Source organism: Protomyctophum parallelum (genome assembly GCF_964188405.1).
Source record: "Protomyctophum parallelum genome assembly, chromosome: 19".
Classification (NCBI taxonomy): Eukaryota; Metazoa; Chordata; class Actinopteri; order Myctophiformes; family Myctophidae; genus Protomyctophum; species Protomyctophum parallelum.
The window spans coordinates 38,385,503-38,457,591 of NC_139717.1; the positions used below are offsets into that span (position 1 = coordinate 38,385,503).

General features: G+C 40.8%; 3 protein-coding genes across 3 annotated transcripts; all 3 read left to right on the forward strand.

Annotated features, from left to right (window-relative positions):
- Positions 1–6,173: 6,173 nt before the first annotated feature.
- On the forward strand, positions 6,174–19,660 carry laptm4a (lysosomal protein transmembrane 4 alpha). Its single transcript, XM_083791065.1, has 7 exons — positions 6,174–6,367; positions 8,577–8,697; positions 11,990–12,066; positions 15,042–15,164; positions 15,494–15,589; positions 16,689–16,787; positions 18,764–19,660. Exons 1-7 carry the CDS (start codon positions 6,239–6,241, stop codon positions 18,836–18,838), a joined length of 720 nt encoding a protein of 239 aa, XP_083647191.1. The 5' UTR covers positions 6,174–6,238; the 3' UTR covers positions 18,839–19,660.
- Positions 19,661–21,631: 1,971 nt separating this feature from the next.
- Positions 21,632–35,140, forward strand: LOC310876964 (uncharacterized protein; the record flags this gene model as incomplete). Its single annotated transcript, XM_083790612.1, has 7 exons — positions 21,632–21,748; positions 22,608–23,192; positions 23,918–24,493; positions 26,049–26,177; positions 26,856–26,941; positions 27,396–27,459; positions 35,013–35,140. Exons 1-7 carry the CDS (start codon positions 21,658–21,660, stop codon positions 35,138–35,140), a joined length of 1,659 nt encoding a protein of 552 aa, XP_083646738.1. The 5' UTR covers positions 21,632–21,657.
- Positions 35,051–45,203, forward strand: zpax1 (zona pellucida protein AX 1; the record flags this gene model as incomplete). Its single annotated transcript, XM_083790613.1, has 22 exons — positions 35,051–35,151; positions 35,237–35,269; positions 36,756–36,832; positions 36,993–37,088; positions 37,172–37,296; positions 37,434–37,577; positions 37,681–37,776; positions 37,890–38,054; positions 38,136–38,232; positions 38,312–38,529; positions 38,619–38,775; positions 39,647–39,870; positions 41,195–41,312; positions 41,596–41,795; positions 41,874–41,988; positions 42,062–42,231; positions 43,402–43,502; positions 43,602–43,732; positions 43,833–44,019; positions 44,158–44,296; positions 44,402–44,525; positions 45,100–45,203. The coding sequence occupies exons 3-22, from the start codon at positions 36,757–36,759 to the stop codon at positions 45,201–45,203; spliced, it is 2,787 nt and encodes a 928-aa protein (XP_083646739.1). The 5' UTR covers positions 35,051–35,151; positions 35,237–35,269; position 36,756.
- Positions 45,204–72,089: the final 26,886 nt, after the last annotated feature.

The window sequence follows — 72,089 nt, forward strand, 5'->3', positions numbered from 1 at the left end:
GTGCACATACTCTGAACTAAAATGAGCATTACTGGAAACTGTTTAGATCTACAAATATCCCACTTCATGGCACCAGAAATATTTTAAAAATATTTATAAACGCAACCATATCTTATTCTAGGTTTAAAGTCTTATTGATTATGGTCGCCCCGAAACACAAGCCCCTGGTGCAAATCCGGCGACCTCGGAATGGTCTCTACCTGGTATTCTTAAACGTAACCTCAGTAAACTATGCCAAAATCTAACCCTATTCTATCCTAAACTTAACCTCAGTAAAACTATGCCTAACCTTAAACGTATGTCTAATCGTAAAAGGAAAAGGGGGGTGAGCGTGTTTTGGGGCATTTTATTGGTAGACAAAGGCTTATGTGTGCCAACCTGTCAGTCCATGTCACACGATGGTTGTATTAAGTACTGTTTTATTGGCCTATAATAGTTTCCATAGAAATGGACTTTGTACCTTGATACCTTGATAGACCTCTTTCTCTCGCAAAACCTGGCAACACTGATATACCCACAAAACTGCACTGTAGTGATGCTGTCCAACTGTTATTTCTCTCTCCTTTTTTATCAGTCTATCACTACAAATCCAGAGCACTTGGATGGATCAGGAGTCTCAGGACATGATCTTCCAGATAGTTCTGGTTCTGGATCGGGGGACTGGTCAGGAGAAGGTAATGTTTATATGTATGTTTGTGGCTTGATCACATTTCTCATGGTGCCAAACATGGGCTACATGGACGTACACTCATACGTCTCATTTCATCTCTATAAGGCAGCGGTTCCACAGTGAGATTCAACTCAAATACAATTAAAAGGACCAAGGAAGGCAACAGGAAGAGTGAAGAAGTGGAAGGTGCAAACGGGAATACGTTTCATGTATGGCATATCACATGTTTCCTGGAGTCTCAAGTCACAACTATATTTTCCTATATTCCTTGAATCCAAAATAAGGGGGACAGTTAAGATAATGATATGCAAGTGTCCCTGCTTATGTCTTAATTAGGATGACACAGACCTCATCATCTTTGACATTACACCTTGGCCAGCAGATGACACTGGATCAACTGTTGAAGATGCTATGAAAAGCAAGGGTTTCCTGGAGAACAAAGAAATTATTGCAGGTGGTGTGCATACTGTATATACACATGCATAAATAACACTGAATCTGAAAATCGAATGCATTGTTACTGTTGTGTTCTAACTTTGTGTCCTATATCCTGTTTTCAGGCATCATTGCAGGAGGAAGTGTAGGACTCATATTTGCAGTTGCACTGGCAGCAATTATTATCTATAACAGGAAGCGGAAACATGGAGCATATATATATTAGGCCAAAGGACAGTTTCCAATGGAGTATGTCGGGAAAACCTGCTGCAATGTTCTAAAATGATTAGACCTATTATTGCTTAAACTAAAGTAATTAGTAATCAAAAACATTTTGAAGTAAGTCTGGTGCCTAGGAACTAATTATTTAAACAAGTGCTGTCGCCCAGTACCAACGTCTCAACACCCACATTGCACCCTACCACCCAATACCCCATTCTAATTCTCCATACCAAGCAATCCCTACCTAAAAGCCCCTACACACACCACCCCATTTACGGGGTTTCAAATTGCAGCCATCCGTAGGTGCTCTTTGAGAGCGGTTTTGAAGGAGTCGAGGGATTCACATGTCTTAATGCCTGTTGGTATAGGGCGTTCCACATTTTAGTGGCATAGGAGCTAAATCAATTTAATCCCTTGTCTACTAGTTTGTTGAACTCCCTCTGGTGTTGTGAGTGTGGACTTTGTTGACATTAAGAATAAGAAAGACAGGTACATGCAGGGTGGTGGTGTAGCGAAACTTGTAGACCATGATGGGTATTTTATCTCTAAAATACTTTAAAACAACTATGAAAGGACTGTATAAATAAAGACTATGATAAATAAGGAAAAGCTTCGATAGCAGAGAGCTCGGAGCTAGAGAGAGCTCCGGAGTACCGGAACTGAATAAATACTTTAGAAAGTAATCTAAGTACCATAAATACTCTTTACCAAAATAGAAGCAGAGGGCTTGTAACTTTACAGAAATGGATGTAAAAACCTTTTAGGCTATAATGAGTAAAAGTCAGAGTATAACCGAGTTAACCAAATACCTTAGAATGAATTGACGGACACAATGAAGAGAACTCAGACAAGCAGAACTTAGAGGGAGGTTCAATCAGATATATTCACCATTGTTTCGGGAGAGAAGAAGACATGCCATCCGGACAGCGTTTCACAACCATCTCTAACCATGTTCAATTGAACATGGTTGATATAGCATACCGTAATCAATACACCGGAAAATGTGTTGAACAACAAGGTCAAAAAACATATTTGTTTACAAAGGGACAGATGAAAACATATTATGGCATAAACATGGATGACATGACATTCATTGGCTGTAGCACTGATTGTCGAGTGCTCATTGGACCAGCACATGAATGTCCATTGAGGCCTGGAGAGCGCTTAGGCAGGCGTTGCCAGGCAAACTGTAGATAACGTCTTTTCCTGCACTGAGTTACTAGGCCAGGGTCAAACTAGACTGATAACACAGCAGATGCATGTTGAATTAACAGCGCCTACCGTATCCTAACTCAATGACTGAGAAGACACCGCATGGAGACTGATTAAATGAGACAGATAATGCAAGGACGTCACTATGAGTGCAGTTAGTATAATACAAGCCTGTAAAAACATGTTATGTTATGGCAATCGGGAAACAAAACAATTCATATCAAGACACTGGCTAGGGGAGAGGTGTTACTATTTTAAAGTCAGTGGGACAGAGGGACATCAAATGTCAGTCACAGGGCAATTCATAATCCATGATTCTGCAAGACCATAGGGAACACCGGGTCATAGATCACATAAGAACCGTCATCCACCAAAATAACAGATCTACAAAAGAAAAATACCTATCAGACCAGACCCATTGCAAGATGCTGTACTCTGTCATGATGCACTTGGGTGGAAGGAGCTGGGTGTTTTTTTGTTTTTATAGTGTTTATGTTGTTTGACTATAGGAATGCGCTGGGAGATTATGTTGAGGGATTATGTTGCCACAACAAAGACTTTATTTATGCTTTGACATAGGATGAGGATGGTATTGCGTGATGGGAGTAGCTGATCTACAAGCTCACACATGATGTGTTGTGTAAAGATACACTAAATTAACAAATAGCAGCTAGGAGACATGGTTTTATTTGTGCTGTATGTGCCCCAAATGTATCCATCCACGGCAAATTTGACAAACTGCAACAATGTCTTAAACATTTTATGAATATCTGTGTGAATATTTTATCTAAATTTATAAATGCACAAAATCCATGTCTCCCACATACCCAAAATCCGGTTGACCGATTAAATTCAAATTTGCTGCATGTCTCACCAAGGACTAGAGAGGAAGTGATGTATCTTTTCTGTCTGATGAAGCCCTAAACGGGCAAAACGTTCTGATTATTGATTGAATTAAAAATAAAGTAGTAAATCGTGTGTGAATTTTTGGATATTTTATTTATATACTATATTTAATAAATATCCTTTTTTTTCTCCCCTAAATGGTAAATGGTAAATGGTGCATTTATATAGCGCCTTTATCCAAGGCGCTTTACAGAGATTGTGCATTACATTCACCCATTCACACACACATTCATACACCGATGGCAGCGGAAACCATGCAAGGCACCAACTAGCACATCGGGAGCAATTAGGGGTTCAGTGTCTTGCTCAAGGACACTTCTACAGTAACTCTGGGGGAGCCCGGGTTCAAACTGGCAACCTTACGGTTACCATCCAGGCACTCTACCCCTGAGCCACCGCTCCCCTAGTTTTCAAATATGTTTTTTTTTAAAGGTCATGATTCACAAGGAGCTCTTGGTTCCAGGCTTGAATAGCGGAAAAAGGGAGAGTTCCACACACTGTCTTTTTTAGTATTAAATCCAAATCTGCTGTAAGGCTAGATAAAACATGGCTGCTAAATACCTCAAAATCATTTGAACTTTAAAGATGGCAGCCACCACCACGCTTATATTAAAAACACATATTTTGACTAAACAAGGTAGAAACTTGATTGAATTTAGCTTATATTGGTTTTTATTCTGAGTTGAGATCAAATGTGAGGAAAGTGCTTAAAACTCATACACATTCCTTTAACACGAAATGTCTTCACCAATGTGTTTCTAAAGGTGTCTAGCAAGAAAGGAAGGAATTCAACTCCCCTAAGTCAGTGTTTCGACTGTTTCCTAAACAATGGGTTGACTTGAGACACATTTTGGGTCACTTGCAGACCCATTTTATGAGTCGCAAGTAAATATTTGCAATTATTTCACAAGATAAAAAGTTCAGATTTTTCATTATATATTATATATATATATATATATATATATATATATATATATATATATATATATATATATATACAGTATATATATCAGAAGTCAAGGTCACCTACTAAGGCCTGGTACCTCTGTAGGTGAGGGGTGGGTGCTGCCGCTGGTGTGGAGGTCAGGGCGTATTCTGCATAAGTGTTGTGGGGCTGGGGTGGCCCTCAGGTGGGTAGAGGGGAGTTGTGACCCCTGTTAATATTATATTCTAAAAATACCAAATGGAAACAGGCTCTCCTTTGAGAAAGTCTGACATATAGGAATATCCCTGTTTGCCTGACACCACCTAGGGGACCGATTCTGTTCGTCTACGAGCACCTATATCTTGGGCATAGGAAGCAGACTGGTGTGTGTGTGTGTGTGTGTGTGTGTGTGGAGGTCCGCTTGGGACCAGCGAGAGCAGTGAGACAGACCGACATACAGTAGGGACACGCCCCTGTTGTTCAAATGCATAGCCATGCGAGATCTTAGAACCACCATCACTGGAGACTGACTCTCCACACACTTTAACATATATGCACAGTATGCACTCCACCTGGGCTCAGAAGTGCCCAGCCGCCCACATAGCCTTGATGGGACATGGCTATACCAGGGTTTCATGACAGACATGGGATTGATTGATTGATTGATTGATTGATTGATTGATTGATTGATTGATTGATTTATTAACAGTTTGCAGAATTACAGTACAACTCAATACAAAAACTGTTAACTGTGAGTGGACGACACCAGCATTACACTTGTTTACAATAAGGCCCACCATTTTCAATTTATAAAAACATTTAGAGACTACAAATATACACAACTATATAGTCAAAACAGGAAATCATCATGGGAGAGGGTAGAAGGACTTTCTTGAAATTCTTGATCCCCATAACTTTGCTCTACCATGCTCCAAGTGCCCAAGGAGCTAGTATCCAGTAGCAGTGACCCACATACGGCCATACTCCCCTTTTCCCCATCTGAGGGGCATCTTAGGCAAACCCTAGTCTAGATAAAACTCTTACTCACTCACCCACTGCCCATACCCCCTCTACCCACCTCCATAGCCCTGCTACAGACGTCCTTCTCCACCTCTGCCCACCAGGTACCCAGTAAGTAGACATTTAGGTTCTGACTTGCATGTTTGATTGATTGATTTAAACAGTTTGTAGAATTACAGTACATTTCAAGCACAAACTCAATACAAAGACTGTTAACTGTGAGTGGACGACCCAATTAAGCATTACACTTGTTTACAACAGGGTCCACATTGTTCAATTCATCAAAACATTTAGAGACATACAAATAGACACTTCTATGTAGTTAAAGAACAGAACAGGAATTCATCATATAGGAAGCAAAAAGGGAAAAGATACATATACAGTGAGGGGAAAAGGGGGGGGGGGGGGGATTCAGATTTTACAGAGGCCAGTTTCGAATTGCAGCCATCCGTAGGTGCCCTTTGAGAGCAGTTTTGAAGGAGTCAAGGGATTCACATGTCTTAATGACTGTTGGTAGGGCGTTCCACATTTTTGGTCATTGATTTATTTGGTAATGGTAAACTATAGCAGGTTTCTGAATTGGCACACAGACCAAAAGACTAGAAAAAGCTTTCTATTTTAATTTGCCAAGCAAGCTGTTTGTCAGAATGTAATGTGATATTATTATTATTACTGTATAATAATCCTTGTCAAAAAACAAATGCGGACTGGTCCTTTAACAGCGTCGTGGTCAGGTTGGGGAGGGGGGGGGGGGGGGCTCCAAAGTGGGCGTGGCGTTCAGTTCGTGGTGGTTGGTTGTTGTCGATCGTGAGAGCTTTTCCTCCTCGAGCAGCGCACCTCATCTCCTAATGTTTGTGCCAACGACATTAGAGGACATGCATCATTTCAAACCCAGCCGAGACAGGCTGTACACCACACGATGCTGTGGATGTTGCCATGTGCGGACAGGCACCATCATACTGGGAACATGGTACATGGTACGTTACGTACATGTTCGCTGCTGCTGCTGGCTAGCTTAGCCAACGACCTCGGTTACTTGCATAGAGCGTTGAGTTGGCTAGGTTAGGTTGGGTTGCGCTAGTAAAAAAGCAGAAGCTAAGTTCTCGAACGTCACCTACGATAGAATTACAAATAAATGTCGTATGTTCGGCTGAATAAAGTGTCGACACGACGCGCATTGGCACTTTATTCTGTTGTCGAAAAGACGTAATTTTTGTCGTGCCAAAGAGTCGCGCGTTGAATTGTAAATTAGCTTTAAGTTACAAACGGCCCACATACATTACATACACACACACACACACACACACACACACACACACACACACCATAACACGATCGTTTGCCACTGTATTGCCAGCATCATTCAGCATGAGTCCTGGACCTGGATTAATAACATGGAATCTCAGTCTCAATGCTTGTCACATTGAGAGATGCATGCATATTGCTGTGCGGGAACCCTTTAAGTTGCGTGGCTAACGGTTTGTATGTGACAGTGGTGATTCATTCATGGTAGATTTCGATAACTGTGATGTTGCTTTGCTGCTCTTTCGTTATGAATCCCCTCCCTGGAAATTGTGTCTGTCCCTCATGCAGTTCCGTTAATCCCTTCTCGCTGTCTCACATTACGTAACAACTCTTGTTTTATTTAGTCGTAATATTGAAACCCAGACCAACTGTCAGGCTAACCTCATGTCTCATCTCATGAGTCATGAGCCACGCGATGCTCTTGCCAATGATGTGGTATCAAAGTACAAATCACCAAACTAAAAGTGTAATTGCAATCAATTATAGGTTAAGGTTTTTGACCTATCCCAGTATCTGTACATACTCATATTTTATAGCACTACTTCCTCCACTACAAATCGCTAAGCTGTGTATTTATATAGTTAAATTGGCTTCCTTATGTACTTCCTCTTTATCACTTACTTATACCCAGAATACAGTTTGTACCAAAACTGTCTGTTCCTGTCATGTCATGTCATGTCATGTCTAGTTTACCTCTATCGATGAGTCAAGTGCACAATCTTCTGCCTGGGGCTGCACGATTATGGCCAAAATGGTTATCCATTGACTTTAGTGACAAATATATTTGTATTCATTGGACACAATGGACAGTACTGCTGTGCTGTCACATAAACATAACACTGCTTTCACTTTCATTTAGTGCTACTCCTGACCTCCTTATTCACCTACTGTAAATTATGTGCATCTTGGAATCAATACCAAAACGTTTCTCTATAAATTAAACGTAACAGAGCACTGCTTTAACTTTTGCATTGTGTTAAGTTGCTACACATCAATACTTGTCCATCAGACTATAATTTTTAGTTAGTTGTGGGAAGTCACTCAAAATCATGATCATGATTTTGAAACGTGTTTAATTTTGCAGCCGTACTTCCGACCACACGTATGTTACCTCTGCAGTCTGCAAATGCATATTCTCTGTATGTGCTTATTGCTTAATAAACTTAAGAACATGTCATGTGACAATGTTGCTGTCATCTGCTTGCGCTTGCCTGAGGGGTCAACTGACAAGTTACCACGTCACTACGCCCTCACTAGAGGATATCTTTTTGAATCACAACATAGCAGATGTCTACAATGGTAGCTATTAGTTGTCTTCCCAATCCCATCGGTGTGTACAACGTGGTAGTTTGAATGCATCAAGAAAGACTCAAATTGATTAGTGTGTATTTGACATTTAATAGAATAATTGAGCACTTGTACTTTCTTATTTTGCATTCTGACTCTGGGTCAAGTATCGCACCAATGCCTTCAAGGCATCCAACAACAGGTGGTGTGAGCTAGCTAGTCTTCCTGAGACATTTTTAATTTTGCACATTCTATTTTTGCACATTCCTTTTCGCACCTTATTAAGCTAAGTAGAGTAGTCTTACATGAATGACAGAACCATACTGATTCCCCTTTGGTGTATTATAATCTGCATTATAATTCCACCCTATAGGACTAGGACTGGACATGCTTTACTGAACTGAGTTCTATAGGCGTGTTCATTATTTAAAGTACAGTTCACCTACAGTACACAACAACAAGCTTAACACTATCTACAAAACGTGTTCCTTCTTATTCCAGCCCTATATTCCATTGAATTAAGCCTTGATGTCTAAAACATTGCCATTTCATCTTGGCTCAAAGGTACCCATGCTTGTGTTCCATCTATTCCAGGTAGTGAACCTGTTGATGGGCATCCTGCTGACGGTGGCCGTGACCCATCCAGAGAATGTGCCCACCATTGATCTGCAGTATGAGGTCATTGATAATTGCTTTGCCTCGGACCGGATGTCTGGTAAGCATTGGCACTTGTTATATGGCATCTATGTCTGTCATTCTTTCCAGGGGGGGATATCCCAGTAAATGGTATTTAATATCACTGAATGTATTGAAATTACCTGTAAAGTTGCTGTTATTACTAAAACACAGAGTAGTCCAAATAATTTGCACGCTCAACTCAAAAGACTTGGATTAATGACGAGTGCAGATTCTAAAGCCCTAACCCCCACCAAAGGGTCAAGAGAGACGGTTTTTGCTTTGTCCCTGCGGTGTGATATGTCTTGTTGCATGTTGACCCACGTTGACACTAGTTATTCAACGCATGGAATTCAATGGCCCAAACCACACCAAAGGGTCGAGACGGTTTTAGCGTTGACTCCTTGCCACAGTTTTGACCCAAGGAGTTGCATGGTGAACCTTTGGTGTGGTTATGGCTTAAAAAAGGCCCTATAGCGTTTCATGAAATGCTAGGCAAAAAGGCCAAATGTGTTCAACTTATTGAATGCCATAAGGATTGTTTTGTGCCATAATTGTCATTTTGCTTCATTATGCAAGGTTGCTTTTGTGGCCTTTCTATGGTAATGCTGAGTGTCCTCTAACAGTGTGGAGAATAAGTTTGTGAAGACAGCAGGTCTGTGCTGCACTGTGTTAATGCTGGTGTCTGAAAAAGGTTTCTTATTTTTTAATTCACTGCAGTGAAACTGGGCCAGTTGGATGGTGAGGCTTGACAGGCGATACTAGGCTTTCTCATGTTGTCCTCCCAGAGCCAAACACTAACTCACTGATAACAAAGCCCCAAATGCCACATTCCACCGTTGTATTATTCAGACACATTAAGTGCATTTAAGGCAGTGGCTGCTTCAACCTAGGATTAAGATGCCAGGAGGGCTTCTAAAGACAGCGGCTGTGTTGCTCTTCGTTTTCTGACCTTGTGACCTTGTGTTGGCTGAGACTTGCTCTTCATCTTCTGTGGGAGATGGGGCTGGATACCGAAATTCGATACCTTTTATGTCACAGACCGAACGGCTTCGATACCATGGAGTACTGGAAAATAGTCATTTGGTACCATCTTTCAACATCCACTGTGTTTGCACATGGAGAGCTCCGTCGTTGTGGTGGGGAGCGTTCTTTTAAAACATCCATGATGGGTGTAAAATATTTAGTTATTTTCTTGGATAAGACCACATCATTTAATAATTCAATTAATAATTCAATTATTAAAACTATGGCAGTTGACAAACACTTTTGCCCAGCCTTTCTAGTTTCTACTCTAGGTGCAACCACAATAAGAGAGACTCATGCTTCAATGTTCTTAATAATTGTATCCTACTGTTATGTATTATGTATTCTATAATATTAAGTTATTGATAACACGTGGTGGTGTAAGTTATAATCGGATGATGTTAAATATTGCCTTTTGTTTAAATCAAAATGGTTTACATCAGGGAATTGTTTGTAAAGTTGTGGGAATGCTTGCCAGTGTAGCAGAAATATGGAGGTGAGCGTGTGGGGTTGACATAATGCCCTTACTGGGCTGCGTTCACACATTCAAGACACCTGTCTTGTGTCACCTCCGCCCCAACCCCTCCTGGTGCGGCCATCTTGAAACTAAACACAATATAAACAGTGGGAGAGGGGTGGGGCAGAGAAAGGCCCTTATTCCTTGCAACTGCCATTGGAGATAATGGTTGCATTGGTGTGAACTGGCCTTTAGGGAATGGATGTTGTTTGTATTTAATCCTGTTTACCGCCTGGAGTCTGGAGCTCTCTGGTGGAGCTGTTGCCCCCGCGACCTGACTACAGATAAGCGGTCGAAGATGGATGGATGGACCCGATGGACACCCTGAAATTTTCCCTAAACTAAAATTAATATACAGTTACTAGTTAATTTGAATATATAACATACTGTAATGTGTAATGCAATTTTGGAAATGTATCGCTCCGGAACCGGTATCGAAGTCCATGTATCTGCATCGGTATCAAACAGTTTTTGAACAATGCTCAGCCCTAGTGGGGGAGAAGAGAACAAAGGTTGTGGTCATCTGACTGTCACACAACAGACCGATGCCAACAGACAGGACTGGATGTTGTCTACAGCCAACTGAGACAATGTCGGCATTCACAGAGACTGTTTGGGCTGACATTATGGCCAACAATTAGTGTAGCTCTATTTGATGTGGGTTGTATTTGTCTTCACGATTAAGGCCATGTTCAAATTACATTAGTGACAGATAAAACGTGGGACTGATTGGCCTGACTGGCCTCTTTTAATACAGATGACATCTGAGATCTGAAACTAATAAAAAGGGTCAATGTCCAACAAGATGTCTCCTACCACCTGATGAAAAGATGATAAACGACATGTAGTTATATAAAGTGCATGATTCAGATGTTAATTGCCTCAAAGTGCAGGGTTTATTTTTGCACAGCTCAGTCAATTACCCCACTTACATGGCAACTTAATTATCTGGGCAATACACTTTAAATAGTGTCTGAACTATTAAGTACTCAAATAGTAATTATGTTTATTATATTATGTTAATATTATGTTCAAAAATAGAGAAGAGCAATGAAAAACAATACAAATGCTGAAACATCTCAAACCTTGTTCAGTAAATCAATATCGACACAAATTCACAATACTGTATGTCCTTGTCATAATCTGTCAGATTCGGAGTAGCAAATGGCTCTTTTCACATTGCTCTATCCTTTTTGCACACCGACTCAGAAACTCCTTTGATGACATGATGAATGGCATAACCATAAATCTACGGAATGGTACTATATAGGATCCACAATTTACGTCACAACTCCAGTCTGCAGATTACGCCTGTAGTTGGCATCGTACTGTATGATGTAAAGTAGAACAGCATCCTGCTCATATCCATAAATAATGTAAGGCTCCCCCCAGCATTGTCCAACATTCCTCCATTAACTCACTCGTGTGCGAACCTCGCCAGTGCAACAGGCAGAACAGTCTGAAGCATTTGGCTGAAACACGAGTGCAAAAAGGCAGGCCTTTTAATTATCCCAGCCTGTGTTTCAGTGTGTCTTTTACTTGATGCTGAGACAGAGCAGCTAAAGGGCTCCCTTGAGCAGGCCTTTAAAAGACCTAGCAAAGCAGGACTGTAACGCTGGAGTCTCTCCAGTACTCCTACGTGCAAATCAATGCTCCCTCTCAGTGAGGCCAACACTCATTGTTCTGCAGTCCTGCAATTGCATACATTACATTAATTGTCAAATATTCAGTTGACTTCTTATTTCTTCTTATTTGTTTTTCGTATTTGTTCTCATTCTGTTGCACACAGAGAATGCCTATGTTGGATTTGCCATCTCTCTACTGATGCTCACAATCAGTGCCATGATGGTCTATGGAGCCATTACAGTAAGTGTGTGTGTGTGTGTGTGTGTGTGTGTGTGTGTGTGTGTGTGTGTGTGTGTGTGTGTGTGTGTGTGTGTGTGTGTGTGTGTGTGTGTGTGTGTGTGTGTGTGTGTGTGTGTGTGTGTGTGTGTGTGTGTGTGTGTGCACGCACGCACGCACGCTGTGTGGTACTACATATTTGTTGACTCGACCAAATGGCGGTGTGTGTAAAATTTGGAGACTGCCAAGAATATTCAGAAATTATCATTTTGGATGGCGTCCCTAATGCTGTATGTATCGGATGCCATTTCCTTGACAGCAAGCATAAGGTGCTGAAATGCTCTGAAATGCATCTCTGTAGTGTTTGTTATGCAAATGTATGGTCTAAAAATGTTAGCCTTACTAAAGAAATGTCTGTGTTCAGTCTCTAGCTTAATAATAGCACTATAGAGTCAGAGACCTAGATAGAAGAAGAGTAAAACTAAACTGCCACTTCAAAATCTGCCACTTCAAAAGAAATTCGAATTAATTTTTTTCTATGTGAAAGTTTGGTACGTAATGTTCTGTTCTTACTCCTATCATCTTCACCTCACAGACTTGCCTCATTGCATCAGGATGAAAAGGTTTGTTAGCCTTTTGATGTGGACCCGAGTTAAGACCCTAGTTTGGAGGACTGTGTGCACAGCTAAAGCGTGAGCTGCAGCTTTAGCACACTGTAGCTGTGCACATCAGCGGTCTGTAGAATATGCTTTAGCTGTGCAAGAACATGGTCATAGACGGCCCTGGTACTGTAGATGCCCTGTTTTAGTACAGTGTTGCAGTGCATCATATCTGTTGTCATCTTATCCTGCTGTAACCTGGCGTCACCACACTTTCCACCTCGGAGGAAAGCCTGGTATTCGTTCTAAAACTAGCCGTGTGATCCAGTTTAGAAAAAAAGACCAAAAAAATAAAACAGTTCCAGTTGGTGTCGCTTTTTTTCTCCACATAATGCGAAACAATTTGTTTATTCTCGCTAATCACACTACGAGTTAGAATAAAATATGAACATACCAAGTGATTTATTATATCAAAAGAAACAAAACGATTATACCAATTTAATCCAATTTTAAACTAGGGGAATCATTTTGGAGGTGCACGGCACTGGAGGTTCCAGTCGTTGTTTCCGGCTGCCTGATGGAGTAAAGCTCCGACTGGATCAGAAACCCGAATATGGTATTGATCCCAGGCTAATCCTGCTGTAATTCTTGCTGATATTGAACACTTTGGTCATGTTACAGAAATATATTCCCTATATTCTGCAATATTGTTAAATCAGTTTTTATAACGGCAGTCTCTCTACTGATATTCAGTTGAGAGTACCCTGTGCCCAATATTATCCCTTGTGATCTGACGGTGTAAAGAAGGTCCTTTGCGCCCAGGCCGTGGCGTAACGGTCTGGGCACCGGACTGGTGATCCAGTCGCGGTGTGCCGCGGGTTCGACTCCCGGACCCGACACGGCCTTTACCGCATGTCATCCCCCCATCTCTCTCCCGTTTCCTGTCAGCCTACTATCTATCCCTTAAAAAATCAATAAAAGGCGTAAGCCGCAAAAAAAATATCTTAAAAAAAAAAAAAAAGAAGGTCCTTTGCTCGCTAATGTTATAAGTTTCACTGTCGTAAGCCACCGGCGAAGATGTCACCGTTGTCAGTTGACTGCATAGGTTGTCATTCCACGCCCACTCAACTGTCGGACAAAGCTACAGTAGCTATATGGAACAAATAATAATAATAATAATGAATTTTATTTATATTGCACTTTTCATTCACAAGGAATCTCAGAGTGCTACAAGGTTAAAAACATATGGTCTATCATAAAAGGTTAAAAACGGGGTTAACAAAAACAGTGCAAAGCGACAGTTCAGCACAAAAAGGCCTTCCGAAACGGGAAGGTTTTCAGGCCTGTTTTAAAACATTCCACAGTCTGCGGCACTCTCAGGTCCATGGGGAGGCTATTCCATAGACGTGGTGCTGCTGAGCAAAAGGCCCGGTCCCCCATGGTGCGCAGCACAAACACTGAACCTAAGATACTTGTGCTGCCACTATTCAATTGGGGGGAGTAAAAAATAAACCGCCTACTAACCACATTTCACCAGCATACTTTAACACCATTTAAGGCTTATTGTTATAATCCTCATCTTGTAGCATGGTAGCCATCAGAAATTTGCAATCTCCCAAGTGACCACAAGATAAGACGGCACTGAGTAATATATTAACATAATTAGCAAAAAGGAGTACATTTAATTAGCATTACTTCAAAATGTCCTGCGTGATTGATCATGTGAGCAGATCCATGCAGTCCTGCCATATTCCTCAAAGCTTTTCATCTTGAGTTGAGTCGCAACCATAAGCTGAATTCCAATACCAAAACTCTCGGCCACTCACTCACATACTCGCTCACTCCAGCATGGCGGTGTTAGGGTGAACTTGACCTGCTGAAATGTGTGACACTCAATTGATTGGTTTGTTTGTTTGTTTAGCTTCAACCTAGTGGTATTTAAGACCTCCATGTAAGATCTGTGAAGTCCACAAGATAGTCACATATTTCGGTGGGTCACCAATTTCACCGTAACACCGCCATGCTGGAGTGACTGAGTGTGAGATTTTGGGTATTGGAATTTGGCTATAGAGTTGTGTTAGAATTCTATGGTAAGTATGGCTAAGATGTGGTCACCATACAGGCCACTGAATGACCTACAACCTACATGAATGGATGAATGTTGAAACCTTGTAATCGTGATTTGTGATGCAACTAACCATATGATTTGGTACAATATTGAGAGGGGGCGTCATCTGGAAGCCTGAGCAGAGCACACCACACCAGGAGAAGGCAAAATACTGTATTTTTGCTCTTTAGTGTTCTAAATGTTCTAATACTTGTTACTGAGTATAATACAGTCCTCAGTCCTAATATTGACCTTGCAATACCTGTTTCCTCCTTCCTTCCAACCCATCTCAGCATCGTGACGGCTGGCTCATTCCATTCTTCTGCTACCAGCTGTTTGACTTTGCCCTGAGCTGTCTGGTTGCCATCAGTTCCCTCACCTACCTGCCAAGGATTAAGGACTACCTGGACCAGTTGGTCAGTCTTATTCTTAAAACGATGACATTTCTTAAAATGAAAGAAAGGAAAAGAACCTGGTCAAACTTTCTGTTCGCCAGCTATGAATATCCACCTGCACATATTTAAGTGTGAATTGAGTGTTGCAGAACATGGTCGTATGTAACTAGTGGGGGTGTAAAGTGGTGTTCTGTGTTGATGTAGACAAATAAATCAAACAAACAAACATAGAAACCGAAAAAATATGTACAATTATAAGAAAAATAAATGCATGGATCGAGAGGCGATGGATTATGGTTAACTTGTTTCTCATTTGAAAAATGTATTAAGCTCAATCCGTTACTTCTCAGCCGGATTTCCCCTACAAGGACAACCTGCTGTCCCTGGATTCCAGCTGTCTGCTGCTGTTTGTGCTGGTCTTCTTTGCTTTCCTAATCATCCTCAAGGTAATGTTGTCTGTCATGTCTAAATATCTAAGACCTTCGTTTGGCAGGTGTGAAGGCTCATTCGAATTCTGGTGCGCATCAAACAAGCACATTCTAGTATTCTAGCTTCGCTTCCAAGCGCACCTGACTTTGATTCACTGCAAGTGTGAATGCAATCCCCGTCAAATAAAGGAAATGAAGCAAACAATGTGGCGGATGACTGTCTGTCTGTCTGCGTCTGTGCCGTGTGTAAACATGGATGTCACTGTGTGTTGGGAATGGAGATCTCGTTTAAAAATAAATCCTTCCCATTTAGCTCAGCATGATCTATGTAACTGTAGCTAACATGTAATCTGCATAATCATTTTATGATGATGAGATATGATGATGGGAGTACATATAGTAAACGTCGGATTTGTTTTGCGCTGCCGTCTCCGCTGTGCCTCCACCATATGGAAAATAGGGGAGGGTTATTATGCCTTTCTAATCTCAGTCACTTTGAGTCCAATGGAGCGTCATACATATTTGAATTCATAAAATAGTCAAACAATCCCACAAAATCAACCACCCGCCCGCCGCGCAAAAAATAAGTAGCCTACCGACCGGCTTTTCAACACCCAGCAGCAACTCAATTGCTTTCGAGAGAGAGCAACTGGGCCATTTTTCCAAAAATGTACATCTGTGCAGCATTTCGTTCATAATGTTCCGATTGTTATTAGGCCTACTCACACTATGGGCCCTTACGGAAGCATTGCAGGTAAAATCCAAGTTCATGTTCAATACCCTCTGTTTACAAGTCATATTAGTATAGGCTACAGTCAACAGTATAGCCTGCTTCCCTGTGAAACGATCGATTGTGCCCTGCTGTGATTTTTTAGTCATTTGAGTTTATTTATTGGTTATTTCATTGTATTGAACATAGTTCATCTTAAAAAAAATATATATGATCTATTTTTATCCTAATAACGATTAATCAGGCCCATCCCTAATAATTTCCAATGTATAACATGTATTGCGCTTTAGGCGCTGGATAAACTGACAGCCTACATGAAACATGTCTGAATGAAGCATTACAGTTTGGTCTTGGCACTGAACTTTGCCTTTTCGTTTTTTGGTCCAGGCTTACCTGATCAACTGTGTGTGGAACTGCTACAAGTACATCAACAACAGGAACATGCCCGAGATTGCAGTCTACCCTGCTTTCGAGGCTCCACCCCAGGTATGTCGGCTAACAGGATTCAGCTAGATTCTAGCCGCTAGAAGGTCCTGGGTTCAATTCCCGCTGGGGATGCTGTGGGCGCTGGGGGTATGTTCTCTGCGCCGTGTCATCAGTGCCCATATGACACGGGTTCGCGAAACTGCCTTTTTGTGTGGAGTTTGCATGTTATGTTCTTCCCGTGTCCCCTAGAGTAGGTACCCTCACAAAAAACATGCAGTAATCCTGGTCTCTAAACTGTCTGCCCTGGCTAGCCGGGGTGCCTGATGGAGGGGAAAGTGTAGAGGAAGTGTAACGTCCAGAATTACATTCGATAATTGACACTGGGTGAAAACTTGGGTTGCAAAATTGTCGGCTAAAAAAATATATATATATATATATATATATAAAAATATATGTAGTGTTGTCTGTCATAACAAGACTTTCAAATGAACTCGACATAAACAACTCCTCAGGCAAGGAGAGGATGCTAACTGATGCTACAGTGAACGTACACAAACTCCAGGAAAAAGGGTTGCACATGAGGGTGCATTTAATCGACTAAAATCATAGTTTTAATCAAAAGACAAACAAAATCAAGATTTGCTGTCAAAATCAACACTGCAGTCTAGTTGTTAGGGTGTTTAAATTGTATTGCCTTTACATTTACCCATAGTATTATTTTGTATGGGATCATGTTATTTTGAATGTCAACTTCTGTTGTTTTTTTAAATGTGGTATACATGTAAATGTGACAGTATTGCACCAGTTCCTATTCAATGAGTCTTGGATATTTCGGCACTTGAGCGGTTCAGTTTGCCCCCTGGTGCTTCAAAGCAGATATTACAGGCAACAGAGCCTATAACTGCACCACACAAACAACACTGCTCTCTAACAGCAGGAATGTAGGCTACCATAGCTTGTTAGCTTAAAACACGGTTAACACCAGAACATGCAACATGTACAACAAGGGGGGACACGGGATCAAGTTTATTGAAGCATCTAGCAATGTATGGAAAACACTAAAATTCTGATTGATGCACAAATGATGCCATGCAAAGTTTTTCTCTGCTAAAGAATTGCTGAACTTTGAAGTTATCCAATCCAAACCACTTTGTTTATAAGTTACATTTAATACAACAGAGTTGAAACAAAGTGCTGTACAGAAACAATACTAAAGTACCAAGGGCAAAAACAACAACAGCAGCAGAAACAGGGCAACATAAAGACATAATGCAGTGGAAACAGCAGCTCTTAATCAGAATGTTCGAACTCCAGGGAGTACAAGTGAGTTTTCAGACGGGTTTAAACACAGGCAAGGTTTGAGAAGCTCTAACATGAGGTGGAAGTTCATTCCAAAGTGTTGGCGCTACAACGGAAAATGACCTATCCCCCCAGTATTTCAGCTTTGATTTAGGACTCTTAAGACACGACCTGACCATTGTTGATTATTTGGGAGCTACGAGGTCCGATATGTAGACTGGTGCCAACCAATTTACTTAAACTGGATCCTGTAGGGTAGATGTGGTCATACTTCCGTGCCCCTGTTAACACTCAGATTGCCCGGGGTTATTCAATCTATTAAATCATATTTAAAAGCAATTTATAGCAACTGAGCACTTTTACAGACTGACCGGAAGTTGTACCGGATGTGGCTGGAGCAGCTAAATGTAGCCAAAACACTCTAACAGCGATTGACAACAACAGGAGGCATGATTAAATCTACCGCGACTAGCGACTGGACAGCGGGGGACAGTCTAACACAGGATCTTTTCTTAGAATTGGATGGGATAATTTAGATTGCGAGTTATTAACGTTTTAAGATTTTCGTTGTCTGCTAAGCGAGGGGAACATTTTCGATGATGTCCCACTGCAGAATCGAGGTTACGCAACAGCGTTTAGGATTAACTACAGTCGCATGATAACTGTATAGGAAGCAGAATTCGACCTCAGAATTTATACTGTGATTATTTATTGATTTTATTTTCTGTTCCCACTAGTACATCCTGCCCACCTACGAGATGGCAATGAAGATGCCAGAGAAGGAACCCCCCCCACCCTACATGCCAGCTTAAATAACCCCTAGTCACTTGTGCAGTCCTTGATTAACATTTCCCAGCATCATTACCACCACCACATGCCCTTCATCCCCACTGTGTTAGTGAATGACCACTCAAACGTCATATTTGGCCCTACTCCATGAAATTTTGTAGATAAATGAAAGGATTAAGGAGGGACAGGTTGAGTGCTCTGTAGAAAAAATATTTAAGGTTTTTAACAAGGTGGGCGAAAGACGTCAACCTATCTTCCCTGTGTCTTTAATGTCTTAGCAAAATGGGATAATTGTGAAACATTTTCATCGCTTGACATTGCTCATCAATCCAACATCATCCTCTACCTACAGACTGATATATGAAATGTAAATGGATTAACATGGGGGGGGGGGGGGGGGGGGGGGGACTCTGACAATCCACTGATGACACTTCTCTTATTCATTGTTGAACTGTGTTCCCCCCCCCTTCCCCCTTAGTACTTATTCCATCTTAAATCTTTGATGGGGAAGGTTGTAGACCTTTTGTCTCCTGTTATTTATTTAGCCTTGCTGTGGGTCAGTACAACACCCAGTGTGCCATGCTCATCAATCTCCTTTGTGATACTGCCTTGTATTTAGCAAAACTAGGAATTGGTTTTCCAGCAGAGACCATGAAGTTGAAGGAGAGAAAGACGGGGGGGCAATTTTGAGACGTTTCTGATATTTTCTCACCTGGCGTCTCTTGTGAACATTAGTAGATGCATGTTACCTTTCCTTTATCCCTCACCTTAATTTTCAGAATGTTTCAAACCTAGTGTTAAGCATATTGACTTAAATAAAAGTTTCAAAACATTTTTATCCACTATTTGACTCAGTTTGTTTTTTATTATAATGTTTTTACATGTTTTAAGAAAACACTGACAATCATAGTCGTCAGTGTTTTCTTATATATGCTATATAAAAGATCTCACTTTACTGTACCCATCCCATAATTAGTAGGGCGTTTTGTTTTCACACTGCATTGTTTTGTTGCAATTGCAACACTAATCCTACTTTATCTCCCAAAATGTAACATTCTACTCCGTAAATGGATTGTTATTTTTGAGGGGCGCTAGCTAGTAATTTGTGCCAGCCAAGTCTATGGACTTTACTGTTTGTTTAGGGTAAATATGGTAAGACGTCAGCTTTAAATACACCTTGTTATACATTTATTTAATTTTTCATGGACATGAGAACATCAACATGCCTCTTGCTCAATTATTTCGGATTACTTTGGCATGCTGTAGCGAGTGTAGCCTATTCTTTTAAAGTTTTACTCATTTGCAAGTCTGCTGAAATACGCTGATATAGGGACGTCTCAATCGGATAGTCTGAACTGTGCAGCTTTGCAGGTGCGTGCTTAAAGGACAACTTTATTTTTTTTCAACCAAGGTTCATGTTATTAGAGAAAGTAAGAGATTCTTTTTCCATTTGCTGCTTTCTTTCGTTTTAGGGATTTTAGCTGTTTTGTACAGGGAGGCGGGGGCATTCGAGCATGGTGCTAAATATGTATTTTTTTACAAAATATTATGGAGATTTATTTTTTTATTATTTACTATAGCCCTAATAAACCCCAAGAAATTACATCTGGCCACAAATAAATCACAGGATCTACTGAATGTGAAGGTAGCCTAGTGGGGGGAAGCCACACTGTGTCATAGGCTCAATGTCAGTTTGACACATTCAGTAGATCTCGTGATGTTTTGTGGCCAGATTAAATTTCCAGGGGTTTATTAGGACTATAGTAAATAATTAAAAAATAAATCGCTATAAAATGTTGTAAAAAAATACATATTTAGCCCCATGCTCGAATGCCCCCGCCCCCCTGTCAAAAACAGCTAAAATCCCTAAAACGAAAGAAAGCAGCAAATGAAAAAAAGAACACTCATCTTTTAGTTTCTCTAATAACAACCTAAAACATGAACATTGGTTGAAAAAAACTAAAGTTGTCCTTTAATTTAATTGCGTAATCTATGTTCCGCCGTATGAAGGTGTCGCGCGCCGAAAATAGCGGATCTAAAAGCTGCGAACACTTCGCATCAGCAATTGGAGCTTGTGCATCCCCTAAGCCTATATGCGGACTGTGGGTGGTAACATTTTCAAATCACATGGGTAAAATAGAAAATATGTAGGCTGTAGCCTAAATATCATACAAAAAGGAGTATTTTATTTTTACCCACTCCCACGGATCGAGTTCCTGCTCCGAAAGAGCCACAACCCTGCACGAGTGCACGGTATCTCTCGTAGGCTTCCATTAACAAACGATAAATCTAAGGTACATACAATTTAAATATACATGGTATTCACGTGACGCATAAACAGTTGGAAAAAGGTGTAGGCTACATATTTGATATTCTAGATTAAACCACTCAAAGGAGAACGGATACCGAGATTCGGAGTGATCAGTGATTCACTTCCAACTGTAGAGTGGGTATGTTATTGACATGACATCGTGGAATGACAGGCTATTCTATGGAGTTAGAACAGTCTCAAAAGGTTCTAACTCCATACTATTCGCTCCGCCTTTGGATTGGACAAAATGTTGACGTAGCCAATTTGAGTCTCTCGAGACAGACTGTTGACTCGGAAAAGAGGGCGCTGTTTTTTCTTTATTTGCCGATGGGTTCTCAGATTGATGTTCCTCAAATGTGGCTCCGCTCCGCGGTTCAAGCTGAGAGCATTATAGACTTTGTCAGGCGAAGGCTGACTGTGCTGAACAGATTAGGCTACTATACTGCCATAATGAAGTCTATATTCTGGAGTATCTGCTACTGCGTCTCGCTGCTGTTGCCTGATGTATTGGCAACGTACATGCTTAACGGAATGGACCATCAGCAGCAGCAACTATCTGCTCAAAGCTTTGCACAAACCAGAAATATTGCAAAACCACCGCTTCGGACTCTGAACCCATCCAGTAAGTTTTACTGTAGGCTGGCTCTCCCTACATATTTATACTTTTCTATCGCTTTTTCAGCTGTAACCTTTTTAATTTTCAAGCTATTGCATGCTTTGTCAAAGCGAAGCAAATATAATGTCCATGCAATATTTGTAGCATTTACAGTATTTTAACCTTTAACCACTTTTAGGACTGAGGCCGATTCTACAAATGCCTTCTAAATCCTAAGAAATACTCAAATAAATAAATTCAAATAAATATTTTATACATAGCAACAAGAACCCCAAAATGGGTTCCCTCTTATGGTAAAACCCCTAAATGGGTTAAACTAGCTGTTACCCTATAGTCTTTGTAAAACGGACCATAGAGACGTAGGCTATAGTACTTGCTTTTTTTCCATCTACACAAAATAAATTCGCCTCTTCCCTCCCAGAATATGGATGCTGGGGTTCAAGTGGTTAATGGTTTTTGAAGAAGTTGCAAAGCTATGGAAATTACTAAAAACTATTAAGTTTGAAAATTGCCCAAAATCTAAGGCTGGCCTAACATCTTTCAGAATTTTTGGCTTAACTATTGATTCGGGCATTTGGCAATCATATAAGTTCACAATACTTTTACCAAGAATACGCATGAAATCAACAACTGAATTAGTTTCACAAGCACCTCCTTATATTTCATCAGCTTGTATTTAACGACACACAGGTGGCTGAAAATATACTCATGCTTCGACCTAATCATTTGTCTCTGCCCTTAAAAAATGTGCAAAGACCACTTACTAAAATTGAGTAAGCTGTAGTATATTATACACAAAAGACAACTTACACTCCTTTCAACATACTAATGTGCTCATTCGCTTCTCCTCCCTGGTGGCCCATAGTTCATGGCAGTGATTACAGGTATAGAGGGTATCATTTCCACCACCACCAGCAACCAAGGATGCCACCACTGCTGGCGTATCAACCCATCCCTCTATCTCCACCAGCTTACCACAGACCTTTAGTCCCTATGCCACCATACCACCATCAGTTCAAGGGGCCACTGCAGCCACATATGTACAACGTATTTAAAGGGCCATCTCCACCAGTAGCCCACCACCAAAGAGTCAAAGGCCCATTTCCTGCAGTGGGTCATTACAAATTTAACGTATTTAAAGGGCCATCTCCACCAGTAGCCCACCACCAAAGAGTCAAAGGCCCATTTCCTGCAGTGGGTCATTACAAATTTAAAGGTCCATGCCCATCTACACCACTGGTTAAGCCAGAAGTGCCAACTACCCCTGTGGTATACCTCCCCACCATCTTACCAAGTCTACCAACAACAACTGAGGTATACCAGTCCACTGTTCCACCAACTCTACCAGTGACTACATTGGCACCCACCACTGTGCCACCAGTGGATACCACCACTCCCCTGATGCTACCGGTCAGTACCCAAAGCGGCATCATCACCACCATCAGTCCAGGTAGAATATCCCTAGTCAGGTTTATTTTGCAACCCAACCCGATGTAGGCTACCTCACTGCTTTCAAGTTCAGCTTTATTGACTTAATTTGACAAACGTAGTGATGTGCAATCAACATTATTGAAGAGAGCACATTCAGTCGGTCGATTAAATGCTTTCAATTTTGACAGGGAGGTGACATTAAAATTAAGAAAACCACCAGGAATAGCCTACACTTAAAACTATAACTGCTCAATGGGCCTGAGAAATAGGACATATAGTTCAAAAATAAAAGAACAGAATAGTCTAACTTGCTGATGAAGATGTATGAAGCTGTGAGGAAAGTAGAGAAGGGAACCAGAGGAGAGATCATTGGGGGATCTAACCTGAGGCTAGGCGGTCATCTTTTGCTTTTAGGGAAATGAGAAACAAACTTGATCTATGAAAAGTCTGTGGTGAACTGTTTACCGCAGAAGATACAGTATGTACAGTCCTCTTGTATGACATACTATATCATTTCACTAGAAGCTAACCTGTCTGTCATTTTACCACTGCAGCGATGCACAACCGTATGTTATGCATCCCAAATCAATTTGAACAAACTTTCACAAAATTCAGCTTTGGATTTTATAACGGAACCATTCTAACTGAAAGATGTCAACAAATAAACTAAAATAATGTTGTTCATTGAATAACACTTTGGCTTTTAGTGTGAAAGGAACTAAAGTGCCTTTCATTGATCATCAGAACCAGACTCTACGTGCATGAGCCGCCCACTGGATCTGGTATTCATCATTGACAGTTCTCGGAGTGTGCGTCCCGGTGAGTTCGAGAAGGTGAAGATATTCCTGGCTGACATGGTCGACACACTGGATGTGGGAGCAGATGCCACCAGAGTGGCTGTGGTCAACTACGCCAGCACGGTCAAGATAGAGTTCCTGCTTAAAGACCACCTGAATGCGCTCGACATGAAGAAAGCCATCTCCAAAATTGAGCCCCTAGCAGCCGGCACCATGACAGGACTTGCCATTAAGACGGCCATGAATGATGCCTTCACAGTGCCGTCTGGCGCCCGGCCCAAATCCAGGAACATCTCTAAGGTGGCGATCATCGTGACTGATGGAAGACCTCAAGACCAGGTGGAGGAAGTGTCTGCTGCTGCCCGTGGTTCAGGCATTGAGATCTATGCTGTTGGGGTAGACCGCGCAGACATGCGCTCCCTGCAGCAGATGGCGAGCATTCCTCTAGAGGAGCATGTCTTCTGGGTGGAGACCTATGGCGTTATTGAGAAGCTCACCTCCAAGTTTCGGGAGACCCTGTGTGGTAGGCCTAAGAGGAGCCGAGGAGACCTTTCTCCTGCTAACATAGGTTCTAGGATAGAGCGTCGCAGTCCCGCCCCCTCGAGAGACCCGGAAAAGAAATCCCTGTTCATCTTCCTCATAGACTTTTCAGAAAGTATTTATTTAAAGACGTTTACGCCGCGGACAAAGCCAACTCTTGTCGTGACAAATCATGACAACAAACACAATTCTTCGGGCTGAACAAATAATTAGAAAGAAGAAGAAAACGTCAGGTTTAAACACTTTTTTTGTTGTTTTTCTTCTTTGTAATTATTAGTTTGGTCCAAAATATTGTGTTTGTTGTCATGATTTGTCACGACAAGAGTTGGCTTCGTACGGCGCTTATACGGTCTTTAAATAAATACGTTTTGAAATGTCTATGGAAAAAATGCATTGGAAACTATTTCCTGGGCCTGGCGTCGTCATGAAAGGGGGCGGGACTTCGGCGCTCTATAGTGGACATCTTCAGTCTACAGGGGGGCGATAAACATTTCATAAATGATGGAGTGATTAAAAACAAAAGTATGTGGTCAAGTGTACGCCACATTCTGTATGTATGTATGTATGTAAAATGTGGACAAATATAAAACTAAATGAATTTATAATCAATAATACAATCCCCCACCCCCACATGGACTGCAGATGTGTTAATAGTAGCTTCTAGTAGCTAATTTAAGCCCACTGTAATGTATACAGTTCACAAACTTATAATAAAGCATCATCAATGCTTTGAACTTGTTATATTTATTGTTTTTAATGTGATATTATGAAATAATTCCAGTGATAATCATGCAGTAGAGCCTCACCAATAATCACTCAGGAATGCAAGTTGACTGAAATAAATTGAAATAGCTGACTATAGCTTATTACTTATACTACGGATTTGATGCTGCGCCATTTATCTTGATTGTAGAAGTTCACACAAATGAGGCTCAACTACATTTTGAAGTTTGACTTGCCCTGTCCTTATTTGTTGATGTAACATAGTTATGTTGTAGTTGGTAGTTTGATTTAGTTTTGTTTATTCGTCGTACAACCCATTGTGCATTAATGACTAATCCATATGCAAATGACCATGGCTGAGTTGGCGTGAGCCATGAAGGTGTATGATTGCATCAGATTGACTACCTGACATCATGTGACATGAAATGCAAAGCTGTCAACATGGCCCATGTCTGAGTACATACACCTTTACACAATATTGCCCACCAAACTCAGACAAAAGTGTCCTTTGTATCTACAATTTCATCGAAACTGGCTATGGAAAAATGTTAGGTAAATAAATATCAGTAATAATCCAAATAGGGTTCTTTGTCTTTTGCCATCCATTGAAAGTGAGAATTTAAACAAATCATAATCCAATTTTAAACATTTAAATATATGTTTGAAACATTGTGGTTCTATAAGTGCAGAAGCCTTTAATATTGTCAATTACTTTTAGTGTTCCACCTAGAGATGCCTAACAACATGCCATCCTATGAAATTGTACCCATGCTTCCGGCTTTACAGCGCTATCCCTTAACCTTGGCTTGTTCTAGGTTTGGACCCCTGTGCCATAGGACATGACTGCGAGCACATATGTGTCAACAGCAACAAAACCTATTACTGCAAGTGCCGGAATGGTTATATCTTGAACGAGGACAAGAAAACATGTTCCCTGAAACCACGTAAGAACATAAAGGTTACTGTGGTTCTGACTTTGACTTTTGCTACTCTGACCAGTGTGCAACAAATAACAGTTTGGGGAGATATAATGGCTGGTCAGAAGATGTCTTTTGTAGAGAGTTGTGAAGAAATATATGTATTATGTATTTGGCTTTTAAGCGGTGCATCAATGACAATGTTTTTCACAAACATCTGAACCAACTGTTGCATAATCCTTGACACTTACATTCACTGTTGGTTTGTTGGACAATGAGCTGGTAACACTGGTGGAGTTGCTTCAACGTTGCTGCAACGTTGTCACAGCATGTGTTACTTAATCACAGCCTTTCCAGGTGGTACATGCATACCTCATTATTTGTTTCACCAATCAGAGAACATAGTGAAACGGTAAGATGTTGGTGGTATGTATCAGTATGGCTGCTCCTTCAAGGCCAATGGCAGAACTTTCATAATTATGAATGTGTTTGTGGATCTGGTTTGTAAATGAGTAGAGTAGAATATTCCCATCTATCTATCTATTAACATCGTCTGTGTTAATTTAACTTTGAGAGTGTAATAATGGGTCAAGGTTTTGAGTCAAATGAACAGTGATGATTGTATTCTTCATAGTTTATTTTTTCCCAATGTGATCTGCTGCACTAAATGTGAATTTCACTTTCATGCCGGTGAAGAGGTGAAAGTGGTGGTGGTGGTGGAGGACCCCTGCACATGCGAGGCCCGCTTGGCTTTCCAGAAGCAGACACAAGCTGCCATCCTGCAACTCACAGCAAAATATATCCTTTCTGTTGTCATATCACTGAAGCATTCCCTTAGAACGGCATACAGTAGCCAGCGCATATAGCATTTTGGATAATCTCTGTTGTGCGTGCGTGCGACAGACACACACACACACACACACACACACACGCACGCACACACACTTGATAACAAAACTGTTTGTAACATGATGCTAAAGATGAGTTTTTACAGATGACGAGTTAACATGAGCAATAATTTCTCCATAAATGTTTAAGCAAACTGCCTTATTAAATTAATTTCCTTCACTGTTCTCACTAGCTGATGTGACAAGCAGAGTGGAGCAGATTGAGAACATGGTGGGTCGTGCGTAAAGGCAGACACAGTGGTAAGGATTGATACATCCTCTCACAGATGATTGGTGTTGCTGCCACACGCCGTCGCCATAGATTGACATTGACTTCTTGTTTATTTATCCTCTGCAGAGCCTTTCAGTGTCAGCTTCGGAGCTTCCTGTCAGCGTCACAGCCACGGACTACTGCAAAACAGGCATGTAGCTCCTTCTACCTCTAAAGGTTTTCAACCACAGATCATCTGGAGCTGTGACGCACAAAGTCTATGTGGCACAATTTGGTAACACACAAAAATAAACTCCCTGGTACATCAGATCAGTTTGAATATATAGCCTAATGACTGAAAGCGCACCATTGTCTGATATTGTTCAATCGGCTGTCAGATATACAGTATTTACAATATATTCTCCAAATACCTAATATAATTTGTAATAAGCAATGATGATGTATGTTTCTATTGGTTTGCTGCAAGCCTCTTAGATAAGTGTATCATGAAGAAATTGAAGTCCTGTATTGACAGGTTTATATTTGTATTTTGTTTACTATGTGAAAATGTGTGTTGTATTAAAATGTCTCAAAGTGAACCTCTCTGCATGAGATGCTAAAAAAGAAAATGCTAAATTATTTTCGTATTCTTTTTGTATAAGCTCTTACAATCAATTTGTATGTACTTTATGCTCTTCCTAAATACATGGATAATTGGAATTAATTTGGTAATCATGTACAGAACTGAATAAATTTGAACAATAGACATGCTTCTTGTGTATGTTTATTAGCCCACAGAGGTGAGTTACCGTGAGGCGTGAGCTTTTCTCTATGACTGGAGAAATGAGGAAATATATTCTAAATATTGCACACAGTGGAGAATATTACACACATTTTCACACATTGTAAAGACCCAACCTGTATTTTTATTATCCAATGAAAATGAAATGCATTGCCCGACATGTATTGTTGGGCTGCCAACATTTTCTTTTCAACATCTGCAATGTTTTTAACCCTGACAAGTACTGCGTTTTACTGTTCACAATCACAAACATAGCTTAATCCATCTACAGGATTCTGAGGATATTTCAGTGATGTCAAACTCCCCATAACCTACAGTAGATGTATGGGATGCATACTGTAATGTCACAGGGGTCATTTCCCCTGTACAGTAGTGTCAACAGCATTAGCTTACTATCAGGGCTTTGGGAGATTCAACACATTGGTCCAAAAAAATGTATGTGATGATACAAAAGAGATATTATATCCGTGTATTTTATATAACTCTGAAATCCTATGACTCTGTGCCAGTATAGAAAAGTAAATATCTTAGTGAGGCACTGACATTTCTATTAACAATGTGTTAAAGCAGGGATGTCCAAACTTATACAAAATATATGAAAACATCAACGGGCCAACTACCTACCTACATATCATAATGTACTTTCAGACCATATTAAAGGCATGTACAAATGCATTGCATTTCATCAAGCTGTGAATAAAACACAAATAACTCAGCCTTTTTTCAGCCTTATTTAATATTACCAAATATGAGATGTGCAAGGCATTTATAATGCAGCTACCAAGTGGTTAACAATCATGATATAGTAGTATAGCTACAGTAGGCTACATCTCTCTTTCCTTTGCATTACAATGACAGTCATTGACAGGCCCATATTAAACCAGAGATCTCAAATCCTCATGCCATAAATAAATAAACAATCTGTGTTTAATGGCTATTTTCAAGATGTTTTCTCTGGAACGGAATCAATCAATCTGCTCAGCTTAAAGCTTGTAGGACGTGTGACTTTGAGAACATTAAGTACATTGATTGGGGGAGACCGCAATTGGCGAGCAGGCCGGACTTTGGAGTGTACCATGACTTTACAGAAATAGTGAACGTTTGAGAGATTGAAATAACAGGCCAGATGAAGTTCTTCTTAAACATTTTATTAAAACTACCATATCCATAGATGAGGATGAATAACTTTCAAATCTGTGTGAGTGGCAAGCACCCGGACCTGATTTACTAATGTAGGTAGGCCTACTACAGAATGCTACTGGTTTTACCACAACTTCCTTTTCACACCTCAATTGTTGTCCAAAAAAACATAAATCCAAAGGAAGAAAGAAAAGCACTGTGTTTGCCCTGGAATGAGTTTACTCTTTTGTCTGAAACACCACTGACAACCATACTCTCCTGTCTGCTATGTCTGTGTGAGGTAGTCAGTCAACAGTCCAACATTTACCTCTAGTCTGGTTTGGATCCTCTCCCTTCCTTTTACCACCCAGCTGTTTTCTGGTTGTTTGCCATTCCACTGGCTTTCATGGATACCACACACAGGCACACACACACACGTGTCTGCGCACCCACCCACGCACGCACGCACGCACTCAAACACAGACACAGGCATTTGAAAAGCTGGGACAGTATGTCCTGGTATGCATGGTATACTGACATAGCATTGGTATGTTACTACTAAAAGTTATTGAGTTGGAGTTGGAGTTGGAGGAAAGGATTTGTGAGGCTGCTGCTAAATGTGCTTTTTTGGTGGAAATATATATTTGCCTTTGGAAAATTGTGTTTTTATTTACTGACTGAGCTTTTTGTTTTGTCTTCTACAAACTATTGAAGGCCACATATTACATCAATAAGAATTGGTATATTATCACAGAGGCATCTCGATTTTTCTTTTTTTTTTTAATGTTCAACAAGTGGCCCAGGCCGTGGCGTAACGGTCTGGGCACCTGACTGGTAATCCAGTCGCAGTGTGCCGCGGGTTCGACTCCCGAGCCCGACACGGCCTTTACTGCATGTCATCCCCCCATCTCTCTCCCGTTTCCTGTCAGCCTACTGTCTGTCCCTTCAAAAAATCAATAAAAGGCGTAAGCCGCAAAAAAATATCTTAAAAAAAAAAAAAAAAATGTTCAACAAGTAGTTGAAACAGAGTTTCATTATTATATGGGCATGGCCACGTAGCCTTTGGTGTGGTCAATTTGTTAGAGCTATGCAAAAGAAAATGTTTAGGGTAAATTATGATGTCAATAATTCTTGCCAGTTTGTTTAGGGTAAATAATGGAGAGATGATGAAATTTGTGCCAGCGTTGTTTAGGGTGAATTATGATGTAATTCGTCTTTTTAAACAAACAAACTTAAATCTTTAGGTTTTTTTTAAAGGTTACACTTTTTATTCTGACAGCAGCCATTGCTATATTATAGACTAGAGTGTTTGTTCAGTAACATCCCATCTCTCCAGTTCTTTAGTAAACAGAAAATACATTTTCAGTTCGGAATTCCAATTTTGTCCACAATTTTGCCACAAACATAATCTATCAACTTTAATAGTGGTCCAGTTCCAATATTGTCTGCCCATTTGTTTTTATTATGATCATTATTGCATTTCATCACTTCCAATATATCCAGCTATATATGCACTTAGGGCCGATTCATACTCCTATTTTAGAGCCGAATAAAAGTCGGTTCGGCTCTGTAAAGCCTACAATTTGACGTCATTTGAGGTTCGGTGGGGCGGGGTACCGTCCTAAAGTCGGCTCTTCGGTGCTACTGAAAATTTCTGACGAGCCGAAATCATTTCGGCACTACAGCGCCGAAACAGCGGTAAAATAGGAGTATGAATCAGCCCTTAGAGTCAGAAAGTCAATCAGTTTATGAAATCCCAAAATCATAAATGATGCATCGATCAGTGAATAAATCATGACAAATGACACCATTAAAAGGTTTACAACAAACATGCTATTATTTGTGTGAAATAATTAATATTATTACACTTGACTGATATTATTATAAAAGACTTCTGAAAATGTCTTTCTCAATGTTGAATCCTGAAAAAGGATTAGCACAACACTGTGGTTTCGCTGGCGGTTTACTGTTTACTTTGATGGATGTTTGGCCTGTTTCTGCCAGACTACGAGTGGATTTTGATACTCTCTGGTAATTCTCTCAGCAAACAGCAATATTTGGGGTGCTAGAAGAAACACCAAGTCCTGGGTCACTGAACACAAGCTTTTTTTTATAGGTATGTACTGTACGTAACGTCAGTGGTGCCAAAGAAAGCCTTCCCAGTCATTGCTCCTAAACTCTGGAACCAGCTACCTAGCCCTGTCAGGCTTGCTACCTGTATTAAAACACATCTTAAAACAATTTTTTATGCATTGGCTTTTAAACTGTGATTGATTTTTGTACTCTTGTTTAACCGCATTGTGTGTTCTTTTTGTATTTTGCATTTTTGTCAGCACTTCGGTCAGCACTTTGGTCAGCAACTCTGTTGTTTTTAAATGTGCTTTATTTCTATTTATGAAATAGTAATAATAATTATTATATTAATAATAAATAAGAGTTACAAAATGATCTACGAGACCAATCATAATAAAAAAACACTTGTCTGAAGTGACTGGTGCAACTCCGTGTGGGGGTCCCCGGAAGTTCCAGACCCACGGGAACGTGCCCAGGGTGCCGGCCCTGTTCTGGCGAGCCGCGCCGCGTCTGAAACGGTAGAGAAATGAGAGAGTTACCATGTGGGGGTCCCTGGGTGGGGGAGGTCCCCGGAAGGTCGGCCCGGTTCCGGCAGGTCGCCCCGCGTCCGAAATGGTTGAGAAATGGCCGGCCCACGTCCGATATGGTTGAGAAATGAGTTACCGTGTGGGACTGAGTTACCGTGTGGGGGTCCCCACTCCCCAGGGGATCCCTGTACTGTACTGTACTGTACTGTACTGTACTGTCACACCCGAAATGTGTGTGTGTGTGTGTGTGTGTGTGTGTGTGTGTGTGTGTGTGCAGTGTGTTAGGCTGCACAACAGTGACACTTGTGTAAACCAACCAAACGGACAGACACACATAGCTCCTTAATGGAGTGGTTGCACCACTCAAAAAAACAAGTAGTAAATGAAAACAGTAAAGAATTAAGTATATAACCTACATAAAGTGTATTTGGAGGAAAACTCAAAAGGGGGACCCCAGCCCTCCTATAGATCCTGTAAACAGATCTCTATTATGTGCTTTCTTGACCCACGAATGCCTTACAACCCGAGTGCTGTGTTTCAAAGATAATTGGCCCAGTGGCCCCTGCTAGTCTTATTCCATTCCTGGGTTGAACCATCTCATTTTGTGCAAGATTGAAATACTGCATGTGTATAGTGATTTAGACCCGGGCTGGGATCAAACCCCAGTCTCCCACTCGACATAACCAACGCACAACCAACTCGGGTCAAGAGACCTGACCCGAGTTGTTGTGCCGGGTCTTGTCTGGGGCACTCCACACGGCTGGAATGTAATTTGTGCAAAGTATGTAGGCCTATTGTACAGATTAATTGTGATAGGAAAGCAAAGACAGAGAAGATGGGATGACAAGCAGGTCCCAAGCCAGGAATCAGATCGGGGACATCACGTTGTAAACGACAAAATCCATAATGTTAATTTCAGAGTTAAATTATACAGTAACCCTCCAAGTTTTACTGTGTGGTACTGGTTATATGGTCAGTGCTTTTATTGGCTGAGCCACTGACTACTAGACTGTTGAAATATCTACACTCGAATACCAACCCCTACATATAGTCTACTTTATTTTGTTACTTACTGTTATTTTGCACCATTTTACATGACTTGTGGACGTCTTCATGTGAGTCCTGACCTTGTGATGTACTATGACCCGCTCAAGAGTTCTAACCACTTGTGCAAAGTTGTGCATCATCATTGTGCATGGCTGCGTTGTCTGTGTGCCTCGCCTTCAACTGCATCCTCCTCCACTGAGTCAGAAGGTTTGACCTGCTAGAACCTGACCACACAGTCCAGAGATAAATGGGGCATAAAGGAAGTGTCTAATTCCTTGAGGTGTCATTTTCCACCAGGGCAACTGACCCCTCGCTTGGGAGGTCACCCGTGAAGGAATTTCTCACCACTTTGCTCACAGGATTGCTTTTGTGTTTTCCTGCAACGAACGAGTCACTGAGAATATTGAAGCATTCTCTCTCAAATTGAGAAACATCTGTAGCCTATAATTAAGGTTGCCACCTTTGAGATCTTGAAAGGGACACTCTTTACGCCTGTGTGGCAAAGCCGCATTTTGGGGTGCGTTTTGGGGACTGCGACGCTCTATTGCCTATGTATGTTTTGCAGTTTGAAATTAGCAACTGTTACATTGAATAAAGTAAAGTAAATACAATTATGCTTTGGAAAGTTTTATGAAATAATATAAATTATGTATGATTTGAACCTTGATTTAATACATTAATAAACAATCAACCATAATTGTCTACTGAAATAGTCTAGGCTATATGTCCACATCAGAAGCCAGGTAACACATCTTGTATAAACATAGCCATGGTTCATGACTCTCGTATTCATACGAGAGTCATGAAGTAACTGCACCCTGTTTTTGGTGCTCGCTACATTTACAACTTTTACGTATATATAAACATTCAGATTTCAAATATAAAGTACTCACAATTTGTCCCACGGGTGTTATTTAGTGGCAGCACCAGCGATTAGAATTTCTGCATCCCGCGTTGTTTAATAAAAAGCATTTTTATCCGAGCTGTTATTTTGCCTTTGGCTTTCAACTACGCGCCCCTATCGGTCGGGAGGAGGGTGGCACTCGGTGTGTTACTGTGGATTTCCCAAACGAACCCCGTTTGAAAAAAGTAGCCGGGGAGCTCGGATAAAAATGCTTTTTATTAAACAACGCGGGATGCAGCAATTCTAATCGCTGGTGCTGCAATTAACTAACACCCGTGTGACAAATTGTGAGTACTTTATATTTGAAATCTGAATGTTTATAGCCTATATACGTAAAAGTTGTAAATGTAGCGAGCGCAAAAAACAGAGTGCAGTTGCGTCATGACTGTCATGATAATCATCATGGCAGTCATGTTTCAGGTCTATAAAACACAGATACATGCCGATAATAATACTGTAAGTTTAGGGAACTTTACAAATGAGTGTTTTTTTTTTTTAAATACCGGTAACGGTACGATCCCTCTAATGAGCGCATTGAAACCTGATTGGATAGTCTTTCCCATGTCACTCGATCATGACATGTCGTCATTTCCTTGTTAAAGACAAAGTAAACAAACATACCGCAACATTTAATTTCATGGAAGAAGGAGATCTTTCTAAAACTATCGAAAAGGCTCACGCCGAGTTTAAGAAACAGAATTTCCAACCGGCAGAAGAACTTTACACAACATTTATCTCATCCTGCTTGCACATGGGGTATATGCGTTGCTACTTGCGTAGCTTTATTAATCTGCAGTGGGGTTATAGTTAGCCACTATAGTAGCCACCAGCTAACTGGGCAGAAAGCTGCTGCACAGTATATATAGTTTTAACTTTTATATTGTATGGCATTTACACTATAGTTGTATTAACCTCAGGCTCTCCCTTATTTACAGAAAATGTCAAGCTAGCAAGCTGGCTCATGCTTTCAACAATCGCGGGCAAATAAAATACTTCAGGGTGGATTTCTACGAGGCAATGGAAGACTATACTAAAGCAATGCAGGCTGATGGTCAATTCGAGGTGCCATACTACAACAGAGGACTAATTCGTTATAGATTGGGTATGGGTAATGTCTGACACACTGTGACTTTGACATTTGAAAGGGCATTTATTACAGACTGGAGCGACATAACGGCAGCTCCTTTTTTAGACACTAGATGGAGCTGTATACACACCCAATTAATTATGAAGTCAACACACTGTGTTGAAGACAGTACTGTATATTCACATTTAACTTATGTCTTTTGCAGGTTTTTTCGAAGATGCCAAGAGCGACTTTCAGCAGGCCCTAAAGCTTAATCCAGATTTCCAAGATGCCAAAATTAGCCTACAGCAAACATTGCTGGACCAGCAGCACAAGATCAATAGAGGATACTGAATGTAATAGAAATAGACCAAAGACTTAACTTTTCAATGTTTTCAATCTAAAAATGAGCAAATGAAATGTTTAATATCTGTTCGTCATGGGACGCTGATACAAATGAATATATTTCAGCTGCACAGAAATGTAAGAATTTATTTTAAAAATTACTTAATTTAAACCTATTTATTCTCGAAAATCATTGAGATTGATCCTTGTTTGCAGTGCTGTTGAGAATACACACGGCTAATAATTCTTACAAGAATGATATTTAATAATGAAAACACAAGATATCTACAGTATACTATTATAGGCTATGTATGCACATTGCAGTATCATCACTGTAATAGTTCGTGGCCAAGTGTAGACCGTTCCTTGTCACATAACTCAGAGTCACCAGCTTCAGTTTTCAAAATACCCACAGAACTCATGTCTGCATGCATTTTTAAAACCTAGTGAATTTGGTACTGTAACAATAAGGTGTGGGCTATTTCTTGAGTTTGTAAATAAATGGTGCATTTATATACGGTAGGGCGCTTTACATAGATTGTGCATTACATTCACCCATTAACACACACATTTATACACCGATGGTGGCGGAAACCATGCAAGGCACCAACCAGCACATCAGGAGCAATGAGGGGTTCAGTGTCTTGCTCAAGGACACTTCGACACTAACTCTGGGGGAGCCTGGGTTCAAACTCGCAACCTTGCAGTTACCATCCAGCCACTCTACCCCTGAGCCACCGCCTAAATACAGCAATAAAAGTTTTTTTGATGACAGTGTCCTATTTTTATTTGCATGGGTTTATAAGACACCAAAAGTACAGTTTCAGTGGTCAGACCTTAAGTAATTGTACAGGTCTTAAACAAAATATTCTGTCTTAATATCTCTAGATGCAAAGTATGCATAACATCTGCAAGAAAGGTTATACCTTAGAACCCTCCTAAAGCATTTAATAATTTACAGTAGACTTTTCCTGAATGACTTAAAAAGTGCAAGATCAATCAATAATCTACAAATAGGACACTTCACTAAAGAGTTGATCCCTTACAATCTTACATAGCCTACATTACATACTTACTATACTACATAAAAAAATACCTAATCTCAATTTCTCTTAAGTAGAATACTAGCATTATTCATGCAGTTTCTTGGGCTAATGATTATGTTGCCGAAGTATGCACATATAGCCAGGGACCTTTGTAAATAATTATACTTCACATAAACGGGTAACCCGGCCGGTAGGTACACACACATACTGTCCCTGGTGTCCCAATTAGACTTGCAATGATAGGGCTACTCAAGGAGTAACCTTGTGTCACCAGGCTTTCCACCTCAGAGGAGGCTTGTGTAGAGGCTAGCCCATCACTGATCTTTGTCACCTGTGCAACGTGAATCACTGAAACATAAAACAGCTGTTGAGGAATTGGTGATGTCACCAAGCACTGTGTTTCAGAGTTATTGTGTGTGGGGCTCTGCCAGTGCTTGAATTTTGTGGGACTACTGATCTTTGTCATCTTTATCATGAGGAGAATTGGGAGTGTGTAAGTGTCTCTGAATAATTTAACATACGTTTTTCCATAAGCCATTGTAACATCATTGTAGACTTGATGTGTCTTTTCTTTTTAGCATGACATGGATTTTGATTGCTGGAGTAGTCCTCTTGGTTCAAGCAGGGCCAAGTATAAGTTCAAAATCACAGCCAAGTAAGTGCTTAATTCATACTAAAAAAGTATTTTAAGACCTCAAGTCATTTTATGTATGAGCTAATAAATCACTTGAATCATACCTCAAGTTAATATGAGCTAATAAATCACTCCTATCATACCTGAAGTTAAGCTTTCATCAACCGTTTCCTCAAAATAGGCAGTGGTTTAAAGTCAGACTGTGTGGGAAATGTCATGAGGTTGACATTCGACAAAGCTCTTGCTGTGGGGAACCAATTAGAAGTTGAAGCCGTCAGTGAGTATGTCTTAATATCTGGGTCACCAAAACCAATCCTTGTAATGTTTATTAATGCTTTCCAATTCCCCACTACCTCCCAGATGGTTCTCAACACATGCATTTAACACCAATCTTGGCTGCTCAATGTGGATATAGCATGGAATCTGACCCATGGGGTAACACCAGAATCTATGCATCCTTGATGGGCTGTTATGTGGACAATCATGTATGTAAAAAGAGAAGAATACAAGTTTTGTATAATTTTCTATCACTGACTCATGGAGGGATGTGTGTCGGGGTGGAGTAACGCACCTGAAGAGCTAAACCTGCTGCATTTTGTTTTCTGCATTTCTGTGTTCCTAGGAAGATGAGACATTTAATGTTCGCTTGAGACTCCGAATGTACAACACAACTACATCAGATGTAGTTACTCGTAACATTTCTCAAACTTGTAATGACTCGCGTTGGCGCTCGGAGGAGATTCTTTGTGATAGAAATTATATGGAAGTAAGTCACTCAACAATGGGATCAGATATTAAGATGCAAAACCATATTTAAAATATCTAAAATGGTGAGTTTAATGATTTAATATTTGTCTTTTTTTTTTAAGGTGTCAAACCTTGTGCCTGACATTACAGATGACGAGGGCCAGGAAGCCCAGGATATGAAACTTCAAGATGACTCTAAACTCAAAGCAGTTCCCGGTGTACTAGTTTGAGGCTTTGTATTATTTAGATACCGGTATTTATTTTGTGTCTCAAAGGAGTCAAAAACCACTGATTTGGGAGTTGTAAAACTTTTTTTTTTCTTTTCCTGCAGACAACTGGTGCTGCTCATGGTATCTGGAAGATGACATTTCACACTCCTGAGCCAGTGGGGATGTTGCTGAAGGACGCTCAAGAAGCTGGCGTTGGAGCCATGACCACCCCTAGCCGCTTGGTTTTACGAAGTGCATACAACACACCAAGAACTTACACTGAGACTGTAAGCAACCAAGTCTCCTCCCTGCACTCGGTCTCTGCATGTTTTCTTTTCTTATAAAGTCACTTTAAATGTACTCTTTAGGTGGCTGGAGTTCCCATGGAGGTTTTCAAAGTGAGCACGTATTATAAATTGCCAAATGATATCATAGTTATCAACTCGGCAGCTGCGTGTCCTGTAGGTGAGTCTTTTACAATAAACTGAGTTTTATCAATTTAACAAGGTGTACTGCAGTACTAACTTTTCTTTTTCTGCAATAGGTGGTGTGCTCTTTACTGAGAATATGATCTCCTGGCATGTACCTCGGCGTATAACGCCACTAATCAATAGTGGCATCAAAATCTTTGAAATGCACATGGGGATAAATGGTCAGAGGCTCGATAGAACTCAGATGGCTGCCCGCCGCTACACGCTGTCCGCTACAGAATCTCACATCATCACAGAGCTTCCAATTGGATCACCGGATGGTTACTACAAGGTTCAGACACTGTGGACAGACTGTTGATGTGGCTCATTCTAGGGTATGTCTATTTGCATGTTTTATTAATGTGACATGAATTATTGCAGAGTCATGCCCCAGATTACCAGTACCACATCACCTACACGGTTGAACCAATGCTGGAGTTGCTCTGGTGGTCGGAAGACACCCAGGCTGATACCAAATATAAGGTGCTGTTCCCCATCACCACCCCTATGATGCCACGGCCTCTGCACTTCTCTGACAGTAAGTCTCTTGGTAGAAAAAATACCCATTTAATCGCATGAATCCTAGCATCCCACTGTAATAACAGATTTGCAAACTAGCAATGCATCTGGAGATTGTAGGTCTGCTATTTTCTCCAGATTTGTAGAGGGGAAATGCTAGCAGACCTAGTATAGAGCCATAAGGTCCTCGTCGTATATAAGATTTAAGTGGTTAAGCTCAACCCTTGGCAAATGGTATAAACGAAAATTGAAAATTTTACAAATTTAGTCTTTAATAAAAACAAATGGACATACTTTATTTTACTCAAAGTAATAGTTTACTTACAAATTAGCTTTGATTTCAACCCACCACTTTGCTACTGTTGGTCTACTGGAAGCTCCCATAAGTCCCATGTTAGACCCAGAAATGTTGGTTAGTATAAACTTTTATGATTCACATGTCATCTAGGCTTAGAAAATGAGATTAAGCTTGGTTGCTAAAAGTTGCACGTTGAGCAATTCGAGTAATTGGCATAATATGTGACCACTTGCCCAATAGCCTTGCCAATTAGCCACTTTCCCAAATGTGCTGACGTCATCACATTTGTCATGACGGCTATGGCCGTTTTTAGCCCAAGGAGTGTTTTTGTGCAAAACTAATGCTTGGAATGGATTCAGAATGATGAAAACCCCCTAGTTTGACATGTCACATGCTACTTAAATAATCATTAAATTCAGTTTTTGTTTCCTTGTACAGGTTGTTAATGGTATGGTCACATATTATGCTAATTACTCAAATTGTGCAACATGCAACTTTTAGCAACCAAGCTGAATTTCATCCATTAAGCATGTAGATAACATTTCTATCAAGTTTATACTAATCACCATTTCTGGGTTTATGAAAATTCCAGTAGACTATGTTCCAGATACCATCCCTGAGGGAGTGTTTAGGATCAGCTTGGGGAACTTTCTCCATGACGTGGAGCTGGTGAACATCACCTTTTCCAGTGGTGTGCTGCTCACTGTTGATGAGTGCAATGACAAGGGCTTCCATGTCCATGAACACACACACTCCAATGGCTCCAAGACCTTCTCTCTTCAAGTGCCCTTCTCTGACCATGTCGTCCTGAAACATGTATGTACAGTTGATGACTTGTGTAACTGTGTATAAGACCCTTAATTGGAGAACAACTTCCCCCATTTTCAACTTTTCTTCATATAATTGGTCCTCATTAATGCTCATGGTACACTTTACTTCTACTTGTTCTGTCAGAGTAGGGCTGTGGACGGTTCAGAAACCTTCCTAGCAGTGATGTCGTCCACAAGATTTTTGAGGGGCGCTAGCCCCTCCTATATCCAGCTTTTAGTATATGTTCACAAACTTTGTCCTACACAAACATTGGATTCCTATTGACAATGAATGGAGAATTCTATGTCATAGTGTCTGAGCAAATGGGCATGGTGTCTATCTTTGTCCTACACAATCATTAAATTCCCATTGACAATGAATGGAGAATTTTATGTCATAGTGTCTGAGCAAATGGACATATCGATTGCCTCCATTATATCATGCTAACTTTACAGAAATAGAAAGCTTGAAGTTTTCTATTGGCTTGGATGGATGTCACTGGTCAGAAACCCGCCTGGGTTTCTGAAGAGACTCCATTTTCTGCCCCACGAAGGGAGGTGCTGGGAGCGCCGCGGCTGGTGATTGGGTGACCGTTAGTGGGTTAGGGACTGCTGTGTTGTGGCGCGAGCATTGACTATTTTCTGCTTATCGTGTCACAACAAGTGGGGCTGAGTTGGCTCAAGCAAACTTCGCAACATTCCAACACGGCAACTCCGTCGCTTTAGCTCGCTCGGTTGGTGGTGTCTCATCGATCAAGTTCGCTTGAGACGGTGCCCCTCTGTCGCGGTCAAACTATAGGGAGAAAGTCCCCTATGTGGTGCAGAAAACTGTTGCGTCTCTGAAATGTCCACAGCCCTTAAGACACAGGCCGAGTAGACACAAATGTAGCTCCGTTTGGAACCTCACTCTAAGCTCAGAGAAGAGTTCCGTGTCAGGATATCCCTGCATCGGTAGAACAGGGGGTTGAGCCGTCCAAAAACAGTGGTGAACAACTTTCTGCAGTATGTGCCTATCCTTAGTTTATCATCTGGAGCTAGCCAGAAATATTATTACTGTTTGAAAATGGTTTTCGCCACTGTCTTTGGACGGCTCAACCCCATTCTACTGATGCAGGGATATCCTGACATGGAACCTCTTCCCTGAGCTAAGAGCATAGAGTGAGGTTCCAAGCGGTGCTAACAAAAATTATTTGTGAGGACCAATATGAAAATGTTAATTTAAGCTTAAAGTACGACATCACTTTTTTATTAATTATTTTTATTTGAGGATTTTACTGTATGTATGGTCACATTTTAGTGAAGTTGAGTATATATTTTTATTTCCCTCACAGAATCCTGAACCCTGGTTAACAGTCTACTTCCTGTCCCTGACATACGGGCTTGTCATTCAGCCTGAGCAAACTCCCTTCTCTTACACATTAGAGGTGGAGCGAACTCTGCGGGATGTTGGTGAGCTCATGTGGCATGATCTGTCTACCTTTTGGGAATTACTATTACTAATGTATTTCTCATGCTGCTAATGCCATGAGTTTTCTTGTGTGTTCCTGATGACCTCCCAATATTTATTTCTTTAAATTGTATATTTCTGTGTAGCAGTGTACATCTCTTCATCAAAGTGTTAATTTAGCTCATTTAGAGTTTGGGCTTATTAGTGCTTATTGCCATTTCTTCCGTGAAGAGCAAGTCTTTGGTCAACATTATGTACAATGCAATGTGTCCTGCTTGTTTTTAGTTCCACCTAGCGTCACTGGCACCTGTGACCAGAACATGTTTTACATCAGTGTGGAATATGGCAGTCAGGGCCACAACTTCCAGGCCATTCTTGGCAATCGGGAGCTGACTCTTGAGCTGGCAGAGATCTACAAACGCACTGAAAATGGCACACACTTCAGTCTTGTGGTGCCATACAACTCCTCTGACATAGCATTTGAGGTATGTTGAGGCTAGCGCAGTGTGAGAGATTATAACATGACCTTGATGATGGCACTGGCTATAAATCTTTGTTTACAGCTGATCGAGTCCTCATCAGTCAAAGCCAGAGCTGACTTGCTTCTGTGGGAGCCCAACAAGGAGTGGAGACTTGCTGATTTCTCTCTGGCCTGCAACTTCCCTTTGACCACAACTGGTAATGTGTCAAATCAAATTTGTTATTTTTGTTGGCTGTTATAGGAAATTACTGACTAATGGACTCTTTTCAGAATGTCACGCTAATGGAACTGTGACTGCGGTGGCTGTGAAAGTGGAATCTGCCCATACGCTAATCCCTAGTTGGCTGACATTGAAGGACCCATCCTGCAAACCAGTTTTCAGTGATGACCGCTTTGCATATTTCTCTTTCACTGTTGATTCCTGTAGGACCACTAGAACGGTACGAGTCCCCCACATCGTTTTTACTTCATTTTGGTTTATCTGGTACACGATTCATATAATCTCTACATATGGGATTTTAGGTCACTCATTATCATTGGAAGATCTTACCAGATCTGACTGACTTTAACCACTGCATACCTATCCTTAAAGGACCACTTCACCACTTACTTCACCACTTTTCAACCTATCTTCATATAATAGGTCCTCACTAATAATCATGATAAATTGGCACAATATATTTTTCCTACTCAGTCTGTCTCATAGGAGGGCTGTGGGCAGTTTAGAAACCGTCTTCCAGTGACATCATCATTAGGCAGATTCTTTTTTTTTAAACAAGATTTCTTTACAAAAGTTTAGATTTTCATTATCGTGAGAAGGATGGCTTCCATTTTCGCATTGCAACTTTTCAGGACTAGAAAATCTGAAGTTTCTATTAGCTTGTAGTCCCCATCGATGTCACTGGAAGATGGTTTCTGAACTGCCCACAGCCCTCCTATGAGATACAGACCGAGTAGATTTTTTTTTTTGATTATTAGTGAGGACCTATTATATGAAGATGGGTTGAAAAGTGGTGAAGTGGTCCTTTAACCATTTATCCAATCCCTTACAAACACTACCATTAAAAAAATATATATATTTAACCATCTCTGACCTAATTCCTACATTGAATCATGTCTAACCCCACTTGATGCCTACATTTAACCCACGCTGCTCTAAACCAGGGGTTCTCAACCCGTGGGTCGTGACCCTCCCCTGTGGGGGTCGGCAATGGAATGCAATTGCAACTGAATGGCTGGACAATGGAAACTAAGAGTTTACATAGTGCATGCATAAACTTTCCTTAATGATTATATCTGTTTTCAGTATTTATTTATTTATGATGTATTTTCTCTATTATGGTTATTGTAGAGGTCAATTTGTATAGGGTTGGGCTGGGGGTCATGAGACATGGCCAAAGCATTTCCGGGGGTCTCCAGCCAAAAACGTTGAGAACCCCTGCTCTAAACCACAACGTTTAAGGTTATAAATTATTTTATGTCAGTTTGGCTCTGGCTGTTGCACATGTATTATGAATACTGTTGGTTCAGGACTCGGGAGACAATACCTATTTTTTTTATATACTATTCTTTTTTTTTTAAATTGTTTTCCTTATTCCTCTCACGTGTAGTTCTTTGACAACTACGTACTGTATGAGAATGAAATTGGCCTTGATGAGAAGACCATTCATCGTTCATCCAAAGGTCAAACTTTTCCACCAGTTGAGTACAGGTATAAAGACTCCTATCCTGTTTGTAAACTCATTGCAATGTACTCTGTGTCTATCTGTGTGTTCCTGCTGTAGTCCTTAAATACCCTTTGCACTTACAGGCACACAATTTCCTGCTTCTATTTGGTCCATGATACGATGACGATGGCATTCCGCTATAGACCACGGGATACTGAACCTACAGCAGAGCCTGGGTCAGGACAGCTGTCGGTACAAATGAGACTTGCTCAGGGTAAGAACTTGAAACTATAGTATACAAATTGACCTCATATCCAGCTGTTTTGTATACTCTGGACCACTACCAGTGATTATCTTCATTTTTACCTCCTCAGATTCATCATATGAACACTTCTACCAAACGCATGATTACCCAGTAGTGAAGTACCTAAGGGAGTCATTGTATTTTGAGGCGGAACTGGAGTCTGCTGAACCTCAGTTGGAGCTCATCTTGGAGAACTGCTGGGCTACTCTACATGAAAACAGGACTTCTTTACCAAGTTGGGACATCATTGTAGATGGGTAAAGCAATAACTATTGATATGAATGCTTGGAAGACATGGCATGCTACTATTGCTTTCTGATCATAATGAAATTGAAACTTGTAAACCTCTACATTTTATATACGTGCTTGTGTCCATGATTTGCTCAATTAACTAGGTGTGAGAACCTTGACGACAGCTATGTGACAGTCTTTCACCCCATTAAGAGTCACACGAGGGCTGCATTCCCTGGCCATGTAAAACGCTTCTCTATGAAGATGTTTACCTTTACTAAGAAAGATGTTCTGGAAGACCAGGTATACTGAACAGCTGTTTTTTTTTAACATTAAATCCAAGCCAGGTTAATCTGTAGATGCTCACTAGAGTCTAACATGCCTGTGTATTAAATTCTCGAACTGCAGATTTATGTGCACTGTGACGCAGTGATTTGTGAGACTAACAACCGGGTAGATGGCATCTGCAGTGGCCAGTGTGGAAGCCTTGAAAACGTGAGAAACGCCAAGCCGCAAAGCGGACTAAAATGGGGTAAGGACAAACTGCTGCATAACTGTTCCTATGATGCATGCCCCATCTGATCCTAATCCTGTATGCCACAATGCTCAAAGGCACATTCCTTTATGATTATGTAGATTTGCGGTCTAATATAGCATGACAAGCACAGCATGTATGCTTGCTAGCACCAGTGGTCATCAATACTGTATGTCCGTACAAGGACGAATGTGTCCATGGCAAAGACTTGGTCTTGTCTGTGGCAAATTTTGGATTTTCAATTTTGGCATATGGCATATTAGGAGTCCAACTAGTTCTAGTGGTTCTCAAATGTTATTTGCAAGGACCCCATAACTCAGATGGAACCAAATGGGTCAATTTGGTTCCATTTTACAGACCTGTTATGGCCATTCATGGCTAGCTCTTTGTGTTTCTGCTGATATTATTGTTCACTCATTTTGTATGTTGACAAATGTCCACAAGCCAGCATGGCAATAAACCCTGGCTAGTACCTCTTGTGACACACTATCCGTTTGTCAAAGAGAACTCTGCTAATTGTATTGCTTTGGGGGGCAGGTGTACAATGAGTGACCAAAGTACTTTGTTCCAGGGCACAGAAGTAAACGCTCAACCCAGCATCAAACGGAGCAGATCTCTTCTGGACCAATTCACTGGACCAATTCCCTGTTCAAAACCTCAATAGAATCTTCTTAATAAATGTCTTGATCTTAATTTTTTTTCCTTGTCTGCCTGAAATTTATTGTAATGAAAGGCTGGCCCAAAATCCTGTCTGAATTCTAAAAGGCTGCTGTGTTTATCAGAAAGCACAATGAGTTATGAATTTGTCTTAGAAACTTGTGGTGGAAAGCATTTCCACATGCTTGGAGTAGGCTAATGGTAGTGTCTAACATGACTTGAGTAGCATTCCATTTCCTTTTATGGAGAAGTGTTACCCATTCCCAAATGATTAACGAACGGCTGGTTTTTGTATACAGAAGGAAATGCATGTGGAACTACTAGGCCAATTGTAAACTGTGTGGATCAATGTTGCCATGAAATACATTCCCAGAGCTTAGAGCTTTAACAGAATCAAAGAAAGATTTGGCCATTTGCCATTATGTGCTGCAAAACAAAACAAAACATTGGAAGTCAAGATTTGAATTAAGAACGCTAAGGTGAAATTCAATTTCACCAAGGTTCATGTTTTAGGTTATTAGAGGATTATAGTTACCCCCCCCCCCCCCATTTGCTGCTTTCATTTTAGCGATTTGACAGGGGTGCAGGGGCATTCGAACATGGGGCTAAATATTCATTTCTTTACAACATTTTATGGTTTCTTTATTTACTATAATCCTCCTAGACCACAGGAAAGTACATCTAGCTCCCATAATGTATGTCAGTTTGTCAACACCTCCTTCACACCAGTAGTTCCCGTGATCTTTTGTGGCCAGATGGGGTCTAGTAGGATTATATAAAAAAATAAATCGACATAAAATGTAAAATACATATTTAGCCTCATGTTCGAATGCCCCCACCCCTTGTCAAAAATAGTTAAAATCGGCAACCTAAAACATGACCCTTGGTGGGAAAAAAACAAAGTTGTCTTTTAAACTATACTTTGTTAAATCAGGGAGCTACCTCTGTGACTCATTAGTTGTTGCTAGACATGTAGAAACTTTTTAATTTTTTTAACAATCTGCCTTGGGTCTAAATGGGTTAAAATATAGAGCGCCGCATTCCCTCCCCCTTTCAGAAAAACGAGTGGCCCAGGAAATGAAAACCCAATTCATTCTCCCATCGGCACTTCTTATTTAATTTATTTAAAAACGGTTACGCCGCGGACAAAGCCAACTCGGATCGTGACAAATCATGACAATGAACACAATGTTTTGGGCCAATCAAATTATTTATAAGACGAAAAACAAAACAAATAGTGTTGTCTCCTGACTTTCTTTTCTTCTTTCTAATGATTTGATCGGCCCAAAACATTGTGTTCATTGTCATGATTTGTCACGATCCGAGTTGGCTTTGTCTGCGGCGTAACCGTCTTTAAATAAATTAAATAAGAAGTGCCGATGGGAGAATGCATTGGGTTTTCATTTCCTGGGCCACTCGTTTTTCTGAAAGGGGGAGGGACTGCGGCGCTCTATTGTACTTTCAGCTTGCAGAGCTGATCAATGACTAATCACGTGATCTAATGATGATTTTCATGATTGGCTGGCCTCTAAGCCAATGGGCGACTAGCCCTGTACGGCCAATGGGACACTAAAGGCCTATTCATAGTCTGGATTTTCGGTGGTGAGGTGACCACCTCTCCGGTGGTGAGCTGACCACCGGAGCTGAAATAACGTTGAGCGGTGATGAGTAAAAACAGAAGGGCTGGAGCGGTGGCGGTGGTTTGCTCTTCACCGCGGCTCGTGACGTCATGTTGTAGTTCGGTGGTCACCCCACCACCTTAAATCCAGACTATGTATGAGCCTTAAGGCCTATTCATAGTCTGGATTTTCGGTGGTGAGGTGATCACCGCTCCGGTGGTGAGCTGACCACCGGAGCTGAAATAACGTTGAGCGGTGGTGAGTAAAAACAGAGAGAAGGGCTGGAGCGGTGGCGGTGGTTTGCTCTTCACCGCGGCTCGTGACGTCATGTTGTAGTTTGGTGGTCAAACCCACCACCGTAAATCCAGACTATGTATGAGCCTTTAAGCCTGCTCTCATCTCCCCCACCTCACCATGACTAGAGACTGCAAACATGACTACAGAAAGCCCCACTAAGGTACAATATGCAAGATGATGGAATGGATGGATGATATAATGACTTGAGTCAACAGCTGCAGTGTCATACTTGGACTTTAGTTATAGCAAGGCTTGGTTTAACCCATTAAGACCTTGAAGCCTATTCTACAAATGCTTACTAAATCAGTATTTCTCACTTTTCAAAATGTTAAACTTGTTCATCTGCTATTTCTTTAATAGCCAAAGCAATAGTCTAAAATGTAACAGATGCTTTCCCAGTTTAATGAGTTTCAATCGCCTTTATAATTTCATGTCCCAGATGGAATTTCTGGTCAAAACCAGCTTCATACCACAGGCCACGGCCCATAGTCGACGCTGTGTTCGCTGCGGTAGTAGTCCTTTCTGATCGTCCAGCGGGAGACCAGAAGTGATGTGATATAATGGATTGCATTTGTATAGCACCTTTCTATGCACTACAGTAAGTGCTTCACTGCTTACTCAAAGCGCTTCACAATGGTGTTAAAGGGATCTGTACAGTACATGCTCAGAAGGACAATACATTAATGAGGCAAGACAAGAATTTAGACTTAGAAGTATGAGCGTTTTTACTCTAGTAAGGAGCCAAACTTACATGACCTGTCATGACCAGAGCTTATAGCCTACAGTACACTGCTACCACAGCATGCAATGTCACCACCACGGATATACGACACTTTCAGCCAGGTGGGCTCATAATTCAGCCCGGGAAGTGGAGTTGTGGAGGCCCTCGAAACGGGGCAGACGAAACGAAACACTGACGAATCAAGAGCGTGCGAGCGCATTTTGGGTCACTTTAGGTCCTACAGTGACCTAACAGGCTGCGCTGCAGCCAGTTTGGCTGAGATCGGCTGCTGTGCACAACATTATTATGTCACAAAGCAACATGATTATATAGGCTGTTACCTTGTTAAAAGATAATTGTGTATCTTCGAAATTAAATATATGAATTGGCAAACAGTCAACGCCAGCGTCCTCACTTCCCACATTCACAGTATGTCGTTTTTTTCATGATTTCCATCATTGGGGGGACACTGGGGTGTCCCCCCAATGCCTGAAGAGTGTCCCCCCAGTGCCTTCCCAGTGTCCCCCACTGCCTAGTCCCCAGTGTCCCCCATGTGCCTCCCCAGTGTCCCCCCATTGTCCCACAGTGTCCCCCCAGTGCCTCCCCGGTGTCTTCCCAGTGTCCCCAGCCCCTTGTAATGTTAGAAATGAATAAAATAAAGAAAGAAAATAACATATTGGTTAAATAAATGTGCTGTGTTTCTTTTATTCTATTACAGTGTTCATAGAACAATATCTAAAGTCAGTGCAGTATATGAATGTGGTGAGCCTGAACAGTCTGACAAACACATAATTAACACCTGTCCCCTGTGCAGACCATCTCAAAAACAATCTATTTTGAGAGATGATACCCAAAACCAGGACACACATGGTTGTTATTAAAAACACTGAATGATTTTGCTGTTTACAACTGATTGTGTCCAGATAGCTCAGCTGGTAGAGCACCTTTCTACCACAAGGTCATGGGTTCAAATCTGGGCACTGCCAAGTCAGTGTATAAAGGCTCATACATAGTCTGGTTTTACGGTGGTGGGGTGACCACCGAACTACAACATGACGTCACGAGCCGCGGTGAAGAACAAACCACCGCCACCGCTCCAGCCCTTCTCTCTGTTTTTACTCACCACTGCTAAACGTTATTTCAGCTCCGGTGGTCAGCTCACCACCGGAGCGGTGGTCACCTTACCACCGAAAATCCAGACTATGAATAGGCCTTAAGTCTTCAAGATCCCCCCCATCAAAACTGGCTGCATATTGTTCTTATTGCCGTCTTATCTTATTCCCTTTCCCTTTCCCCTCACTGTATATGTATCTTTTCCCTTTTTGCTTCCTATATGATGAATTCCTGTTCTGTTCTTTAACTACATAGAAGTGTCTATTTGTATGTCTCTAAATATTTTGATGAATTGAACAATGTGGACCCTGTTGTAAACAAGTGTAATGCTTAATTGGGTCGTCCACTCACAGTTAACAGTCTTTGTATTGAGTTTGTGCTTGAAATGTACTGTAATTCTACAAACTGTTAATAAATATATCAATCAATCAATCCCACCTTATCGCTGCTTGCAGCTATACAGACTCTCAGACTGGGGGGTCCGGGGAACCCCTGCAGTACCTACCTGTCGGTTGCTGGGGTCTGAGGACCCCCTGCAGTACCTACCTGTCGGGTGCTGGGGTCCGGGGACCCCCTGCAGTACCTACCTGTCAGTTGCTGGGGGTCCCAGAGATAGAAATGCCACTAAATGGGGGTCCGTAGCCTAATGCATGTCAAACTAGCCCTAAACATAACTTGACAAAAACATGTAGTCCGAAAATTACCAACGGGGCTTGAACTGGCAAAATTACGATGATAGAACTCAAAGACGGATGACTAGCCCACTAGACCACTGAGGTCGTTAGGAGTTTGGAGATCACCGTCTGTATTGTGTATTTAAGCCGTGACGTCAGCCACTTCTGATGGTCCAAAATGATGAAAAACGAGGATATTTTTTTTTCCAAAAATTAAAAAAACCCATCGTTTTTTCATTTTTTTCATTTTTTTCAAATCCTCAAAAATGATGAAAAACGGCGTGCTATAGTATGCTGTACGATATAGGCTATAGCCCATGGTCCAAAATGATGACGTTCTCTACCGCAACATACTTAAAAGTATAGCGGTGTATGAGAATGGGTGTTGCGGAGGATGAGAAACAGTTTCTCATCCTCCGCAACACCCATGATGATGTTTTGCTAACAACATAGAAGCCTACATTCTTACACCTAGCAACCCCATTCTAGCCTACTTAGGTTCATCTTACGGTGGACATGTTTGCCAGAAAAGGAATATTTGAAATGTTTCATAGTTTTAGAAATATAGTGCTTTCAAATTTCCAATAGGGCTCAATGGCAGACATTGTCACGTCAAAAATCACTTTCACCTAGAAACTCCATTCACACTTTTTATTATTCAGCTTACTGTGGAGACACATGCTGGAACTTTTTTACTTTGAAATGTTTTATAGTTTCTGAGTTATTTAACTTAAACGCACAATGCATTCTCTATGGCAATAGCACAAACTTTGGCATGCTACTAGTCCTACATACAAAATGATGAAAAATGAGGATAAATAAAATTCAAAAAACGATGGGCTATAACCCATCGTTTTTTTCATTTTTTCATTTTTTTCAAATCCTCAAAAATGATGAAAAACGGCGTGCTATAGTATGCCGTACGATATGGGCTATAGCCCATGGTCCAAAATGATGAAAAACAAGGACTTTTTTTTTTCTTCAAAAATTCAAAAAACGATGGGCTATAACCCATCGTTTTTTTAATTTGTAAATTTTTTTCAAATCCTCAAAAATGATGAAAAACGGCGTGCTATAGTATGCCGTACGATATGGGCTATAGCCCATGGTCCAAAATGATGAAAAACGAGGATGACATTTAAAAAGAAAAAAATCAAATAACGATGGGCTATAACCCATCGTTTTTTTTAATTTTAGAATTTTTTTCAAATCCTCAAAAATGATGAAAAACGGCGTGCCTATAGTATGCCGTACGATATGGGCTATAGCCCATGGTCCAAAATGATGAAAAACGAGGTTAAAAAAAAAAATCAAAAAACGATGTGCTATAACCCATGTTTTTTTATTTTTTTTCAAATCCGCAAAAATGATGAAAAACGGCGTGCTATAGTATGCCGTACGATATGGGCTATAACCCATGGTCCAAAATGATGAAAAACGAGGATAAAAAAAAAAATCTAAAATTCAAAAAAACAATGGGCTATAACCCATCGTTTTTTTTCATTTTTTTCAAATCCTCAAAAATGATGAAAAACGGCGTGCTATAGTATGCCGTACGATATGGGCTATAGCCCATGGTCCAAAATGATGACGTTCTCTCTACCGCAACATACTTAAAAGTATAGCGGTGTATGAGAATGGGTGTTGCGGAGGATGAGAAACATTAGCATTGTGCTATATATAGGAGCAATGGGACTTGAACATAGAATGTCCGTACAGAGAGACTGATCATTAGACCATTGCACCATCAGTCAGACACACAGTGAACATCTCCTGGTAATTGTGTGTGTTAGCCCTCAGTTAGTAAAGTTGAAACACTCCAGCATTAAGCTATAGGAGAACAGGGATTTGAACATTTAGAGGTGTATTAACTGAAGGCTCACAGCCTCAGCCTGATAACCTCAAAAGTCTCATATCTCCCCTGAGCCATAGGCAGTTGCTTTGGCTTAGTGGTTAAGACGTTGGCCTTCAGTGCAGGGGACCTGTGTTCGATTCCTGGGTGTTACACTCTGATGAACGTGAGTCTATGTTCAACTCTTGATTCTTTCAACTTTACTATCTGAAGGCTAACATACAAAAGATCGCTTCAACAGTACAAAGAGGCAGATGTTACTGAGTGATGTTGTAGTAGGGGCTATTCAGCACAGAGAGTTCATGTTCAAATCCCACTCTTCCTAAAGTTTAATGCTAGTTATTGAGCTTCATTTACTGCTATTCTAGCAGTGGCTCACAGCCTCAGCCTGACTACCTCAAAACTCTAATTGTCGTAGTGGTTAAGATGTTGGCTTTCCACGTGGGAGACCAGGGTTCGATTCCCGGCTGTTACACTATCATACAAAAGAAGACCTCAACAACAGCGCTAAGAAACATCTGATTAATATGATTCTGTGTTATTTAAACTTTACTGAAGGCTAACGCACAAAAGATCTCTTCAAAATTACCAGGAGACTTTGCCTGAGAGTGTCTGACTGATGGTGCAGTGGTCTAATCATCAGGCTTTCAGTACAGACATTCCATGTTCAAGTCCTGTTCCTCCTACAGCTCAATGCTGCAGTAATTTGAACTTTTCAAGGCTTGAATAAAAAATAAAAACTCAAAAGCACCAGGAGACATCTGCTGATTGCCCAAAGGTGCCTTGGCTCAATGGTGTGGAGTGCTTGACCCGTTGCCTCTGCTACAGACAGTTGGCAGGTTCAAGTCCCATGTCATGACATCAAGGTGCTGGAGGACTCTCTCCCCCTGTTTCCTGAGATGTAATGGTTGGGGCTTATGTCTGAAAGAACCCTGTCCAGCTAACCTTTTACCATGAAAATGTCCAATTTAACATAAATGGTAAATGGTGCATGCACAATCTCTGTAAAGCACCTTGGATAAAGGCGCTACGCGCCTTTATCCAAGGTGCTTTACAGAGATTGTGCATTACATTCACCCATGCATACACCGATGGCAGCGGAAACCATGCAAGGCACCAACTAGCACATCGGGAGCAATTAGGGGTTCAGTGTCTTGCTCAAGGACACTTTGACAGTAACTCTGGGGGAGCCCGGGTTTGAACTGGCAACCTTATGGTTACCATCCAGGCACTCTACCCCTGAGCCACTGCCGCCCCACAAGGCACCTTGGGGCATTCAGCAGATGTCTCCTGGTGCTTTTGAGTTTTTATTTTCTATTCTAGCCTTGAAAAATTCAAATTACTGCAGCTTTGGTTGAGTATTAGTTTTGTTTGAGTTTTGAACCAGTAACCTTTGGATTACGAACCTCAGAGTTATCTTTTGAGCCACACTGGCATGTAAGGTACAATCGGGAACTTATATTTAACCAGCCGTTTAGAATTTAGATGGACAGTGAAAATGTTCTTCAGGAGAGTTGAACCCTGAATGTTCTGTTTATAAAGCCCCGGTTTATCTCCGGTGCCACACTGGCACTGTATATGTATCTTTTCCCTTTTTGCTTCCTATATGATGAATTCCTGTTCTGTTCTTTAACTACATAGAAGTGTCTATTTGTATGTCTCTAAATATTTTGATGAATTGAACAATGTGGACCCTGTTGTAAACAAGTGTAATGCTTAATTGGGTCGTCCACTCACAGTTAACAGTCTTTGTATTGAGTTTGTGCTTGAAATGTACTGTAATTCTACAAACTGTTAATAAATATATCAATCAATCAATCCCACCTTATCGCTGCTTGCAGCTATACAGACTCTCAGACTGGGGGGTCCGGGGAACCCCTGCAGTACCTACCTGTCGGTTGCTGGGGTCTGAGGACCCCCTGCAGTACCTACCTGTCGGGTGCTGGGGTCCGGGGACCCCCTGCAGTACCTACCTGTCAGTTGCTGGGGGTCCCAGAGATAGAAATGCCACTAAATGGGGGTCCGTAGCCTAATGCATGTCAAACTAGCCCTAAACATAACTTGACAAAAACATGTAGTCCGAAAATTACCAACGGGGCTTGAACTGGCAAAATTACGATGATAGAACTCAAAGACGGATGACTAGCCCACTAGACCACTGAGGTCGTTAGGAGTTTGGAGATCACCGTCTGTATTGTGTATTTAAGCCGTGACGTCAGCCACTTCTGATGGTCCAAAATGATGAAAAACGAGGATAATTGTTTTTCCAAAAATTAAAAAAACCCATCGTTTTTTCATTTTTTTCAAATCCTCAAAAATGATGAAAAACGGCGTGCTATAGTATGCTGTACGATATAGGCTATAGCCCATGGTCCAAAATGATGACGTTCTCTACCGCAACATACTTAAAAGTATAGCGGTGTATGAGAATGGGTGTTGCGGAGGATGAGAAACAGTTTCTCATCCTCCGCAACACCCATGATGATGTTTTGCTAACAACATAGAAGCCTACATTCTTACACCTAGCAACCCCATTCTAGCCTACTTAGGTTCATCTTACGGTGGACATGTTTGCCAGAAAAGGAATATTTGAAATGTTTCATAGTTTTAGAAATATAGTGCTTTCAAATTTCCAATAGGGCTCAATGGCAGACATTGTCACGTCAAAAATCACTTTCACCTAGAAACTCCATTCACACTTTTTATTATTCAGCTTACTGTGGAGACACATGCTGGAACTTTTTTACTTTGAAATGTTTTATAGTTTCTGAGTTATTTAACTTAAACGCACAATGCATTCTCTATGGCAATAGCACAAACTTTGGCATGCTACTAGTCCTACATACAAAATGATGAAAAATGAGGATAAATAAAATTCAAAAAACGATGGGCTATAACCCATCGTTTTTTTCATTTTTTCATTTTTTTCAAATCCTCAAAAATGATGAAAAACGGCGTGCTATAGTATGCCGTACGATATGGGCTATAGCCCATGGTCCAAAATGATGAAAAACAAGGACTTTTTTTTTTCTTCAAAAATTCAAAAAACGATGGGCTATAACCCATCGTTTTTTTAATTTGTAAAATTTTTTCAAATCCTCAAAAATTATGAAAAACGGCGTGCTATAGTATGCCGTACGATATGGGCTATAGCCCATGGTCCAAAATGATGAAAAACGAGGATGACATTTAAAAAGAAAAAAATCAAATAACGATGGGCTATAACCCATCGTTTTTTTTAATTTTAGAATTTTTTTCAAATCCTCAAAAATGATGAAAAACGGCGTGCCTATAGTATGCCGTACGATATGGGCTATAGCCCATGGTCCAAAATGATGAAAAACGAGGTTAAAAAAAATAATCAAAAAACGATGTGCTATAACCCATGTTTTTTTTTTTTTTTTTCAAATCCGCAAAAATGATGAAAAACGGCGTGCTATAGTATGCCGTACGATATGGGCTATAACCCATGGTCCAAAATGATGAAAAACGAGGATAAAAAAAAAAATCTAAAATTCAAAAAAACAATGGGCTATAACCCATCGTTTTTTTTCATTTTTTTCAAATCCTCAAAAATGATGAAAAACGGCGTGCTATAGTATGCCGTACGATATGGGCTATAGCCCATGGTCCAAAATGATGACGTTCTCTCTACCGCAACATACTTAAAAGTATAGCGGTGTATGAGAATGGGTGTTGCGGAGGATGAGAAACATTAGCATTGTGCTATATATAGGAGCAATGGGACTTGAACATAGAATGTCCGTACAGAGAGACTGATCATTAGACCATTGCACCATCAGTCAGACACACAGTGAACATCTCCTGGTAATTGTGTGTGTTAGCCCTCAGTTAGTAAAGTTGAAACACTCCAGCATTAAGCTATAGGAGAACAGGGATTTGAACATTTAGAGGTGTATTAACTGAAGGCTCACAGCCTCAGCCTGATAACCTCAAAAGTCTCATATCTCCCCTGAGCCATAGGCAGTTGCTTTGGCTTAGTGGTTAAGACGTTGGCCTTCAGTGCAGGGGACCTGTGTTCGATTCCTGGGTGTTACACTCTGATGAACGTGAGTCTATGTTCAACTCTTGATTCTTTCAACTTTACTATCTGAAGGCTAACATACAAAAGATCGCTTCAACAGTACAAAGAGGCAGATGTTACTGAGTGATGTTGTAGTAGGGGCTATTCAGCACAGAGAGTTCATGTTCAAATCCCACTCTTCCTAAAGTTTAATGCTAGTTATTGAGCTTCATTTACTGCTATTCTAGCAGTGGCTCACAGCCTCAGCCTGACTACCTCAAAACTCTAATTGTCGTAGTGGTTAAGATGTTGGCTTTCCACGTGGGAGACCAGGGTTCGATTCCCGGCTGTTACACTATCATACAAAAGAAGACCTCAACAACAGCGCTAAGAAACATCTGATTAATATGATTCTGTGTTATTTAAACTTTACTGAAGGCTAACGCACAAAAGATCTCTTCAAAATTACCAGGAGACTTTGCCTGAGAGTGTCTGACTGATGGTGCAGTGGTCTAATCATCAGGCTTTCAGTACAGACATTCCATGTTCAAGTCCTGTTCCTCCTACAGCTCAATGCTGCAGTAATTTGAACTTTTCAAGGCTTGAATAAAAAATAAAAACTCAAAAGCACCAGGAGACATCTGCTGATTGCCCAAAGGTGCCTTGGCTCAATGGTGTGGAGTGCTTGACCCGTTGCCTCTGCTACAGACAGTTGGCAGGTTCAAGTCCCATGTCATGACATCAAGGTGCTGGAGGACTCTCTCCCCCTGTTTCCTGAGATGTAATGGTTGGGGCTTATGTCTGAAAGAACCCTGTCCAGCTAACCTTTTACCATGAAAATGTCCAATTTAACATAAATGGTAAATGGTGCATGCACAATCTCTGTAAAGCACCTTGGATAAAGGCGCTACGCGCCTTTATCCAAGGTGCTTTACAGAGATTGTGCATTACATTCACCCATTCATACACCGATGGCAGCGGAAACCATGCAAGGCACCAACTAGCACATCGGGAGCAATTAGGGGTTCAGTGTCTTGCTCAAGGACACTTTGACAGTAACTCTGGGGGAGCCCGGGTTTGAACTGGCAACCTTATGGTTACCATCCAGGCACTCTACCCCTGAGCCACTGCCGCCCCACAAGGCACCTTGGGGCATTCAGCAGATGTCTCCTGGTGCTTTTGAGTTTTTATTTTCTATTCTAGCCTTGAAAAATTCAAATTACTGCAGCTTTGGTTGAGTATTAGTTTTGTTTGAGTTTTGAACCAGTAACCTTTGGATTACGAACCTCAGAGTTATCTTTTGAGCCACACTGGCATGTAAGGTACAATCGGGAACTTATATTTAACCAGCCGTTTAGAATTTAGATGGACAGTGAAAATGTTCTTCAGGAGAGTTGAACCCTGAATGTTCTGTTTATAAAGCCCCGGTTTATCTCCGGTGCCACACTGGCACTGTATATGTATCTTTTCCCTTTTTGCTTCCTATATGATGAATTCCTGTTCTGTTCTTTAACTACATAGAAGTGTCTATTTGTATGTCTCTAAATATTTTGATGAATTGAACAATGTGGACCCTGTTGTAAACAAGTGTAATGCTTAATTGGGTCGTCCACTCACAGTTAACAGTCTTTGTATTGAGTTTGTGCTTGAAATGTACTGTAATTCTACAAACTGTTAATAAATATATCAATCAATCAATCCCACCTTATCGCTGCTTGCAGCTATACAGACTCTCAGACTGGGGGGTCCGGGGAACCCCTGCAGTACCTACCTGTCGGTTGCTGGGGTCTGAGGACCCCCTGCAGTACCTACCTGTCGGGTGCTGGGGTCCGGGGACCCCCTGCAGTACCTACCTGTCAGTTGCTGGGGGTCCCAGAGATAGAAATGCCACTAAATGGGGGTCCGTAGCCTAATGCATGTCAAACTAGCCCTAAACATAACTTGACAAAAACATGTAGTCCGAAAATTACCAACGGGGCTTGAACTGGCAAAATTACGATGATAGAACTCAAAGACGGATGACTAGCCCACTAGACCACTGAGGTCGTTAGGAGTTTGGAGATCACCGTCTGTATTGTGTATTTAAGCCGTGACGTCAGCCACTTCTGATGGTCCAAAATGATGAAAAACGAGGATAATTGTTTTTCCAAAAATTAAAAAAACCCATCGTTTTTTCATTTTTTTCATTTTTTTCAAATCCTCAAAAATGATGAAAAACGGCGTGCTATAGTATGCTGTACGATATAGGCTATAGCCCATGGTCCAAAATGATGACGTTCTCTACCGCAACATACTTAAAAGTATAGCGGTGTATGAGAATGGGTGTTGCGGAGGATGAGAAACAGTTTCTCATCCTCCGCAACACCCATGATGATGTTTTGCTAACAACATAGAAGCCTACATTCTTACACCTAGCAACCCCATTCTAGCCTACTTAGGTTCATCTTACGGTGGACATGTTTGCCAGAAAAGGAATATTTGAAATGTTTCATAGTTTTAGAAATATAGTGCTTTCAAATTTCCAATAGGGCTCAATGGCAGACATTGTCACGTCAAAAATCACTTTCACCTAGAAACTCCATTCACACTTTTTATTATTCAGCTTACTGTGGAGACACATGCTGGAACTTTTTTACTTTGAAATGTTTTATAGTTTCTGAGTTATTTAACTTAAACGCACAATGCATTCTCTATGGCAATAGCACAAACTTTGGCATGCTACTAGTCCTACATACAAAATGATGAAAAATGAGGATAAATAAAATTCAAAAAACGATGGGCTATAACCCATCGTTTTTTTCATTTTTTCATTTTTTTCAAATCCTCAAAAATGATGAAAAACGGCGTGCTATAGTATGCCGTACGATATGGGCTATAGCCCATGGTCCAAAATGATGAAAAACAAGGACTTTTTTTTTTCTTCAAAAATTCAAAAAACGATGGGCTATAACCCATCGTTTTTTTAATTTGTAAAATTTTTTCAAATCCTCAAAAATGATGAAAAACGGCGTGCTATAGTATGCCGTACGATATGGGCTATAGCCCATGGTCCAAAATGATGAAAAACGAGGATGACATTTAAAAAGAAAAAAATCAAATAACGATGGGCTATAACCCATCGTTTTTTTTAATTTTAGAATTTTTTTCAAATCCTCAAAAATGATGAAAAACGGCGTGCCTATAGTATGCCGTACGATATGGGCTATAGCCCATGGTCCAAAATGATGAAAAACGAGGTTAAAAAAAATAATCAAAAAACGATGTGCTATAACCCATGTTTTTTTATTTTTTTTTCAAATCCGCAAAAATGATGAAAAACGGCGTGCTATAGTATGCCGTACGATATGGGCTATAACCCATGGTCCAAAATGATGAAAAACGAGGATAAAAAAAAAAATCTAAAATTCAAAAAAACAATGGGCTATAACCCATCGTTTTTTTTCATTTTTTTCAAATCCTCAAAAATGATGAAAAACGGCGTGCTATAGTATGCCGTACGATATGGGCTATAGCCCATGGTCCAAAATGATGACGTTCTCTCTACCGCAACATACTTAAAAGTATAGCGGTGTATGAGAATGGGTGTTGCGGAGGATGAGAAACATTAGCATTGTGCTATATATAGGAGCAATGGGACTTGAACATAGAATGTCCGTACAGAGAGAATGATCATTAGACCATTGCACCATCAGTCAGACACACAGTGAACATCTCCTGGTAATTGTGTGTGTTAGCCCTCAGTTAGTAAAGTTGAAACACTCCAGCATTAAGCTATAGGAGAACAGGGATTTGAACATTTAGAGGTGTATTAACTGAAGGCTCACAGCCTCAGCCTGATAACCTCAAAAGTCTCATATCTCCCCTGAGCCATAGGCAGTTGCTTTGGCTTAGTGGTTAAGACGTTGGCCTTCAGTGCAGGGGACCTGTGTTCGATTCCTGGGTGTTACACTCTGATGAACGTGAGTCTATGTTCAACTCTTGATTCTTTCAACTTTACTATCTGAAGGCTAACATACAAAAGATCGCTTCAACAGTACAAAGAGGCAGATGTTACTGAGTGATGTTGTAGTAGGGGCTATTCAGCACAGAGAGTTCATGTTCAAATCCCACTCTTCCTAAAGTTTAATGCTAGTTATTGAGCTTCATTTACTGCTATTCTAGCAGTGGCTCACAGCCTCAGCCTGACTACCTCAAAACTCTAATTGTCGTAGTGGTTAAGATGTTGGCTTTCCACGTGGGAGACCAGGGTTCGATTCCCGGCTGTTACACTATCATACAAAAGAAGACCTCAACAACAGCGCTAAGAAACATCTGATTAATATGATTCTGTGTTATTTAAACTTTACTGAAGGCTAACGCACAAAAGATCTCTTCAAAATTACCAGGAGACTTTGCCTGAGAGTGTCTGACTGATGGTGCAGTGGTCTAATCATCAGGCTTTCAGTACAGACATTCCATGTTCAAGTCCTGTTCCTCCTACAGCTCAATGCTGCAGTAATTTGAACTTTTCAAGGCTTGAATAAAAAATAAAAACTCAAAAGCACCAGGAGACATCTGCTGATTGCCCAAAGGTGCCTTGGCTCAATGGTGTGGAGTGCTTGACCCGTTGCCTCTGCTGCAGACAGTTGGCAGGTTCAAGTCCCATGTCATGACATCAAGGTGCTGGAGGACTCTCTCCCCCTGTTTCCTGAGATGTAATGGTTGGGGCTTATGTCTGAAAGAACCCTGTCCAGCTAACCTTTTACCATGAAAATGTCCAATTTAACATAAATGGTAAATGGTGCATGCACAATCTCTGTAAAGCACCTTGGATAAAGGCGCTACGCGCCTTTATCCAAGGTGCTTTACAGAGATTGTGCATTACATTCACCCATTCATACACCGATGGCAGCGGAAACCATGCAAGGCACCAACTAGCACATCGGGAGCAATTAGGGGTTCAGTGTCTTGCTCAAGGACACTTTGACAGTAACTCTGGGGGAGCCCGGGTTTGAACTGGCAACCTTATGGTTACCATCCAGGCACTCTACCCCTGAGCCACTGCCGCCCCACAAGGCACCTTGGGGCATTCAGCAGATGTCTCCTGGTGCTTTTGAGTTTTTATTTTCTATTCTAGCCTTGAAAAATTCAAATTACTGCAGCTTTGGTTGAGTATTAGTTTTGTTTGAGTTTTGAACCAGTAACCTTTGGATTACGAACCTCAGAGTTATCTTTTGAGCCACACTGGCATGTAAGGTACAATCGGGAACTTATATTTAACCAGCCGTTTAGAATTTAGATGGACAGTGAAAATGTTCTTCAGGAGAGTTGAACCCTGAATGTTCTGTTTATAAAGCCCCGGTTTATCTCCGGTGCCACACTGGCACTGTATATGTATCTTTTCCCTTTTTGCTTCCTATATGATGAATTCCTGTTCTGTTCTTTAACTACATAGAAGTGTCTATTTGTATGTCTCTAAATATTTTGATGAATTGAACAATGTGGACCCTGTTGTAAACAAGTGTAATGCTTAATTGGGTCGTCCACTCACAGTTAACAGTCTTTGTATTGAGTTTGTGCTTGAAATGTACTGTAATTCTACAAACTGTTAATAAATATATCAATCAATCAATCCCACCTTATCGCTGCTTGCAGCTATACAGACTCTCAGACTGGGGGGTCCGGGGAACCCCTGCAGTACCTACCTGTCGGTTGCTGGGGTCTGAGGACCCCCTGCAGTACCTACCTGTCGGGTGCTGGGGTCCGGGGACCCCCTGCAGTACCTACCTGTCAGTTGCTGGGGGTCCCAGAGATAGAAATGCCACTAAATGGGGGTCCGTAGCCTAATGCATGTCAAACTAGCCCTAAACATAACTTGACAAAAACATGTAGTCCGAAAATTACCAACGGGGCTTGAACTGGCAAAATTACGATGATAGAACTCAAAGACGGATGACTAGCCCACTAGACCACTGAGGTCGTTAGGAGTTTGGAGATCACCGTCTGTATTGTGTATTTAAGCCGTGACGTCAGCCACTTCTGATGGTCCAAAATGATGAAAAACGAGGATAATTGTTTTTCCAAAAATTAAAAAAACCCATCGTTTTTTCATTTTTTTCATTTTTTTCAAATCCTCAAAAATGATGAAAAACGGCGTGCTATAGTATGCTGTACGATATAGGCTATAGCCCATGGTCCAAAATGATGACGTTCTCTACCGCAACATACTTAAAAGTATAGCGGTGTATGAGAATGGGTGTTGCGGAGGATGAGAAACAGTTTCTCATCCTCCGCAACACCCATGATGATGTTTTGCTAACAACATAGAAGCCTACATTCTTACACCTAGCAACCCCATTCTAGCCTACTTAGGTTCATCTTACGGTGGACATGTTTGCCAGAAAAGGAATATTTGAAATGTTTCATAGTTTTAGAAATATAGTGCTTTCAAATTTCCAATAGGGCTCAATGGCAGACATTGTCACGTCAAAAATCACTTTCACCTAGAAACTCCATTCACACTTTTTATTATTCAGCTTACTGTGGAGACACATGCTGGAACTTTTTTACTTTTAAATGTTTTATAGTTTCTGAGTTATTTAACTTAAACGCACAATGCATTCTCTATGGCAATAGCACAAACTTTGGCATGCTACTAGTCCTACATACAAAATGATGAAAAATGAGGATAAATAAAATTCAAAAAACGATGGGCTATAACCCATCGTTTTTTTCATTTTTTCATTTTTTTCAAATCCTCAAAAATGATGAAAAACGGCGTGCTATAGTATGCCGTACGATATGGGCTATAGCCCATGGTCCAAAATGATGAAAAACAAGGACTTTTTTTTTTCTTCAAAAATTCAAAAAACGATGGGCTATAACCCATCGTTTTTTTAATTTGTAAATTTTTTTCAAATCCTCAAAAATGATGAAAAACGGCGTGCTATAGTATGCCGTACGATATGGGCTATAGCCCATGGTCCAAAATGATGAAAAACGAGGATGACATTTAAAAAGAAAAAAATCAAATAACGATGGGCTATAACCCATCGTTTTTTTTAATTTTAGAATTTTTTTCAAATCCTCAAAAATGATGAAAAACGGCGTGCCTATAGTATGCCGTACGATATGGGCTATAGCCCATGGTCCAAAATGATGAAAAACGAGGTTAAAAAAAATAATCAAAAAACGATGTGCTATAACCCATGTTTTTTATTTTTTTTTCAAATCCGCAAAAATGATGAAAAACGGCGTGCTATAGTATGCCGTACGATATGGGCTATAACCCATGGTCCAAAATGATGAAAAACGAGGATAAAAAAAAAATCTAAAATTCAAAAAAACAATGGGCTATAACCCATCGTTTTTTTTCATTTTTTTCAAATCCTCAAAAATGATGAAAAACGGCGTGCTATAGTATGCCGTACGATATGGGCTATAGCCCATGGTCCAAAATGATGACGTTCTCTCTACCGCAACATACTTAAAAGTATAGCGGTGTATGAGAATGGGTGTTGCGGAGGATGAGAAACATTAGCATTGTGCTATATATAGGAGCAATGGGACTTGAACATAGAATGTCCGTACAGAGAGACTGATCATTAGACCATTGCACCATCAGTCAGACACACAGTGAACATCTCCTGGTAATTGTGTGTGTTAGCCCTCAGTTAGTAAAGTTGAAACACTCCAGCATTAAGCTATAGGAGAACAGGGATTTGAACATTTAGAGGTGTATTAACTGAAGGCTCACAGCCTCAGCCTGATAACCTCAAAAGTCTCATATCTCCCCTGAGCCATAGGCAGTTGCTTTGGCTTAGTGGTTAAGACGTTGGCCTTCAGTGCAGGGGACCTGTGTTCGATTCCTGGGTGTTACACTCTGATGAACGTGAGTCTATGTTCAACTCTTGATTCTTTCAACTTTACTATCTGAAGGCTAACATACAAAAGATCGCTTCAACAGTACAAAGAGGCAGATGTTACTGAGTGATGTTGTAGTAGGGGCTATTCAGCACAGAGAGTTCATGTTCAAATCCCACTCTTCCTAAAGTTTAATGCTAGTTATTGAGCTTCATTTACTGCTATTCTAGCAGTGGCTCACAGCCTCAGCCTGACTACCTCAAAACTCTAATTGTCGTAGTGGTTAAGATGTTGGCTTTCCACGTGGGAGACCAGGGTTCGATTCCCGGCTGTTACACTATCATACAAAAGAAGACCTCAACAACAGCGCTAAGAAACATCTGATTAATATGATTCTGTGTTATTTAAACTTTACTGAAGGCTAACGCACAAAAGATCTCTTCAAAATTACCAGGAGACTTTGCCTGAGAGTGTCTGACTGATGGTGCAGTGGTCTAATCATCAGGCTTTCAGTACAGACATTCCATGTTCAAGTCCTGTTCCTCCTACAGCTCAATGCTGCAGTAATTTGAACTTTTCAAGGCTTGAATAAAAAATAAAAACTCAAAAGCACCAGGAGACATCTGCTGATTGCCCAAAGGTGCCTTGGCTCAATGGTGTGGAGTGCTTGACCCGTTGCCTCTGCTACAGACAGTTGGCAGGTTCAAGTCCCATGTCATGACATCAAGGTGCTGGAGGACTCTCTCCCCCTGTTTCCTGAGATGTAATGGTTGGGGCTTATGTCTGAAAGAACCCTGTCCAGCTAACCTTTTACCATGAAAATGTCCAATTTAACATAAATGGTAAATGGTGCATGCACAATCTCTGTAAAGCACCTTGGATAAAGGCGCTATGCGCCTTTATCCAAGGTGCTTTACAGAGATTGTGCATTACATTCACCCATTCATACACCGATGGCAGCGGAAACCATGCAAGGCACCAACTAGCACATCGGGAGCAATTAGGGGTTCAGTGTCTTGCTCAAGGACACTTTGACAGTAACTCTGGGGGAGCCCGGGTTTGAACTGGCAACCTTATGGTTACCATCCAGGCACTCTACCCCTGAGCCACTGCCGCCCCACAAGGCACCTTGGGGCATTCAGCAGATGTCTCCTGGTGCTTTTGAGTTTTTATTTTCTATTCTAGCCTTGAAAAATTCAAATTACTGCAGCTTTGGTTGAGTATTAGTTTTGTTTGAGTTTTGAACCAGTAACCTTTGGATTACGAACCTCAGAGTTATCTTTTGAGCCACACTGGCATGTAAGGTACAATCGGGAACTTATATTTAACCAGCCGTTTAGAATTTAGATGGACAGTGAAAATGTTCTTCAGGAGAGTTGAACCCTGAATGTTCTGTTTATAAAGCCCCGGTTTATCTCCGGTGCCACACTGGCACTGTATATGTATCTTTTCCCTTTTTGCTTCCTATATGATGAATTCCTGTTCTGTTCTTTAACTACATAGAAGTGTCTATTTGTATGTCTCTAAATATTTTGATGAATTGAACAATGTGGACCCTGTTGTAAACAAGTGTAATGCTTAATTGGGTCGTCCACTCACAGTTAACAGTCTTTGTATTGAGTTTGTGCTTGAAATGTACTGTAATTCTACAAACTGTTAATAAATATATCAATCAATCAATCCCACCTTATCGCTGCTTGCAGCTATACAGACTCTCAGACTGGGGGGTCCGGGGAACCCCTGCAGTACCTACCTGTCGGTTGCTGGGGTCTGAGGACCCCCTGCAGTACCTACCTGTCGGGTGCTGGGGTCCGGGGACCCCCTGCAGTACCTACCTGTCAGTTGCTGGGGGTCCCAGAGATAGAAATGCCACTAAATGGGGGTCCGTAGCCTAATGCATGTCAAACTAGCCCTAAACATAACTTGACAAAAACATGTAGTCCGAAAATTACCAACGGGGCTTGAACTGGCAAAATTACGATGATAGAACTCAAAGACGGATGACTAGCCCACTAGACCACTGAGGTCGTTAGGAGTTTGGAGATCACCGTCTGTATTGTGTATTTAAGCCGTGACGTCAGCCACTTCTGATGGTCCAAAATGATGAAAAACGAGGATAATTGTTTTTCCAAAAATTAAAAAAACCCATCGTTTTTTCATTTTTTTCATTTTTTTCAAATCCTCAAAAATGATGAAAAACGGCGTGCTATAGTATGCTGTACGATATAGGCTATAGCCCATGGTCCAAAATGATGACGTTCTCTACCGCAACATACTTAAAAGTATAGCGGTGTATGAGAATGGGTGTTGCGGAGGATGAGAAACAGTTTCTCATCCTCCGCAACACCCATGATGATGTTTTGCTAACAACATAGAAGCCTACATTCTTACACCTAGCAACCCCATTCTAGCCTACTTAGGTTCATCTTACGGTGGACATGTTTGCCAGAAAAGGAATATTTGAAATGTTTCATAGTTTTAGAAATATAGTGCTTTCAAATTTCCAATAGGGCTCAATGGCAGACATTGTCACGTCAAAAATCACTTTCACCTAGAAACTCCATTCACACTTTTTATTATTCAGCTTACTGTGGAGACACATGCTGGAACTTTTTTACTTTGAAATGTTTTATAGTTTCTGAGTTATTTAACTTAAACGCACAATGCATTCTCTATGGCAATAGCACAAACTTTGGCATGCTACTAGTCCTACATACAAAATGATGAAAAATGAGGATAAATAAAATTCAAAAAACGATGGGCTATAACCCATCGTTTTTTTCATTTTTTCATTTTTTTCAAATCCTCAAAAATGATGAAAAACGGCGTGCTATAGTATGCCGTACGATATGGGCTATAGCCCATGGTCCAAAATGATGAAAAACAAGGACTTTTTTTTTTCTTCAAAAATTCAAAAAACGATGGGCTATAACCCATCGTTTTTTTAATTTGTAAAATTTTTTCAAATCCTCAAAAATGATGAAAAACGGCGTGCTATAGTATGCCGTACGATATGGGCTATAGCCCATGGTCCAAAATGATGAAAAACGAGGATGACATTTAAAAAGAAAAAAATCAAATAACGATGGGCTATAACCCATCGTTTTTTTTAATTTTAGAATTTTTTTCAAATCCTCAAAAATGATGAAAAACGGCGTGCCTATAGTATGCCGTACGATATGGGCTATAGCCCATGGTCCAAAATGATGAAAAACGAGGTTAAAAAAAATAATCAAAAAACGATGTGCTATAACCCATGTTTTTTTATTTTTTTTTCAAATCCGCAAAAATGATGAAAAACGGCGTGCTATAGTATGCCGTACGATATGGGCTATAACCCATGGTCCAAAATGATGAAAAACGAGGATAAAAAAAAAAATCTAAAATTCAAAAAAACAATGGGCTATAACCCATCGTTTTTTTTCATTTTTTTCAAATCCTCAAAAATGATGAAAAACGGCGTGCTATAGTATGCCGTACGATATGGGCTATAGCCCATGGTCCAAAATGATGACGTTCTCTCTACCGCAACATACTTAAAAGTATAGCGGTGTATGAGAATGGGTGTTGCGGAGGATGAGAAACATTAGCATTGTGCTATATATAGGAGCAATGGGACTTGAACATAGAATGTCCGTACAGAGAGAATGATCATTAGACCATTGCACCATCAGTCAGACACACAGTGAACATCTCCTGGTAATTGTGTGTGTTAGCCCTCAGTTAGTAAAGTTGAAACACTCCAGCATTAAGCTATAGGAGAACAGGGATTTGAACATTTAGAGGTGTATTAACTGAAGGCTCACAGCCTCAGCCTGATAACCTCAAAAGTCTCATATCTCCCCTGAGCCATAGGCAGTTGCTTTGGCTTAGTGGTTAAGACGTTGGCCTTCAGTGCAGGGGACCTGTGTTCGATTCCTGGGTGTTACACTCTGATGAACGTGAGTCTATGTTCAACTCTTGATTCTTTCAACTTTACTATCTGAAGGCTAACATACAAAAGATCGCTTCAACAGTACAAAGAGGCAGATGTTACTGAGTGATGTTGTAGTAGGGGCTATTCAGCACAGAGAGTTCATGTTCAAATCCCACTCTTCCTAAAGTTTAATGCTAGTTATTGAGCTTCATTTACTGCTATTCTAGCAGTGGCTCACAGCCTCAGCCTGACTACCTCAAAACTCTAATTGTCGTAGTGGTTAAGATGTTGGCTTTCCACGTGGGAGACCAGGGTTCGATTCCCGGCTGTTACACTATCATACAAAAGAAGACCTCAACAACAGCGCTAAGAAACATCTGATTAATATGATTCTGTGTTATTTAAACTTTACTGAAGGCTAACGCACAAAAGATCTCTTCAAAATTACCAGGAGACTTTGCCTGAGAGTGTCTGACTGATGGTGCAGTGGTCTAATCATCAGGCTTTCAGTACAGACATTCCATGTTCAAGTCCTGTTCCTCCTACAGCTCAATGCTGCAGTAATTTGAACTTTTCAAGGCTTGAATAAAAAATAAAAACTCAAAAGCACCAGGAGACATCTGCTGATTGCCCAAAGGTGCCTTGGCTCAATGGTGTGGAGTGCTTGACCCGTTGCCTCTGCTACAGACAGTTGGCAGGTTCAAGTCCCATGTCATGACATCAAGGTGCTGGAGGACTCTCTCCCCCTGTTTCCTGAGATGTAATGGTTGGGGCTTATGTCTGAAAGAACCCTGTCCAGCTAACCTTTTACCATGAAAATGTCCAATTTAACATAAATGGTAAATGGTGCATGCACAATCTCTGTAAAGCACCTTGGATAAAGGCGCTACGCGCCTTTATCCAAGGTGCTTTACAGAGATTGTGCATTACATTCACCCATTCATACACCGATGGCAGCGGAAACCATGCAAGGCACCAACTAGCACATCGGGAGCAATTAGGGGTTCAGTGTCTTGCTCAAGGACACTTTGACAGTAACTCTGGGGGAGCCCGGGTTTGAACTGGCAACCTTATGGTTACCATCCAGGCACTCTACCCCTGAGCCACTGCCGCCCCACAAGGCACCTTGGGGCATTCAGCAGATGTCTCCTGGTGCTTTTGAGTTTTTATTTTCTATTCTAGCCTTGAAAAATTCAAATTACTGCAGCTTTGGTTGAGTATTAGTTTTGTTTGAGTTTTGAACCAGTAACCTTTGGATTACGAACCTCAGAGTTATCTTTTGAGCCACACTGGCATGTAAGGTACAATCGGGAACTTATATTTAACCAGCCGTTTAGAATTTAGATGGACAGTGAAAATGTTCTTCAGGAGAGTTGAACCCTGAATGTTCTGTTTATAAAGCCCCGGTTTATCTCCGGTGCCACACTGGCACTGTATATGTATCTTTTCCCTTTTTGCTTCCTATATGATGAATTCCTGTTCTGTTCTTTAACTACATAGAAGTGTCTATTTGTATGTCTCTAAATATTTTGATGAATTGAACAATGTGGACCCTGTTGTAAACAAGTGTAATGCTTAATTGGGTCGTCCACTCACAGTTAACAGTCTTTGTATTGAGTTTGTGCTTGAAATGTACTGTAATTCTACAAACTGTTAATAAATATATCAATCAATCAATCCCACCTTATCGCTGCTTGCAGCTATACAGACTCTCAGACTGGGGGGTCCGGGGAACCCCTGCAGTACCTACCTGTCGGTTGCTGGGGTCTGAGGACCCCCTGCAGTACCTACCTGTCGGGTGCTGGGGTCCGGGGACCCCCTGCAGTACCTACCTGTCAGTTGCTGGGGGTCCCAGAGATAGAAATGCCACTAAATGGGGGTCCGTAGCCTAATGCATGTCAAACTAGCCCTAAACATAACTTGACAAAAACATGTAGTCCGAAAATTACCAACGGGGCTTGAACTGGCAAAATTACGATGATAGAACTCAAAGACGGATGACTAGCCCACTAGACCACTGAGGTCGTTAGGAGTTTGGAGATCACCGTCTGTATTGTGTATTTAAGCCGTGACGTCAGCCACTTCTGATGGTCCAAAATGATGAAAAACGAGGATATTTTTTTTTCCAAAAATTAAAAAAACCCATCGTTTTTTCATTTTTTTCAAATCCTCAAAAATGATGAAAAACGGCGTGCTATAGTATGCTGTACGATATAGGCTATAGCCCATGGTCCAAAATGATGACGTTCTCTACCGCAACATACTTAAAAGTATAGCGGTGTATGAGAATGGGTGTTGCGGAGGATGAGAAACAGTTTCTCATCCTCCGCAACACCCATGATGATGTTTTGCTAACAACATAGAAGCCTACATTCTTACACCTAGCAACCCCATTCTAGCCTACTTAGGTTCATCTTACGGTGGACATGTTTGCCAGAAAAGGAATATTTGAAATGTTTCATAGTTTTAGAAATATAGTGCTTTCAAATTTCCAATAGGGCTCAATGGCAGACATTGTCACGTCAAAAATCACTTTCACCTAGAAACTCCATTCACACTTTTTATTATTCAGCTTACTGTGGAGACACATGCTGGAACTTTTTTACTTTGAAATGTTTTATAGTTTCTGAGTTATTTAACTTAAACGCACAATGCATTCTCTATGGCAATAGCACAAACTTTGGCATGCTACTAGTCCTACATACAAAATGATGAAAAATGAGGATAAATAAAATTCAAAAAACGATGGGCTATAACCCATCGTTTTTTTCATTTTTTCATTTTTTTCAAATCCTCAAAAATGATGAAAAACGGCGTGCTATAGTATGCCGTACGATATGGGCTATAGCCCATGGTCCAAAATGATGAAAAACAAGGACTTTTTTTTTTCTTCAAAAATTCAAAAAACGATGGGCTATAACCCATCGTTTTTTTAATTTGTAAATTTTTTTCAAATCCTCAAAAATGATGAAAAACGGCGTGCTATAGTATGCCGTACGATATGGGCTATAGCCCATGGTCCAAAATGATGAAAAACGAGGATGACATTTAAAAAGAAAAAAATCAAATAACGATGGGCTATAACCCATCGTTTTTTTTAATTTTAGAATTTTTTTCAAATCCTCAAAAATGATGAAAAACGGCGTGCCTATAGTATGCCGTACGATATGGGCTATAGCCCATGGTCCAAAATGATGAAAAACGAGGTTAAAAAAAATAATCAAAAAACGATGTGCTATAACCCATGTTTTTTTATTTTTTTTTCAAATCCGCAAAAATGATGAAAAACGGCGTGCTATAGTATGCCGTACGATATGGGCTATAACCCATGGTCCAAAATGATGAAAAACGAGGATAAAAAAAAAAATCTAAAATTCAAAAAAACAATGGGCTATAACCCATCGTTTTTTTTCATTTTTTTCAAATCCTCAAAAATGATGAAAAACGGCGTGCTATAGTATGCCGTACGATATGGGCTATAGCCCATGGTCCAAAATGATGACGTTCTCTCTACCGCAACATACTTAAAAGTATAGCGGTGTATGAGAATGGGTGTTGCGGAGGATGAGAAACATTAGCATTGTGCTATATATAGGAGCAATGGGACTTGAACATAGAATGTCCGTACAGAGAGACTGATCATTAGACCATTGCACCATCAGTCAGACACACAGTGAACATCTCCTGGTAATTGTGTGTGTTAGCCCTCAGTTAGTAAAGTTGAAACACTCCAGCATTAAGCTATAGGAGAACAGGGATTTGAACATTTAGAGGTGTATTAACTGAAGGCTCACAGCCTCAGCCTGATAACCTCAAAAGTCTCATATCTCCCCTGAGCCATAGGCAGTTGCTTTGGCTTAGTGGTTAAGACGTTGGCCTTCAGTGCAGGGGACCTGTGTTCGATTCCTGGGTGTTACACTCTGATGAACGTGAGTCTATGTTCAACTCTTGATTCTTTCAACTTTACTATCTGAAGGCTAACATACAAAAGATCGCTTCAACAGTACAAAGAGGCAGATGTTACTGAGTGATGTTGTAGTAGGGGCTATTCAGCACAGAGAGTTCATGTTCAAATCCCACTCTTCCTAAAGTTTAATGCTAGTTATTGAGCTTCATTTACTGCTATTCTAGCAGTGGCTCACAGCCTCAGCCTGACTACCTCAAAACTCTAATTGTCGTAGTGGTTAAGATGTTGGCTTTCCACGTGGGAGACCAGGGTTCGATTCCCGGCTGTTACACTATCATACAAAAGAAGACCTCAACAACAGCGCTAAGAAACATCTGATTAATATGATTCTGTGTTATTTAAACTTTACTGAAGGCTAACGCACAAAAGATCTCTTCAAAATTACCAGGAGACTTTGCCTGAGAGTGTCTGACTGATGGTGCAGTGGTCTAATCATCAGGCTTTCAGTACAGACATTCCATGTTCAAGTCCTGTTCCTCCTACAGCTCAATGCTGCAGTAATTTGAACTTTTCAAGGCTTGAATAAAAAATAAAAACTCAAAAGCACCAGGAGACATCTGCTGATTGCCCAAAGGTGCCTTGGCTCAATGGTGTGGAGTGCTTGACCCGTTGCCTCTGCTACAGACAGTTGGCAGGTTCAAGTCCCATGTCATGACATCAAGGTGCTGGAGGACTCTCTCCCCCTGTTTCCTGAGATGTAATGGTTGGGGCTTATGTCTGAAAGAACCCTGTCCAGCTAACCTTTTACCATGAAAATGTCCAATTTAACATAAATGGTAAATGGTGCATGCACAATCTCTGTAAAGCACCTTGGATAAAGGCGCTACGCGCCTTTATCCAAGGTGCTTTACAGAGATTGTGCATTACATTCACCCATTC

What these genes read in the sequence shown, in the direction of transcription:
- laptm4a (XM_083791065.1), top strand. Translation starts at nt 6,239, where the DNA reads ATGTTTGTGCCAACGACATTAGAGGACATGCATCATTTCAAACCCAGC. An exon ending in TACTGGGAACATGGTACATG is followed by an intron (nt 6,368 to 8,576) that starts GTACGTTACGTA and finishes CATCTATTCCAG; the next exon opens with GTAGTGAACCTGTTGATGGG. An exon ending in CTTTCGAGGCTCCACCCCAG is followed by an intron (nt 16,788 to 18,763) that starts GTATGTCGGCTA and finishes TGTTCCCACTAG; the next exon opens with TACATCCTGCCCACCTACGA.